We start from the raw sequence: 72,089 nt of genomic DNA, 5'->3' as shown, positions 1-72,089 counted from the left end.
CTTGAACTCGTCCGAAACACCACTCGAAACTTTCTGCACTTTCATTTATTATGAATGCACATGCAAAAAGGTATGTTTTTCCATGTGGCGACACACCAACAAACGGGGCAAATGGGAGATTGTACTTGTTAGTAAGGAATGTAGTGTCAAAGCTCACACAATCTCCACATATGTCATAGTAGATTCTGGCCCTAGCATCTGCCCAAAACACACTCCGCACTTTGTTTTCCCCATCCAAGTCAATGGCATGATGGAATCCTGGATTTTCTGCTTTTTTCTTTGAAAACCAATCAAGTACCTCCATCATATCATTGTTACTGACTTCCCTGTTTATACTCGAGCTGTAGTTGCTGACTTTTCTTTTGTTGTATGGTAATTGTGCCATGCCTCCTCTGATGAATGCCAAAACTGCTACCATGTCCCGTGTAGGCATATTGCAATGTTTCATTGTTCTAATCATTTCCTTTTCACCATCCGACATGTAGATGTGTGACTCGTAGAATCTGCTTTGAGGGCATAGTTCATGGTTGTGCAATAGATTGATGCTTGTTATTGTCCATATCCCATGTTTCTCGCCGGCCACCATTTCCACCTTGCAGTTTGACTTGGCTATAATCGTGCTTTGTCTCCGTGCCACAATGTTGTCAGCCTCCGTCCGATTGTTTACCCCATATTTGTTGCATTTCATTGTGAACCTTATGACCTCGTTGTTTCTCTTTTTGCTTGTAGTACGATAAGATGATACACAACCGACGGAGAATCCAACTACGTAAGCATACAAGTTGAAGAACTTTTGTGCTTCCTCTCTTGTTCGGAACTCCATGCCAACTCCGAGGTATCAATTGGCTTGCACTCGTCATTTTCGGTATCTTCATTTCGGGAACTCCTTCTGCAGCTAGCGCTTCATTTGTCATGAAATTGTTAATGTCTTCTTCAGTTATATTCTCTTTTTCTTCTGGATTTTTTTGGGTGTCATTGCTTGCACTTGTGGATGGTTTGTCATGTGATCCCCCAGCTTTAGTTTGTTGTTGATTGTCTATTGTTCCAGCATCATATACCTGCATGGAATGTAATTTTTTCAGCATCATATACATTTTTTTTGGGAAATGTACAATGCATATATGATTTGGAGTTTAGTTTTTTTTGTACCTCGTCTAGTTGTATGTCGTTGAACATGCTGACATCCCATGGATTATCCTCTTCGTCTCCGAGTATTGTAGCAGTAGAATCTTTTATGTTATCCTTCATATTAAGCATACACAGAAATATGACAGATTAGATTTTATTAGAAGCAACTATGAAAATTTTGAAACTTGCTTTTTTTCCCTGATTAGTATTGTAATACCTGCTCATCTTGTGTTTCATACACTGCAGGATGTGTTATATCACCAAGTAGCAGACCTGTGTAACTGAATCCTTCCTGTAAGAAGAAGTCGTCGTTCATAGCAATTGATGTTTTGTAGCTTCCCGATCCCGTCATAGATTCATTCTGCATATAGACACATTTATATATAATATCTATTTAGTAGAAACAAATGAAACAAAGAAATAGAAACAGATATAATTTTTAGTCCCTGTCCTTCAGAATTCAGTCTTCAGTTTAATTTGCCTAGCTCAGTCTTTATTATATTATTTATCTGTGAATACAATTAGTTCATTTTTAAGTCCGTTTTCTTATCTCAGTCCTCAGTTTTCAGTAACTCGCTGATTCATCATTCTGTGTTCCTCATTTTTCATGCCTCATTACTTGTCACTTAGTCTTCAGTTATTCGCTCATTCTCCGTTTCTCTGTTCTTCAGTTTCTCAGTTTTTCCGTTTCTCATGCCTCATTACTTGTCACTTAGTCTTCAGTTTTTCGCTCATTCTACTTTTCTCTGTCCCTTAGTTTTACTTGTCATTCTTCATTCTCTCTGTTTTATTCAGTTTTTACTGAGTAATCAGTGTTTTAGCTCAGATTTTCTTCGAATTCAGGCTTCACTCATTGTTCTTCAGTTTTTTCTTCAGTATTCAGTGTTATTCTTCAGTAATCAGTGTTTTTCTCTGTCTCAGTTATTCCTTAGTTATCTCAGTTTCAGTTAATCGCTTTTTCTCCGTCCCTAAGTTCTGCTGTGTCATTCTTCAGTTTTATCTATCATTTTTATCTCAGTCATCAGTTTCAAGTTACACTACTTCTTGATTTGTCACCTCCGTCACTCATTTTTTGATTTTCTATCATTTTTTATATCAGTCTTAATTTATTTAGCTCAGTCATAGACATACTGAATTCCCCGACGCTCAGTCTTTTCTTCAGTTTTTCTCTGTCTCAGTATTATTCTTCAGTGATTTTCTCTGTCTCAGTCGTCCTTAGTTATCTCAGTTTCAGTTATATTCTTCAGTTAATCGCTTTTTCTCCGTCCCTCAGTTCTGCCGTGTCATTCTTCAGTTTCTTTAGTAAGTCATTCTCTTTATGTCTTCTCAGTTTTGTTCAGTCCTTATTTCAGTCCTTATTTAACCATAGTTTCAGTTTTGTTCAGTCCTTATCTGAGTGTTACTCTTTTTTCTTTTTTTTGCAGGGACAAGGAGTATTCCTAGGAATAGGAGAAGCATGAAGAAGACGTAGCGCCCGCTCCTAGTCCATCTAGTAGTCACCAATCGTTTTTTTTCTGCGTGACGTGATTGGTCAGTAACACTTAACTTGTCCATGATCATCTGTTTGCTAACTCTGCTTGTGTTCGCTCATTATCCGCGCCCTCTGTTTTTTGCAGTGTCATTCTTTAATCAAGTTGGCCAGGTACGTTAGATGTAGCACAACACAAAGGTGAGAGGTTAATCCTAGGCCTGTTGTTTTTGGTTGTAAGTCCTACTGAAGTCCTTCAGTACAGCTCCCTGCTTAACTAAAATGAGATTTCTATGTACACACAACAAATGGGATATCCCTGTACACAAAACAGATGTGGTGGTTTTATCTCTGCCATCTCATTTCCTATTTCTTATCTAAACTCTCTCCGTTTTGTCTTTGTGCACACAATTCATCTTTTCTTAAGTTTATTTCATTTTTTTCATGCAGAAAATGCAGGGCATTACAACATGCTAGAGTGCAAGGAAAATTCACCAATGTTTCTTTTTGTCGCAATGGATTTTTCAGGTGAGAAAGTGCTTCGCCCTTATCTACTATAAGTCAAGTTTCCGGTTCCGCATTGTTCTGATATCTTCCTAGCCTCATGTACATGGTTGTTTCTCAGTGTTGTTTTATTAGCCTCAGATTTTTTCTTTTTAATGTAGCTGCTGCTTTGTGTGTTGTTTTGGAGATTTCTACAAGCTGGGCGGAGCTCACTGGACCTGCTGTGCCGAGAACCTGGGCCTGGAGAAGGGATACGTCAAACACATATGCGGTGCTTTCTTTTTAGTCTCTTCTTTAGTATCTTTCTTTTCCCGCACCGTCAAACACATATGCGGGAGGAGATCCAAAGGCCTCTGCAGCATCATTGTTCTTCAGTTGCATCATTGTTCTCCAAAGTCTAAATAGGCTTTCTGTTTATTCAGTTTTCCTTTTCTTAGTTTCCAATTCATTTATTTTCAGATATTGGAAGGCTTTCATTGTTTGCCAGAGAACGGAGAATGTGCAGTATGATAACCAAAGTGAGTGGTCCTATGATTTTTGTTGATGTTTTTAATCATGTCTACTAGTGCATTGGACAAAATGGTAATCAGATATGTCTTGAATTCAGTTTCCATGAGGACAAAATGGTAATCAGATATGGCTTGATTTCCTGAACTAGTTAGTTGTCCCATGTGCTCACTTGTGTTATCTTTTCAATTTTAATTTGTGCAAGTTTGTTTCTGGTTTTGGTCAGGTACATGATTTTGATCAAGAAACACAGTTGCACTAAAAGAGGAGATGGATGAAAAGGAGGTGGGAGACACACCTGTGCTGAGACGGGAGGAGATCCAAAGGCCTTCCCAGCAGCATCTTTCTCCAGGTCCACGTAGGTCCCTCCCTCGTTGCCATCCATGTTTCTTTCGATCTCTCTTGGTCTTGCCCTCTATTCTTTTCCAGATCTCTTTTTCTGATCGCGTTTCCCGGCGGCCTGGGCGTCGCCACTGTTTCCAGATACTTTACGTGAGGAGGAAGAAGGAGAAGAAAGGTGACGTGGAGACGTAGTTATTAGAATTGGTCTACAAGGGCCTAGTTCCTTGCCGAAGTTGTAAGGCCCATGAAGCTACAGCAGGACTGAAAAAACCAGAAAAAACCGGGACTGATGGTTTTTGGGCCGGACTGAGTGGGGAACGAAAATGGACTGAAAGGGACTGAACGTGGGAAATCTGACTGAACGTGGAATGAATTGGGCTGGGGGGAATCTGACTTGAACCCAATTGTATTTTCAGCTAGCTGATAATTAGACACTCCCTATATTTAAGTTTGTCTTAGTTTCGTGAAAGGGCAGAGCAAACGCCTTCCGTCGTGCTATAGAAGTATAATAGCTTTGTAACTGTTGCAATTTCCAGCTGCCAAACATGGAGCATCAATAGGAAGAATTCTATAAAAGAATGACTAGAAGAGTACATCACTGATTCCATACCAAATATTTATTCTTCAATAGAGTAAATCACTGTAACTACCGCCATGGCGCCATTCACTCGGGTCGACTACGTACGACAGCTCAGAATAATCGCAAAGCCCGTGCATCTCATCCAGGCAAGGCTGCGACGCGCCGGCGATGGTGTTGGAAGCGGTCGTCGCCGTCCGCACGTTATCCGCAGCTGTACTAGCCGAGCCAACACCGGTGGGCATGCAATAGCTTGGCGCTCCAGCAATGGCGCTCCTCCCGTCGGTGCCGGGACGGCAAGGCCTGGGCCGGTGGAGCTGACGCGCGGGCTCTGGGGCTTCGGCAGACTTGCCGGTGAGGCGCTGCACGAGGGACTTGAAACTCGCGGCGTCGGAGGTGACGAACTGCGTCTCGATGTAGGTGACCTTGACGCCATTGTTGTTCATGATCGAGCACGTGCTGTCTCGGTTTATCTACCCCCACGTGCGGCTGGCTCTGTTCTTGATTTGCTGACGACTTCTCGCCGGGAAGCAGCTAGCTCTAGTCTCAGGTTGGATGTGTTTTGCTAGACTTTTGGGGGGCTTTATATACTAGACGAGAATCAGGAAACTGAGATTTGCAGCGGAGAACAATTCTCAGGGACTGCACTGAGAAGAAATGGACTTATGGGAAAAAATGCGATGGATCGGACCCATGTGGCAGTGAAGGTTCAGAAGATAGAGTAGGTGGTAGCGGCTGAAAATGATGACAAGCAAGTTGAGGTGTTTGACTGGTACGAGCAAGACAGCGGTCGACACTTTCTGAGAAGTGATGAAGAAATGGTCCAGGTGCGCGAGTATGGTTCTGACGGCTCTTATCTCTTCTTCTTGCCACTTTCTTTTTCCCAATCATTTATCAGGCTTGCCGCTTGTAGCTTCTCCCAGGCTTGCCATTTGATTTGCTCTCCCAATTATTGATGCTGACGGCTCCTATGCTAACGTTTATATTCTTCTCTGGCATCCGACTATTAGTGCTGGTACACACATCCAGATTGCCAGAGTCGATGTTGGCATCCAGACTGAAAGCAACACAACCATATGTATTCCTCACAAAAAAGAAGTGTTCATCACGGCTCGAATAATTTAGCCCAGATTCGTTTTTGCGGTTATATCCATGTCGTGCAGAAATTTTTTCGGACTGTCCGAGGCTGTACCATACCATCCAGAATTCTCCCTAGCTAGGATCACATTTTCCTATTTTGCCGTCAACCCAGCTAGGTCTATATCACATTCCACAGGCAAAACAAAATCAAAATGCATTCACAAGAGATTGAACTAAATTAACAAGTTACACAATATGTAAGGAATTAATCAAAAAAGAATCACAAGGGTAGCTTATAATCAGGGAACCCTAAATCAGCATTGTAGTGGATTTCTCCATCACCGTTGATCACATTTCTAACCAAGAAAGAAGTCATGTCAGTGCGGATCATTTTTGTCGTAATAATGATTATGACCAAGAATAGAATATGCATGGCTGAATACCTCGTCTAATACTTTTAGTGTCGAAGCCATACCCATTATTAGGTTATTTTTTGACCACTTTACTGCAGGAGAATCAACAACGGTGTAACTTTAAGGCAGAAAATAATAGCTTACAAGCGACGAACAAACTTAGGGAGGGAAGAACTGAAAAAGGGAAGACATAGAAACTATATAAAGATTTGAATGTGTCCGTACTCGGACTTGTACATAAACTCTTCTTTATCTGTCAATGCATCGAAGCGCAAGGCTTTTGCGTTTTCACGAAAAAAGCAACCAGTCAATAAGTGGTTGAACTAAAGCTGGCATAACTTCGTAACGGTACAAAAGCATGTCACATTGAAATCTCACTTTCCAACTACCAAAACAGTGAGGTTGATTCTGAATAACAAACTCATTCATCTCCTTCCATATGTTCCAAGCAGCACAATCCACTACCACACATAGAAGCATTAGTTAACAGTATAATGGAACCACCAGAGCCTCTCCACAGCGATTAGACATCCCTGTCCGTCGGATCGCGTGATCTAAGGGTCCAAAATCTTCTTAGCCTTCCCGAATAGCCATCGTAGCGACTTATCCCGTTCAAAAGGCCTTGTTCGTTCTATAGGCCCGTTTTCTTTCTAGGGCTGCTACTCCCAAAATTGTGTTAGGCCGTACCATATTAGTTGGGCCCCGAAACAGTCTAAAATCTAAAGGCCTATGTGGTGTTTTGGGCTTCAAAACAGATATCTTCCCGAACCAGTAGCACGGAAAAAAAATACTTCGATCTCTTCCTTCTCATTTAGCGTGCGCCGCCTATTCTCCTCCGCCCGCCGATCCTCCGCCTGCGCCGCCATTCTTCCTCAGCCTGCGACGCTGACTCCCACTCCCGGGTCAACAAGGGTTCCGTCAACAAGGAAGGTTGATTACGAATTCCCCGATCTTTCTTAGTTCTATTTCGGCCGGATTTGAAGAGTAGCGTCGACCAAACTTGATTCTTCTCTGGCTACGGCGCCGGCGAAGTTCAGATCCCGTGCAGTCCGTGGAGTGGGATCCTATCAACGAATCGTAAGAATGGTTTTCCTTCCGTTCGAAGAAGACCATGCACATCATCTGAATCGGAAGAATGGTTCTCCTCCTAGGCAAGTTAACTGTAACTGCCGGCGCCGTCAATTGACATGGATGACACAGAAGGGTCGCTGCATGAAATGTGACACACTAACATGCATCCAGTACATGTGAGAGTGCTGACACCCATCGTCTCTTTGCCACGTTGGTCTTTACTTGGAGATGCACGTTGCTTACATTTGTCTTTCTTCTTAGCTGCAGTCATGTTTTTCATCTCTGATTACATTCTCGTGAAAATTAGGTTGCAAAATAACATATTATTACTTGTTCCAGGCAATGTCATGTCCGTTTCTTCCAGATTCTTATCCACGGATTCCTTAGAGCAACTGTGTGACCTTCATTATTTTGGCTGCTGGACAGGTACACTTGCTGAATCATTGGATTGTACCACTCTTTTTAGATTATTTGTAATTTATGTGTCCATTTAAACTAACTTTATACTGCGTGGTACTATTTATTTTTCAAGTTTTAGCAAATGTTTGCATCTAACTACATCCTTCTATGTACCTGACCTACCTTTCCTTCTCTTTATTACCGTGTATATCACAGGATGTACCTATAAAGAAAAAATGAAAAAGCGTTCTCGAGCACGAACCCAAGTTAACGATGCCTGCCAACCATGTTTTTTTCGCGGCTCAAGTAGTTCTGGGCCCGAGAGTAAGAGGGTAAGGATTAATGAACCAATTGCTATGTCCAATCCCATTTTGCAAAGAAAAAGAAGTATGTTCGTTCAACTCTACATACGCCGCTTTAAGAGATTTTGCTTTAAGAGATTTTGTTTTTGTCTATTTTTGCTGCTTTCCATTAATGTTATATGATGATAATTACGTACAACGGAAAGCAATTAGGTGAATATATATGCTTCAACAGCTATACCAGTCGCACTATAATTCTGACTGGATCAGGTATGGCTTAAAATAAATATGCTCTGGCAGTTAGATTAGTTCACTGTAAATCATACCGTTGAACAGGCCATTTTGTCCGCAGTTATTTGTTCAGGAATGTAATTTGTACCATTCAAATCTTATTAAGTATTTGAACCGGCCAAGTCTTTTAAACATTTATATCATTACCGAGGCTGGTTCCCCATCTGACCATGTCAACTTCCGACCTCTGCACTGACAGGCATATGAAACCCATGTTCAAAGGACCTAGATATTTGTCCAGTTTTCCTATGGTAATACTTTCTGCTGGATGAATTCGCTGAAGAAGATGGGTTAAACTTGCAAGAGATCAAATCCATTGCTCGTTGCTAAGAAATGGTTTTGGGTCATGTTTCTCTGCTTCTCCATTATTCTACGTGAAAGAAGGCCACATCATAGTGATTTATAAAAATTATATTGGTTGCTTATTTGATTTTATTTGCATATTTTTGCAGCTAATTAGCACCTGCTTGGTGATGCTCAATCAATGCTACAAGTCATGGAAGATTTTGGAAAAAGTAGTATTTTTTTTTATCTCCCCAAGAATTAGAGATGTCCTAAAAATGATGTCTGAATAACCAACCTTAACGTCTTTTATACGAGTAATGATCCTTCATCTGATTAATCAAATACGAAATTTCAGTGAAGGCCATATGTTCCTTAACAGTTATCTTTTAGCACCCAGATTGTATTATGTGCTTATATTCTGTCACTATTCATTAAAATTCATCTGGACACTGATTCAAATTGGGTGTTTATTACTCCGATCAGATGTTCACTTGGGCAAGTGAGGGTTGGATCTTGCCCTCTGCAATTTCTTTTGTAGTGAGGCTCTGTTCTTGCTCTTGAATACCGATGAAAAGTACTGGTTAGTGCCAATATTGAGCAAGCAAATAACCTAAAACAACGACAATGGAATATATATTATATCTTTCTGTGGCATACTGGTTTGTATCTCACTCTTTCATAAAGATGGGATAGAACAAGCAATATTTTTATCAGTTCCTTTTAGGAGTACCGAATTGACTGTTATGTAGGTATGTTGACTGACGAGTATGTATTACTCAACTGGAAAAGAAGCTTTGGGTGTTGGGTTCACGGCAGCAGTTTAAAAGTATCCAGTACCACAAGAACTTGAGGGATCTGCGCTGACATTCTGGCTGACAGGCACGAATAAACACGCTTCAATATTTCGTTATAACCATTCTACTTTCCATAGTATTTTGCACTAATCTCTTCACTTTCTTACTGTTCCAAGGTAAGTATTGCAGGCATGAACCAACAAAGCATCAGCCTGTTATAGTGCAGCCTTTGATGTACCGCTTCATGTTAGAAGTTTGTAATTTACAACACTACAGAAAAGTGAAAGAGTTTCTAGAAAAAGATGTTGGATTCAGTTTAGGAACTATGACATATGACAGTTTGAAGAGAGTTATCGCACAACTCTTGGGTTGCAAGTTCTGATCCTTCCTGTTACTCATGGCAGATTGGCAGATATCATGTTTTCGTAAATTCCTGGCAGGGATTTGTGCTAGCATAGCTGGCCCACAGTTGTTTGATGGATGTATTAGATACATGCTAGGTGTACTGTGCGTTTTATAGATCATGATTTAGGAAACCCATGCCTGCATATGTACTAAGTTGTTGTATGATTTTTCTTCTTCTTTTGTTGCCTTTTGTATGCAAATCTGCTTGAATTTAGATTGGACGTGATTGTGTCAGTGGTGTTTGCTGAAAGTAGATGGTCCGTGATCGATATATTAGATCTTGGAGAAGCCTACTGTTATGTTATTTACACTTAATCAATCTACACTTTATGCAAGCATTAATCCTTATATTTTGGTATTACTGTGAAGATGTTTCTACAAGTTTAGACTACTAGGAGCACACAAATATTTTATCCTACATTGCCAAATGCAATATCTTATTACGTTTAAAAAAAAAATGCAATATCTTATTAATCACGAAGCATATTTTAAGATACTATCACCTTTCCACTGAGTTTCAAATAACTAGATCTATAAAATCGGACGGGCGCGGCAACGCGTGCAACCATGGTCTAGTGGTCCAATATAGTAGATCTAGCCGTGGCATAGCGCTCCCTTATGGTGTCCCAATTAACATGCAGCTCATTGTTTGGCAAATGGACAATAAAAACACATATGGTCTCTTTCCAAAATAGTACTGTGGAACCATTAGACCAAAAATCTTTCCAAAATAGTATTGTGGAACCATTACCAATTGTTCATGTCATGATGCTTCTACAACCGTCCACAAAGCTGAAAATATCCCTCCACAAAAAAAATCTCTTTTGGATTGAGCATGTGGGATACCAACTGTTGGATATAATGCCCTAGAGGCAAGTAATAAGGGTGTTTATTATTATATCTCAATAGTTCATAATAAGTTCACGTGTGGTATGCAAACAAACAAGGGTCCCTAGTGAGCCTTTATGCAAACTAGCTCATTGGTTATCCGATGATCGAGGTTTCACGATCATGGACATTTTTGTCAATTGGCAATGGATTATATCATTGGGTGAATGATATGATGGATTGTGATAATTATGAAAGAGTAGTAACCTAATCCTTAGACCGTAAGATTATATGTAATCACTATCACCGAAAGCTGCTTTGACTGCATCAACCGTCACACCATAACAGGGTGATTATAAAGATGTTCCCAGGTATTCTGAAGGGGTAGGCTAAGGCGTATGTATCGAGATCATGATTTTTTCATCCGTATGATGAAAAGATACGCTGGGCCCACTCGGTGAGATTACATCCATGAAGCTCGAAGCTCGCACCGTATGACTAGGTCATGAGGATGGAATATCATGAGAACGAGTTGAATATACTTGTCGGTAATGCGATTGCACCATGTATGATGATACCGACGATCAGGTATCGAAAAAATATGGTATCAAAGTAACCAAGGGAATAGTACTCAACGTTTATGGTTCAATGACTTATGTATATTCGTGGAATGCACAGGGGTCATTATGGGCAGCCAGGTCCCGCTGATGATCATTGATCGGAGAGTTGTCTCGATCATGTCTCTAGTGTTTTTGAACTGTAGGGTAACACACTTAGGGGTTCAGTGATGCTTTGAGATGCTTTTGGAGTAATTTAAAACACCCAAGAATAGAGAAGAGAGAACTGGAAGGGTCCCAGGAGAATCCGAAGGATGTTCGAAGAGGTTCGAGAGGTGTTACGAATCATCGGGAATTAAATAATATATAATATATATTAATTAAATAATTAATATTGAAATATATATTTACTTAACTATATAAAGGCGTATCCCACCTTAATGGGTCTCTCTCAGAGGGGATCCCGTTAAGGCCCCCCTCCCAACTGGATAAGGGTAGGGGCGCCCTAGGGTTAGCATTTGGGGCGCATGGGCCACCTTGATGTAACATCCTAGGATTTGGGGTTACAAAAAGAGAGGAAATAGATGTGTGCATTGCATTCATGCATAAAAAACCTGGGAATTTTCACGCTCAAATATAACCTGTCACAGTAACTGAAGTTTCACTTGAGTTGATGAAATTGAAGTAGATCATCAAGTCAAGCGCTATAAACCTCAATGTTACCTTTGCTAAAACCTTGTTTTGGGTAGAGATGATTTGATCTAAGGGGTTGGATCAAATGAAACTAAAACCAACACAACAACACCTTAAGCAAGGATCGATGATCAAATCTTCTAAAGGATCATAATATGATATTCCTTGCAACCACATATAGATATCTACTCAACCACAAATAAAAGAATATGAAATAATTAGGAACCATTCTTAACTTGTCTTTTCCATGTCTTAAACAAATAAATATCCCTACCATGAACTTCATGGTATTGAACTAAACTCTTGAACTCAACACTAAAACAAGCTTATCATTAGACCCTAGAGATGGGAGAGGCCTATAACCATCAAATAGATAAGAATCAAACTCTAAGTTATTAACACTTAAGAGTTAAGAAACTACCTTTGTGTATAATTTAATGCACTTATAAACTTATTACCAAATATGATAAACCACAAGGTTTAAAGTGCATAATAGCCACACATTCTTAATTGAATCATAACTTATTAAATGTGTGGAATATCACAAAACTAAATTCGTTTACATTACGAATTATAGTTCAAACTATTTGAATAAAATTAATTATGAGTATTTTGAAACTCATATAATCATGCCTAGGTGGAATCAAACACAACCATCCAAAAGTTATGCATAACCTTCAATTTTGACATTTTGACCACAATTATAAGATAAAGACAATCATATATGATATGGTGTATTATCCACAAGTATAAAACCATCCACAAAATATTTAGTAACAAATGCCACTTAGCTATCCAAAAACAAATCACATGAGAGGATAATACCCATGCCACATAGGATGGAAATATCTACATAGCTTGCATCCTAAGCTATGCCACCTCATGCTTAAAGGATTGCTATGGATGAGAGCATGACAACCAAGCACCTTACTCATCAAATCAAAACAAGAGTAACCACGTATGTGTCATGATACTAGAGCATGCCCAAGCCTATAAAAGGAACCCTCTACCTTAGCCATTTGATCATCTAGTACCATGATACAAGGAAACCAACACATTGAGCCACCATAAAAAAGTTAGGACCAAGATGAAGCAGCTAGGAGGTGGAGGCATGCCACGAGATGCAGGTTTATCAGAATTCCCGAAGAACAAGCTACAGAAGATAGCAAGGTAGAATTCTTAGGAAGACCACATATTTAGATAATCACATCATCATTCCTTGAGTAGAACCCTAGATTATAATCCAAGTCCTTGTGGAGTGAGAAGGGTAATTGGTATAACCATAGACTAATACTTCTAGTGATACTTTAGGAAGCCCATACCATGATCATCACAATTTTCTAATGATCAAAAAACCCTTAGAACTTGAAGTAAGAATCCATTGAAGTAAGTTGATCATGTATACCACATGAAATCATAGAGAGAATACTATCAACCCTAAACCATCTCCAATATCTTTATTAGAGAAACAATTGGAGAATATCCAAATTTTGTTTAGCCAAGCACTTGTGGTCACCCTAGTTATATTTTCAAGTGATCATCCTATCATTGGTGAGGGAGACCAAACCCTAGTCAACTCAACATGTTATCAACACATACATAGGATATTTTTTCAACCTAACTTGTGTATCAGTTGGTGATCACAAGTAAACCTTAAGACCATGCCCTAAACTCAAGTACTAGTAAAATGATTAGTTGATCAACCTTAGAACTAAGCCTAACCTTAAATCATTATTAGAATCATACCCAAGCTTGTGAGACAAGTGGGTAAAACCTTAAATGCACTCAAACTTGAATATTAAGAGCATACATTCTTTTAGGGGAGACATAACAAAAAACCTATAAGAATCTAAGATCACATCTTTTTATATTCCACCAATTATATTTTAGAATGTCCATATACTTAGAGATATTTAAGCACATGAAATCATGCCATTAAATCACCCTCTTAATACAAATCCATAAATAAATTTTAATTTGTAAATTGTTTCTTGCAAAGTAATACCAAATAAAACCCTACATATCAATAGGTAAGAAAATCATCATTTGGAAAATAATTTGAATATTTTAAAGATGATATTCAAATTCATGCCCATATGAATGTTTAATCCAAATTTCAATAGTAAGTAATAAACTAATATGTTAAACCCCATAAAAATCTCCTAATATATATCATATTTACAAGTATATGATAAATTTTAATATAATTAAAATATATAGAGACATCTGCAAACAAAATTAATTCAAATTGGAATTCAAAAAGGAAATAGAATACAAAAAATAAAACAGAAAAGGAGAGAAGAGAGGTGCTTACCAGAGCAGGCCGTAGAAGCCCAAGACGCAGCCCAGCCCACCATCTCCACGCCAGCCCAACCTAGCCCAATACCGAAACAGTATCAAAATAAGAAGACAAATGTCTTTGTATTCCTCCTCGAGCTAGACGGCGCGGCGAAGTCGGTCGCCACGTCCCAGCCGCCGTTGTGGACTTTCTCGGACGCCAGCGACCAAACCAGAAGCAAGTACAAGTTCCGTCGCGTCCGTCTTATCCCAAAAGCATCAAGATCCACGCTCAGAACCTCGTTGATGTCGCCGTTTTATCCCGGCCACTCCCGCCGGTGAAATAGCAAGCCAAGCCTCGCCGGTCACTATAAAAACCACCAGGAAGTTCACCGTGAAACCCTAATCCTCAGAGATTCTCTCATTTTCCCTCCACCTCTCTCAGTCTCTCGCTTTCTTCTCCGACATGTCGCCGGCCAACTCTCAGCTGCCATTAATCCCTGCAAGCCCAGAGCGCGTCAAGTGGTCTAGGAGATGCGCCCGAGCGCGATGATCGACCATCTGGAAGGAATCGACAAGAGGAGGTCCCAGACGTCGATAATCGCCCGTTCCCTATCCCCGACCATCATCGGAAATGGCGAAATAGAGCTCGCCTCCATCCACGATTCTCTCCGGCGACCATCTAGGAAGAATAAGGGTGAGTCTACGTGTCTCTAGCACTTTTTATTGCGTCCTAGGATCGTTGGTAGCTCCAGTTCCGAAACTCGCCAGAGTTGCTCCGCCGCGGGCTTGCTCTCCGGCGATGCTCCGGTGGTCTTTTCGGAAAAACACCACCACCACGATGTTCAGCAGGTCGAGGGGCTTCGGTAGGGACTAGTCGCGCGTCCTGGGGTTCCCTCAATCGGTGGCGCCACCCTCAACTGGCCGCCTGCATCAAGCCGCCGGCGAGTGGGTGACGTGGCCATGGGCTCCTCCAGCTGTTTGACTTGGTCCTTGCCTGCGTGGCAATCGACCTGGTCAATGGCCCCACCTGTCTGCATCTGTGGGTAAAACTCGAACCAGTACATTAGTGTTTATAGTTATTTAAATATTCCTGAAAACACCCGAAAATTAGAAATTCATATCTAACTCATTTCTACTCAGAAAAATACAAATGAGATATCAAAATACTCATAAAAATAAAATCTATCCAATAAAAATATAATATGAATTTTTTATTAAAATAAAAAATTCATTATTTAACCTTTATTATTAAGCCTTTTATTTTATCCTAAATTCAAATAAAATTCAATAATTCGTAAAACTTTCTAAAATAAATAAAAAACCATTTATAGTAAATAAAGAAAACATTAAAAGTAATTCTAATTTATCATATTAGCAGCACTATTATTATTACGAGAATTTAAAACCCTAAATTGCATTTACCTTATTTATCCTTTCTTTGAAATGATAACAAAATAAGATAAATGCCAAACTCAATAGTAACTTGAACTTAGGATTTATTTATTAACTTTAACGCTACTCAACAAATGTTTTCTCAACCATGGTAAGACAAATAGGAAACCCTAGCCATTATGAATAAAACTACAACCTCATAATTTGATGTGTGAGAAACATAAAACCCTAATTCTATATGTGAACCCTAGTGTGCTTCCACTTTAAAAAGATATATTTATCTAGAACCCTAGAAACTCATGAAATGTGATACTAATATCTTAATCCTTACACATAGATCCATACTTAGAAACTATATGCATGCTCATATTATATTAAGACAATACCAACCTAAAAACAAATGAAGTTATTATTCCATATCTTCATTTTGAATAAGACCTTATATGATCATGGTGATAAACCGTAATAACAAACATGATTAGTATTTTACTTTACATGATCATACCCAACTTAAACCTGCAAATACTAGGTGCATAGGAAACATCTTGTTTAGGAACCAAATATTCATTACTTAGTGAATCCAGTAGCAAACCCTAGAAACCCTAAGCCTTCATCGAAATACTTCTTATTTCTTAAGTAAAATGTTCTTCAAAAGTTATTCTTTTAAAGAATATAACAAGTAATCATTAACCATGTCCTTTTGTACTAAAACTAACAATTGTTCTTAACATGTTAAGAATAGAACATCTACTATTCCTTGTGTGCCAGCATTGTTATTATGATTATCATTATGTATTAACCACTTGCATATGATATCAAGTTAACCAAACCCTAATAAGAACCTTGTGTGTGAAACCACTCTAAAAGTGCAACACACCCTAAAGAAATCCTTACAACTCACTAAACCTAAATCATCGGGGTTAGGTCACGCTTAGAGCGATTGCTACTTATGCATTATAGCATGTTTGCCAATCTTTTAAGCATTGTCCTGACCGGACGATAATGCTATTTCAGAATTTGGAGTTATCCCGTATCGAAGTCCTTGAATGCATAATCTTGTAGTCAAGAAAGGCAAGTTCATCGCTTGCTCATGTCACCTTGAGTATTTTTTATCAAATTACTTGCAAAGTATTATACTTATCACTCCTGCATTAAAAAACAAAGTATTACTTTTACAATTATGAATATGACTATGTGGTGGGCAATGGAACCATGGTATGAGTTTGGTGGAGGTTCCATTGCATTGGATTATTCACCTAGGACTTAACAACAAATGTCGTTCAGTGATTGTTGCGCCGTAACACCCGTGTTTGCCATAAGATCTTGAGTGGGATGGAGTAGTCAGCTATTCTTTTCCATCTCGCATATCAACGGGTACACCTGCTGGTGGGCTAACATCTGCTAGAAGGGAGGAAGCCCCTATCGCTTCTACTGTTTGGTGTTTCTATGATGGATTGTAACGGGCTGGCTCAAGGGACTAGATCAGAGAATCAGTTCGCATCCTGTGGTTTACAAAAGGGTAGGTATGCGGGGTCACGGGCCCAGTGATTGGCTATGACCTTACACCTGGTCTCACACCAAGGAAGTGTGAACGGGTTTGGCCGCCCGGTTGGTAACAAGGATAAGATATCTTATGGGTAAAGTAACACACCTTTGCAGAGTGTATCAAATTGTGGCTTGTCACTCCCTATTCCGGGTTTGGAACTGCGAACGCTGCTGGAAAGGAACTCCATGAAGTTCTAGACACCCGGTGAAGGCTGACGAACATAGTTCTTCAGAATAAAAGCAACTTTTTGAAGAAATGTTTACAAAAAAATTGCATTGCCTATGACTTTCTGGTCCATGGTTGTAGCTAGTGCATTAAACACCTCCCTCCTATAATGACTTGTTGAGTACGCTCATACTCATCCTTCTTTGTATCCCCTGCTTAGACATGAAGGCATTGAAGGAGGACCTACAACAAACTCGAAGACAGAGGAGTCAACTACTTGAAGCGACAAGACCTTGTCAAAAGAACCAATAGAGTCAATCACTACATTTACCATGGATAAACCCTAGATTAGAAGTAGAAGGGTACTAGCTCCCTAATCCTAGCACCTAATTAGCTAGAGTTCAGTCATAGTTTCTATAGCAGGTCTAGTACCTCGTTAGGTAGAGCTAGTAATCTTTACTATTAAATGGGAGTTGGTTGTTTAACACTTAATGCACTTTGGTGGTCGTCATTAAACAATCTGGACCCTCTAATCTGATTTCATGTCTCCGTTTCGTCCGATCAAGAGAAAGCTCACGGTATCTTCCTGTGAGCGCTAAAGTAATTATGGTATCATCAATCACGTTCGAGACTATGGTATGCAAAGATATTTCGTATTCACCACCTAGTGCTCTTATCTCAAGCCACAGTGATTACGGTACAAAATAATTAGGAAAATCTCTCCTTAATTAGGCGAGTCTCCCTGTCGCCGCTAATTGTAAATTAATTAGGAAATATTTTCTTGCCGTATGTCATATGTCATTCCGGTATTTTTTTTTCATAATCTCATCTCCCTCTCGATCCAATCGCGCCGCCTCCTCACCACTCACCTCGCCGGTCATCACAACCCCTCCCACCGCCTGCCAGCAGTCCTCCGACGATCATGGGCGCGCGGCAGCATACGCGCATGACGACCATCCACTATGCTCGTGGTCGCTCACGTGGCATGAGCGAGAGGAACTCGTCATATCCTAGGAATTTCTACGGTGAGGTACAGAGGAGGAGTTGGTGGTCTTTGCCCTCCCCGGTCACCCTTGAACCCGGTGCTGCTACCCCTAGAACTTTGGCACCAGTACCTGCCACCGGTGCATCCAGAGAACCAGTACCGATCCCCCGCCTATGTCGTTACCCGTGAGGTGAACTCCTGCTCTGAGCCAGTTCCCAGCCTCCGCTCCTGCTCCGTAACTCTCCCGCCGGGATGTGCGCATGACAACGGCTTGGTTTCCCTCTCAGCGGTGGATTTTTAGGAGAAATAATCTCATACATTCTATCACTTATTTACAACACACACGTGATGGTTCTTATACTTTACTAAGACACGATCTTTATTTCTGCAGGAGTTGAGTATATGTGTCCCTTGCATATGTCTTGCAGGAAGAATAGATTGAATGTTCATATACATTACTGGTGACACAGAGGTGCTATTCTTTGGTGTTATATGAACTGGGATTCAATCTCTAGAACTAACACATCCATTCCAGCAATTAATAGATTAATGTGTGGGGAATATGAGATAGTCCTAGAACTTAAATTTGCTGCAGGCTTGTCCTATACGTCAAAGACATAACTTTGTTTCTAACAGATCACCGTAGAATTTTTTTTCAGTTCATTATTCATCCCCTAAAATTAGCGATTATTCTGAGGTTACTATTGCATAAAAGGAAAGATAAACATATTAATTTCCGTTAAACCATTTTCCTCTTTTCAGTTATAATGTTCATTGTCGATATACTTGGGCACCGGTTCTAAGTGAAGTATTCTTTACATATCAGTATCTTTTCCTGGTGAGTATCATCATTTCGATGCTTCGTGGATATAGATGTCATTGGGCTCAAAGCTATCGCGATGCAACACTCTGCACCTCTCATGCTTCAGGACTATGACTGTCAAATGCTATCTGGACACAAATACTCTTGTTAATATTGGCTTTGTCTTAGGCCTGCAGTCATTAGAATGTCATACTGAATTACATGTCCTGCTGTTTATAAATAGGGATCCAATTAGTACTGTGGTCTTGTAGAAAGAATACACAACTTCTATCAAACTTGTGTATCTGGGAATTACATGTCCTGCTGTTTAATGGACTTGCGAATGACTGACCAACATAATTTTTTTGTTACATGCTCGATGGTTCTTCCTTCCTTATTAAAGTTCAGACACACCAGATAAATCACGGTTTAATTTAATAAGTCTGCAAGGAAGAATTTGAATGTCCAGAAGTGTGGTCACATTTTTAGTTTTTGTTTAGAAGCTCGGATAACTACACAAAGAGGGTACAACTATGCCGCAAATCGTAGATCCAATGCTTTCTTACTTTGATATGGGCTCCTTTGAATGGATCGGCTTTGTGCGTGTTGTCTGATGTCTTGTCTAGGGAAGAGTTCAGCTAGATTTTGCTTGCATAACGAAAATAGTAAAAATGTAAATGCCATATATCTATACTATGAGCTTTCTATTTCTATACTTGTATTTACATGCTGGTCAACAAAGATCCTATAGCTAAACACTTTTGCTGGCTAGATTTAAAGTGGGTGCCAAAAATAATAATTTATTATATGGTTGATATTTTTTGAACTTTCCAACAATTATCATTATTTGAAGCTGGATCTTATTGTGTCTTAACGATGCTCTTTCTGGGGTATGTTCCAGCCTTAAGTTATTCGAGGGGTAAATCATTTTCAATATTTTTAGTTTAACCATGCCTTCACTTTCTTAGAACATATATACTTTTACACTCATAGCATGTGCAACTTATGATACCATTTTTTTCTTAAACTGCTAACAAAATCACACGTTAAGACTTACTTTTATTTCTAAAGGTGAGATACTGATATATGGTGTTTGCTAGATCGTTGTACTTAGAATATGTAATGCGCAGAAACACCATAAAATTTTGTTTTGTACATAACCTTGTGATACACATGGTTCTATTTTTTTGTACCGTAGGGAAGCACGGAGGTGGAGGTGCCGAGACAAGTTTTTTTTGGATACATGCTAAGAAAAGTCTGAAGACAATCATAGGGAGCCGACTCGTGTGAGCAGCATGACCAAGAAGAAGCATAACAGACCAACTCCTAGGCCTAACAATACACAAGCGTGTATATTTGAAGCCGTCTTCAAGATGCATTTGATGTGGAATTAAATGCTGAATAAAATATTGTACTATCATGTTTAAATATATAGCATTTGATATGATGTTGAAATATAGCTTTTGATAGAATTTTGTTGTTTCTACAATATTACATAACTATATCTTTCTATATATTTGAATTTTCATAGTTGTATTATGTTTACACATATGGTGAGAGAAAAAAATAGAAGTCGTAGCAACGCACGAGCATTCAACTAGTAAGTTTAGTCCACGAGTTGTTCTTCTGGAGTTTATTTGCAGTTTTGCCTCATTGTAATTAGGATCCTATGTTGATCTTTTGTAAAAAGTCTGTGTTGTAATTCTATAGACATGCCTTGGACCCGCAAATGTTTGTGTTGTATCACTCTGAGGGATGTAATACTAGTGAAATGATGTTTCATTGGTGTTATGTCAATGACTTGCATACTACATCATGCAGTGGTATGCTGGGTCACCACACTTAATCTGCCGCCTCTCTCCCTTGTTTGACTGGCCAACTGATAATCTTAGGGGCCCATTTTATTAATGGGCTGGCGTGTCAGCCCGTTTAGTTGGTGGGTCGGTGATGACCCACAAGTATAGGGGATCGCAACAGTCTTCGAGGGAAGTAAAACCCAATTTATTGATTCGACACAAGGGGAGACAAAGAACACTTGAAAGCCTTAACAGCGGAGTTGTCAATTCAGCTGCACCTGGAAACAGACTTGCTCGCAAGAGTTTATCGATAGTAACAGTTTTATAGTAGTAGCGAGTAGTGAAATAACGAGCAGCAGAGTAACAAAGACAGCAGTAGTGATTTTAGTAAACAGCGAGGATTAAAATACGTAGGCACGGGGATGGATGACGGGCGTTGCATGGATGAGAGAAACTCATGTAACAATCATAGCAGGGAATTTGCGGATAATAATAAAACGGTATCCAAGTACTAATCAATCAATAGGCATGTGTTCCAATTATAGTCGTACGTGCTCGCAATGAGAAACTTGCACAACATCTTTTGTCCTACCAGCCGGTGGCAGCCGGGCCTCAAGGGAAACTACTCGGATATTAAGGTACTCCTTTTAATAGAGTACCGGAGCAAAGCATTAACACTCCGTGAACACATGTGATCCTCACGTCACTACCATCCCCTCCGGTTGTCCCAATTTACTGTCACTTCGGGGCCATTGGTTCCGGACAGCGACATGTGTATACAACTTGCGGGTAAGACCATAAACAATGAATATCATGATGAAATAATAACATGTTCAGATCTGAGATCATGGCACTCGGGCCCTAGTGACAAGCATTAAGCATAACAAGTTGCAACAATATCATAAAAGTAACATCTACGGATACTAGGCACTATGCCCTAACAATCTTATGCTATTACATGACCAATCTCATCCAATCCCTACCATCCCCTTCGGCCTACAGCGGGGGAATTACTCACACATGGATGGGGGAAACATGGCTGGTCGATGGAGAGGCGTTGGCGGTGATGGCGGTGATGATCTCCTCCGATTCCCCGTCCCGGCGGAGTGCCAGAACGGAGACTTCTGGCTCCCGAGACGGAGTTTCGCGATGTGGCGGCGTTCTGGAGGGTTTCTGGCGACTTCGACTTCTCCCCATGCGTTTTTAGGTCGAGGCGAATAAGTAGTCCGAAGGAGGGCGTCGGAGGCCGGCCGAGGGGGCCACACCACAGGGCCGCGCGGGCCCCCCCGCGCCGCCCTATGGTGTGGGGCCCTCGGGCCTCCACCTTACTTGTCCTTCGGCTCCGTCGTATTCGGGAAAATAGGCCCTTTCGTCAAAATCCCGAGGTTTTTCCTGAAAGTTGGATTTCTGCACAAAAACGAGACACCGGAACAGTTCTGCTGAAAACAGCGTTAGTCCGTGTTAGTTGCATCCAAAATACACAAATTAGAGGCAAAACAATAGCAAAAGTGTTCGGGAAAGTAGATACGTTTTGGACGTATCAACTCCCCCAAGCTTAGCTTATTGCTTGTCCTCAAGCAATTCGATTAACAATCGAGCGATAAAAGAACTTTCACGAACACATTTGCTCATATGATGTATATATTCTCATGATATGGCTAATACTTAAGCAGTTCATAATAAGATACATGCAAATAAGATCATCTAACAGCTATGTCAATCATGAAGAGGTACCAACAATTAATAATAAGCATCATGAATCATGTATATAAACAGGATTGCAATGTTCATAAGAGAGTATGATAAAATGGTATCTCGCTTGCTCGTATTTGATCGGCAAAACATAAATGCCCGGGCACCTCCGGAGTTCATAGAAAGACTAGAAGTAGTGATTGTCAAAGATAAAAGCATCAAAGTTATACCACAATCAATCATATTTTGAGACAAGCATATTATACTAAGAATGACGAGTTGTGCTCTCAAGAAAGTGCTCAAAGAAAGGATGGAGACACAACATAAAAGTAAAAGATTGACCCTTCGCAGAGGGAAGCAGGGATTAACATGCGCTAGAGCTTTTCATTTGTAAAGCACGAGTAAAATTATTTTGAGAGGTGTTTGTTGTTGTCAACGAATGGTAATGGGTACACCAACTACCTCGCCAACCGGACTTTCAAGAGCGGCTCCCATGAATTATTTGCATTTTTATGTGGCACTCCTTCCAACCTTTTTTACACAAACCATGGCTAACCGAATCCTCGGGTGCCTGCCAACAATCACATACCATGAAGGAGTGCCTTTTTAGTTTAGTTTTATTATGATGACACTCCCCCAACCTTTGCTTACACAAGCCATGGCTAGCCGAATCCTTCGGGTGCCGTCCAACAATCACAAACCATGGAGGAGTGTCTATTTAAGTTAATTAATTCGGGACTGGGAATCCCATTGCCGACTCTTTTTGCAAAATTATTGGATAAGCGGATGTGCCACTAGTCCATATGAGAGTCCGTCAAAAGTAAATGACAAGGTTGAAAGCTAAACACCACATACTTCCTCATGAGCTATGAAACATTAACACAATTTGAGAAGCATTTTGAAGGTTTTAAAGGTAGCGCATGAGAATTTACTTGGAATGGTTTGAAATGCCATGCATAGGTATTTATGGTGGACACTCTGGAATAACTTGGTTTTCATGTGTTTGGAGGCACGAGCAGCGTTCCCGCTCAGTACAAGTGAAGGCTAGCAAAAGACTAGGGAGCGACAAATCAAGAGAGCGATGAATTGTCATAATCATGCTTGCGGCAAAATAAATTAACTGAAGCATAAAAGTGATACAAGAACTACGAAGCAATGTAAATCATTGAGGCTTAATTGACTTTTGTTCAGTCATATGCATGCGTGAGCATGTGCCAAGTCGATATAAATGAATTATTCAGAGGAGGATACCACAATGCCATACTTACTTATGAGTAAAACAATGCAAGCAAACATCCATGACATGCTACTCATATTAATAAATTGGAGCTAATCATGAGAGATCATGAACTACTAGACTTTCTTAAATGACATATACCTCACATGAACCAACTAAGCATGCTCACATGGATGAGTATATGTACAAAAATGAAAACAAATAGAGTTCATACCAGCCTCTCACCACAATCGGATTGTCGTAGATCGTCATTATTGCCTTTTTCACTTGTGTAGCTTGGATAATATGAAATGAAAACCACGCTCCAGCCACCGAAGACCATTGAACTCATAATGAACTTTACAAACCAAAGAAGAACAGCAAATATTTTTGGTGTTTTCGAATTTGAGAACAAGAACAAAAGGAAACAAGCAAACAAAGCAAAATCTTTTTGGGTTTTCTTATAGCAAACTAGCAATAGCAAATAAAGCGAAACAAATGCAAGAAACCAAGATAAACAAATGGTGAAGAGAAACAACAGAAATATTTTTGGTCTTTTTGTGTTTTGGGAAAGAAACAAAGTGGAAACAAGAAATAGCAAACTAAAAGAAACACAGAAAAGCGAGATGGCAGAAATCTGCCAAAACCTGACAGCAGTACAGAAATCGATTTTTAGAAAAATCTTACGTTGCTCAGATCGAAAAGTGTTCAACTAATGAAAGTTAGATAACAACCTGGGGAACATGCACAAAAATTGGCTTCGCAAAATAACGTTCTGGCTGTGCGCACGAATTTTTACGGTAACAGTCCAGAATCTGTTTTCAGGCAGCGCTTCCCCAAATATCATCTTCCTCTCATTAGAAAACCACTCAAACAAACTAAACAAGTATATACAAGTATCCAGCAATCATAATATGCAAAGAATGAGTGATGCCGGTATACCTCCCCCCAAGTTTAAGCTTTTGGCCTAAGTGGAGTTCAACCCCATCGAGGGTCTGGGTTCCACGCCGGTGGATCATACATGGAGTAGTCGTAATAAGGTACCGATGCGGAAGAAAAACGTGGAGGCTCCTCATGCCCAATGTGTTGATGCGAAGAGCTTGCTGCATCTGACGACGAGTCGAGGTGTTCCTCGACCTCATCCGTGTTGTCTCGTGCACGATGGCTTCCTCCCTCGATGTATGCATTAACTGCACTTTCCGTGACTGACCAATCCTCCACGGAATCAAGGTTAAACGAGAGAAGGTGCAGGCAATCCTACTAATTTTTCAACTTTCTTAGTCCTTGTCCAAGATTTCTTGTAAAATGTTATTCTATAAGACAGGTTCCCTAAATTAGACGAACCAGAAAAGAAATTCATGCTTAATCATGGAAGCTATGTCAAGTTTCTCCATGGGGAGCGGAATATCAAGATGGTGAGGTCCCACATTATGCATAGCTAATAAACGAGAGGCGATGTGACCCCCACAAATTCCTCCCTTCTCACGGTTAATGGCAAGTCTGTTGGCTATCAAAGCTCCCAAGTTATAAGTCCTATTACCTTGTAATGCAGCAGCTAGAAAGGCTAGATCCGGGATAGTTACTTTACCTCCATTCTTTCTCGCTAGAACGCACTTGGTAATGAAATAAGCGAAGTAACGAATAGGCTGGGAAATGAATACTACTGCTTTTACCATCATCCTCCGAGAAGCTTCTTCCATGACAAATCATCTTGAAGAGGTCCAAGAGCTCTTGCGGCGATCCCTTTATCTTCTCGCATGATCCCCATTGCGGCACTCGATTGCTTGCACAAAAATCACTGAATGGCAAGTTGACGGTTTTATTATAAATTTTGTACTGAACCATGGGGTTAGATCGTGACCAATTGAATTTAAAATCTTGCACTACCGACATAGTCAGTTTCACATATTGGCATGGTTCCCCATCAACAAAATCATCCAATCCTGCACGAGAGATTAATCTTTGAACGTCCTGCAAGATCCCTGCACTTCTCATGAAATCCGCACACGGATAGTAAGTGGGATATACTCCTTCTTCTCGGTGAACTCTCATGACCTGTGGCACCTCCAACTCATGTTGGTTGAGTTGGTGCCTACCTCCTTCCATTTTCTGAAATTTTCAACAAACAATATAAAACTTGATTGGGTGACATATAATTGAGGGAAACTACCATAGGAACTTGCTAGAGTACTAATCATGCATCAAAACTAATTTCTACCACTTAGAACAAGCATGCAAGCTCACTAAACATGTTACCTACAGCAGCAAAATATTCAAGATATACTCAACCAAACAAAATTCTATTTGGATAATCGAAGGAGTCACATACCGGAGAGCAAATGTGCCAAATTTCAAACAGAAATCTGGGCTGAGCAAAGAGATCGAAAAATCCTGAGCTCTTGATCAAAAACGCGAGTGAGAGAAAGTTGGTTCGAGTTTTTTCGAGAGAGAGAAGATGCTGGGAGAAAGAGATGAAGAAGTGGGGCAAGGAGGGGCCCACACCACAGGGTGGCGCGCCCACCTCCTTGGCCGCGCCGGGCTGTGGTGTGGCACCCTGTGGTGCCCCACAGGTCATCCTCCGGTGCTCCCAGGTGCCTCGTCGAAAAATAGGACCAACGGTGTAATTTTCGCGAATTTTTGAAAACTTTGAAAAATGCACATTTCTGGGTATTAAGTTTATTATTACTGGCCAGGAAATTTTTTGAAAACTCTAATCTACTAAGAAACTTTAAAAATTAAAAATGCTACAGCAACTAAAGCAAGTGGAGGAAGAAAGAGATGTTGTTTACCTCCTCTATGCATATAAAAGGTATTTGTTAACAAGGTTGATCAAGTCTTGCCACCAAATAAATTTTACATAGCATATGAAGAAATAAACCTCAAATCAATCATGTTACCTTGAATTGTATTGATATGGATCCAATCATAAGAGTTTGATATTGTTCTTTAGGCTCATATATAGGACAATCGATGGTTCCCACTTTGATAGTTCTCATATGAGAAATTGTATTAACTCCGCACGCTTTTTCAATCCTCTTGGGGAAATAGACGGTGTGTTCCTTATCATCAACATTGAAAGTAACCTTTCCTTTATTGCAATCAATAACAGCCCCTGCGGTGTTAAGAAAAGGTCTCCCAAGAATAATAGACATATTATCATCTTCGAGGCGTTTCCAACACAACAAAATCGAGTTAATATCAAGCGGTTATTAGTAACTTGAACAGGAACATCCTCACATATACCAACAGGAATAGCGGTAGATTTATCAGCCATTTCCAAAGATATATCGAGTAGGTATCAACTTGTCTAAGTAAAGTCTCTTATAAAGAGAAAAAGGCATAACACTAACACCGGCTCCCAAGTCACATAGAGCAGTTTTAACATAATTATTCTTAATAGAACAAGGAATAGTAGGTATACCGGGTCGCCCAACTTCTTTGGAACTTTGCCATTGAAAGAGTAATTAGCAAGCATAGTGGAAATTTCCTCATTGGGGATTTTCCTTTTGTTAGTAACAATATCTTTCATATACTTTGAATAAGGAGGCAATTTAATAGCATCAGTCAAAGGGATTTGCAAGAATAAAGGTTTCATCCAATCACAGAATTTTTTATAGTGTTCTTCTTCCTTTGATTTTAGTTTCTTAGCAGGAAAAGGCATTTGCTTTTGCACCCAAGGTTCTTTTTCATTACCATGTTTCTTAGCAATAAAATCTTCTTTAGTATACTTTTTATTTTTAGCATGCTTTTCAGGTTCTTCTTCAACCTCTTCTTTATCGGAGTATCATTCTTATCATTATCTTTATCATGTTCATTACCACTTTCGGTTTCAGCATCAGAAATAGAAATACTATTAGGATCATTAGCAGGTTCAGAGGATTCTACAACATTCTTATGTTTCTTTTTCTTTTTCTTAGATGGAGCTCTAGGTTCAATGCGTTGAGAATCTTGTTCAATTCTTTTGGGTTGCCCTTCAGGATATAGAGGATCCTGGGTAGAGACACCACCTCTAGTTGTTACTTCATAAGCATGTTTTTCTTTAGAATTATTTCCTAGCAAGTCATTTTGCACTTTAGTGAGTTGATCAATTTGAGTTTGAACCATATGAAAATGTTTAACAAGCATCTTAACATCATTGGAGGTTCTCTCCACAATATCATGCAATTGACTAATAGCTTGAGAATTTTCCATTAGATGATTCTCTACTCTCATATTAAAATTTTCTTGCTTAACAATATAATTATCAAACTCATCTAAGCATTGCGCAGGAGGTTTTGAATACGGAATATCTTCCCTAGTAAAGCGTTGAAGGGAATTTACCTCAATCATGGATGAAGGGGAATTATCTCACATATATCTTCTATGGGAGGTAGATTCTTCACATCTTCAGATTTAATACCTTTCTCCTTGAGAGACTTCTTGGCTTCCCTCATATCTTCATCATTCAATTTAATTAAACCCCTCTTCTTCACTATTGGCGTTGGAGTTGGTTCGGGCGTAGTCCAATCATCATAATTCCGGCCTATTTTAGCCAATAATTCTTCGAGCTTCGTCCGGAGTTCTTTTCCTGAAAATACAACCAACACAACTATCCAGGTATGCCCTAGACTCAATGGTTAGTCCACTATAAAATATATCAAGTAAATCATGCTTTTCCAAATCATGGTCGGGCAGAGCTCTAATAAGAGAGCAAAATCTCGCCCAAGCCTCAGGCAATTTCTCTTCATCTCCTTGATCAAAATTATAAACTCTCCGCAAAGCAGACATGTTGAGCACTAGCAGGAAAGTATTTCCGGAAGAAAACATTAAGCAATTCTTTTGGACTTTTAATAGAACTAGGTGGCAAACTATTATACCAAGTTTTAGCGTCATCCTTTAATGAGAATGGAAAGATTTTAGCAACAAAGTAAGCACGCTTCTTAACATCATCAGAAAACAAGCTACTCGAAGTAGATAACTCGGTCATGTGTTCAACAGCACTTTCTTTTTCGGTACCACAAAAGGGTGTTTTCTCAACAATAGCTATATGAGATAGATCAAGAGAAAAATCATAATCTTTATCCTTAATGTTTATAGGAGATGTGGCAAATTTAGGATCGGGAGACAGTTTATATCTAACGAGTATGTTACGCAAGCAACTTTTTAATTTTTCTTGCATCGGTAGTAGCATTGCATTTTTCAATAAAATCATCATCAAGTTCCACATAATCTACATCAAGATCATCACTAGAGTATTCAAGTTCGGGTGAATTAACGAGTGTAGTAACATCGGGAGTTTCGAGTATTTTCAATTTGTCCGGACCTAGCAATTGTAGCATCTAGAAAAGTTCCCAATGAACCACTATCATCAAGCACAGCAGAAATATTATCAGTATTATGAGAGTTTTCAGATTCAGCGAAGTACCAGCATTTGAAGCATGTGGCGGTGAAACAAGTTTATCAATCACAGATGGTGAATCAAGAGCAGCAGAGGTACTCAGAGTTGTACCTTTTCTTGTAGTGGATGGTAATATAGCGACCTTAGTATCGCGAGTTTTACCCATGATGGAGAATTTGCAGCGAACAATATCAATCCAAGTGAACTTCCAAATAAAGCTATGCTCCCCGGCAACGGCGCTAGAAAATAGTCGTGATGACCCACAAGTATAGGGGATCGCAACAGTCTTCGAGGGAAGTAAAACCCAATTTATTGATTCGACACAAGGGGAGACAAAGAACACTTGAAAGCCTTAACAACGGAGTTGTCAATTCAACTGCACCTGGAAACAGACTTGCTCGCAAGAGTTTATCAGTAGTAACAGTTTTATAGTAGTAGCGATAGTGAAATAACAACGACAGAGTAACAAAGACAGCGGTAGTGATTTTAGTAAACAACAGGATTAAAATACTGTAGGCACGGGGACGGATGACGGGCGTTGCATGGATGAGAGAAACTCATGTAACAATCATAGCGGGGCATTTGCGAGATAATAATAAAACGGTATCCAAGTACTAATCAATCAATAGGCATGTGTTCCAATTATAGTCGTACGTGCTCGCAATGAGAAACTTGCACAACATCTTTTGTCCTACCAGCCGGTGGCAGCCGGGCCTCAAGGGAATGTGGGGACCCCGGACTAGCTGTCCAAAATCCCTGTTATGTATACAGTTCACGATCCCATGATCAGTGCGTCGTGAACACATAACCGAACTGATATCAAATTACACCATCCATTACAAAGCGGAATAAGAAAATTACAACATGGTCACATGACCCATACTTACATAATAGCCTCGGAGGGCCTAACTAAACATCGAGTAGCATCATCACTTCAGCAGCGCGAGTACCCAAGTCATCTCGCCATAACCCTACGAGCAAGCGAGCGGGAAGACGTTCCTAGCTCGCATAGACGTCGTCAACTCCTTCTTCATCGGTCGAACTCCTTCATGTCTGACCAAGTAAATAGCCAGGGACAAAGCCGTGAGTACATTGGAATTGTACTCGCAAACCATCAAGAAAGGTGCTAACAATGCTAACTAAAAAAGACAAGAGAAGAAGGATAGTTTCTCTTGTGGATATAGCATGTGAAAGAGAATCAGTTTCTCTTGTGGATATAGCATGTGAAAGAGAAATAGTTTCTCTTGTGGATATAGCATCCCAACATCGCAGTCGAAGGGGACACTAAGAAAGTAGTAAGACATTTCTATGCCTTGTTTGAAGAAGACACTTCATATAGGCCCTATGGCATCTCTATATCTTTATTGAAGAAGAGTTCCTCTACATGAAACACTAGGAAGGGTTCACCCAAATTTTGTTCCTTTTTGCTCGACCATCTCCATATGGCCGGCACAAGCCTTCCCGTACCCTTCCGGTACATCCAACACAAGTTCCTTTTTCCTTTGGTAAACACTTTCTCAAACAAAACTCATCAGGCTAAGCAACAGCCATTTCAACCGTCCATGACCGCGGACACGGCTATTCGAATAGATTTGACTCTGCAGAGTTTGCACACTTTCCCCACAAGATCCGCGAGTTTATCATGTGGGCATCATCCCCGCATATCAACTATGCCATGACAAAAACTCGGACATAGCCTTTCGCCTATTCGTCTAAGCACGGGATCCTACCCTATGGAGTATGTACCTCCCCGGCACCGTGGCAGCTCACCTCACTTTGAGCGTGGCTCCACCGCCAAGCCGGGAGACCCATAGTGTCTTCCGGACGGGTCAGCCCCGAAGGCCTCCCGTTATACTATTGTCTCCACCAACGACAATCCGGATTCAGGGGTAACCTTACCCTTATATAGTTGTGCGGTGTCCCATGTTAAGAAGAACAAACTACGGGCTAAGCCCCGTCCCACCCCAGGGTAATGTGGTTGCGCGGGTTAATTGTCACGGGTGAATACTTAGGCGCCAAAGTTTTCGAAAACAAGATTTTCTTTTCAACCATCTTTGCCAAGATCCTTTCCTTTCATAAACACACGCTTGGGTAAGTCCAACTCACCCAAGGTTTTCAAAAATTCTTTTCAACAAGGTATTTTTCCAAGGGGGTTCCCAACCTATAGTTTTATGAAGGAACTAAGAGTCACAATGACATGATGCTAGCCATCATACCACTAAGGGGATGATAATTGAGGTGTTAAGGGGATCATACATACTTAGGATAAGCATGTATAGGGACAACATAAGTTGGAAGATTCAACAAGGTTCAAGATGTTAATCATCATACCGCTAAGAAGATGATAATATAGATGGTCAAGGGAACATACATGCTCAGGGTATGCATGCATAAGATCAACAAGGGGTTCAACATACTCGAGAGTAAGTATGCGAGAACATCAACAAGGGGTTCAAGAAGGGTGCCAAGAGGTCGACACACACAAGATAAGTGGGCATACCCCTCACACTTAGAGGGTACACCAAGATCATGATAATGACCACCATTTCCCTAAAGGGGATGGTAGGTGAGGTGTCCAAGAGAATCCAACATGCTCATGGTGAGCACGCTCCATCAACATAAGTAGATACCACACAAAATATATCGAGAGACAAGAATAACAAAGTAACCACAATATGTGATTCAACATTCAGAGATCAAGAGATGGCTTGCCTTGGCTTATTTGTCCCTGGACTTCTTCAACTCCATCAATATAAGAATTCCAACAACATATATAAAATCCTCGTCCGATTCCACTTCTTCTTCTTCTCCGGATTTGTTCGCGTCTATCGCCGGAAAATATAAAAGGAACACAATCAATCACATTGCACCAACAAAACAAACATACAACAACCATAATTTAACCATTCAATAAAGAGCTACCATACAAAGGACTTATAGATACCACAAACAACTTAAAGAGAACCCATGTTATTTACCTAGTAAAGGTATGAGAGTATCACAACTTAGCAATTGCCTCTCTCGGTTATCACCATGGTATAAACCAAACATGCCCTGGTAGATAACATCATAAAGAGGACAAGAGCATTAGTTTGACATCAAATACATTCACAAAACATTTTCAAACATTTTTGGAAAAGTAGAAAACAGTTTTCCTAACTTAGTTTGCTCACATAACACAACATCCAAAATAGGAAGCAAACCATATTCCACATCGTTTGAAAACTTAAGCAAAACAATAGGGCTAAAGTTAAATTGCAGAGGTTTTGTTTTGCAAGCATAAAACAAAGGTTGCCCATCTCTACTAAAACGAGTTGGCCAAGGGTTTTAAATAAACCGAAAAGTTTTGCTCCAACAATGCATGTCACACATATACATTACTAACAGTAACAAATATGCATGAACAGAGACTAACAGTATTTTTACTAGATGGCCAGTACTAATACAAGACTAACCCAATTGGAATCACCCAAAAATATTAAACCTACTATTTTAGGAATTTCTTTGAATCTGACTGTACAGAAAACAAGATCTGTAAGCCATAAATCATAGAAAAATCCTAAAAATATGAGACCACTGGCATTTGAAAGATATTTAAACAGGGATGCACACACAATTGGATTTGGGTCCAAAAAGTATCTGAAACTCTCACAAATGGATTGACAAGATTACTGTATGTCTATACCATTTGCTTTACCTCTAGATTTACAAAACAGATAAATGTTTGAAACTTGTTTGAGATGATTAAGAAAACATCCAGTAGTCCTACTGAATTGGAATCACTCAATTAGGTTCAAAAATGGATTTTTGGTGATTTAAAAGCTTACAGTCAGGTCTGCAGAACACACAGAACAAGTTTAATTCACCACAAATCATACATCAATCATAAAAATATGAGGTCACCTGCATCTGAAAGGTATTGAAAATCTGGTTCTTACCCAATTGGTTTCATTCAAAAATTCGTCCCCAAGCTCCTGGTTTAATTCGACAAAGTCAGATCTGACCAGATCTTGATCTGTGAACCATTTCAGTTTCAGGAGGTCAATCGAAGTGAAACCACCGCCAAAATGAAGGTATTGAAGAGTGCTTTCACCTAAAGTTGAGTTTGTTCAAAAAAGTTTTGTAAAACGGAACAAATCTGACAAACAGTGAATCTACAAGTTTACAGAACTTCATTTACCACGGACAATCCGTAAGGAATTTGAGGATGATACAAACGCCAAGTTGTAGATATTTTCAATACCTATCTGCAGAACTTTGAATCACTCGATTTGGATCTGCACACGAGATTTGATGGATTTTACAAGTTCGTACCAGAATCTGAAACAACAAGATTACAGAAATTACAGCAAGGTTTTGGACGAACTTTGGTCAAGAGCTTCAGATCTGAGGATTGCTCAACTTTCTCCATGCTTGGACCAACATGCACCTGCATCAAGATCCAATCTTAGCAATGGAGGAAGAAGAAAAGGAGAGAAAACCAGCTAGGGGTTGGGGGAGAAGAGAGTGAGAGGGAGGCTCTCATGGTGAGGGGGAGCTTGAGGGAGGGGGAGAGCTTCATCTTGGGGGCTTCCCATGGCCATGGCCGGCCATGGAGCTAAGGAGGAGCAGAAGCTCGTGGTGGAGGGCAGGGAGAGAGTGTGAGGGAGTGGAGAGTGAGAAAAATGAGCCAAAGGGGAGGTGGAGTGGCCGGCCAAGCTCCTTAAATAGAGGGAGAGGGGTGGCTGCCTCCTTTTTTGATTGGCCAAGGAAGGTGGCTGCTCATTTAATTTTTGGGGTAGTTGGGAGGCAAGGCTTGCAAGAGAAGAAAGTGAGGAGAACAATGGCTGGCCGAAATTGTCATGCCAACATAATGGCCGGCTCCATTTATGCCAAACACAAGTGAATCAAAAAGAGAGGTGCACAATATCCATGTGTATAGACCAAGACATGATGTTGAGAAGATAATGTCAATGAGTGACTTTGATGATGATAAAAATAGGAGTAGATACATATAGATAGAAAGGAGTATGAGGGTGACATAAATCTTCAATTCATGAGGTCAAGGTAGTGATGGAAAAGAATAGAGGATCGAGATGGGTATGATGAAATATATGTTGCTCTACAAATGAGAGGTCAATTGGGAGTGGTTTGAAAGTATCAAACGATCATCCATTTGATCAAAAATTGGAGGATGGAGGGGATACAATGTGGTGGATCAGAGATGTGCATAAGATGTGCAAGAGTTGCCATTTGAAAAAGAGTTTAATTGAAAGGTATGGGACACACCTCAATTGTCTAGAGACAATTGGGAATGAACTCAAGTGTAATGGAAATTTGAAGATGTTGAGAGAAAACTAGTTGGAGCATAGGAGTTCAAAATATTCTACTTACTTTCTTAAGTAAAGTAGAGTTTTCTCAAATCTTAAATAAACAAGAGATGGTATAAATACCATAGCAAGACTTTTTGTAAATAGGAAGGCAAAATAGAAAGTAATGTTTCAGAAATCAATACTTGTTAGAAATGGGATGAAAAACAAAACCCATATCAGTTCCTTGTTTTCTTTGAAGAAATATTTTGAGAAGCTTTAATAAAACTAGAAGTAGTTTTGTGATCAAAACCAGAGAAGGGAAAACAATAGAGTTTTTGAGAAAGAAAATCTAATTTAGGGAGGAGTGTTCTCAAAGGTAGATGGTGGCTACAAAATGCACCCATCATTCCCACTCTTGGTTTTGTGAAGATAAACTTGGATGAGAACAAAAACAAGAGGTGAAAGAGGAAGAAGTGATCTGGTGCTGGAACATGGGATAGGATACCAGATCAAGTTGAATATATGAGTTGCAAGGATTGACTGAGACATGCAGGACATGGAGGTTGAAGAGGGTGTTGCATAGATGGGATCCATGCATTGAGATTACCAATAACAGTGGTGATTGTTTAGATATCAACTGCCAAAGTCCGAACATTTTAAGCCCGTCAACACGGATGGTCGACATGGCCTCAAAACCAACGAGGATGAGTGGGCATAAGAGAGGGATGTAGCTAGGGGTAGATGATCCCAAGTTTTGAATTAAGGATGATTTGAGCTAGATTGTGCCACAAAGAGAAATTCAAGATGGCACACTCAGGTTGCCATCGGGAGAAGAGTTTGATGTAGTAAAAAGGAAAACAATTTTTCCTAAGTCACACATGTGTTTTATTAGGTGAGTTGTTTGTCTGACCACTAGAGTAGTGTTCTTTGAGGCAGCTCAGGACAAAACTCAACAAGCAAAACAAGACAATACGTCTACCAACAGATCAAAGCAATTCATCACAACAAACAGAACAAGGCAATTCATCTAATTAGTCTATAGAAAAAGTTTTTGTTCCCCCTAATTTTTGCAATAAGGACAATTAATCAAGGTTGCAAAAGTTGGGGTGTTACAGATCTTCCACCCTTAAAATAATCTCGTCCCGAGATTACTGAGTGTAGAACTAGAGGGGTTTTCAAAGTTGACTAGAGTTAGACTCCATCCTTCTGTAGACGTGTCATTGTAGAGAAGGTCGTTGCTTCATCTTCTGGGAGACATGATGGTTTTCTGCCGATGGCGAGCTTCATGAAGAGGTTGACTACTCCATGCAGGTGTTGGATCTGTAGGTTTCTTAACGATCCTAGAGGGAGTTCAAGGCCGTGGGAGGGTTAGTGCACCCAACGGTGCTTGAACAGGGCTAAAAACTTTTTTTGGAGTTAGCTAGATTTTAGTGGAAGACGAAGTCTTCCACCCTTAAGATTGTTCATCGGGGTTCCTGAAATCATAGAGCCTCAGCCACGGGCCTTGTCGGGCGCTTTTTGGAGCAGTCATTGATCTCTCGTCTTGAGTCGACATCTTCAGAGGGCGTTGTGTAGTCCACGGCTTCAAGAGGGGTTAGTGCATCCCACGTTTCCAACGGTGTGTTAGAAAGGTTTAAAATGTTAGGGTTAGCTCCAACTTTTAGTGGAAGACGAAGTCTTCCACCCTTAAGATTTTTCATCGGGCTTTCGGAAAAACTCTGAGCTTCTGCCTTGTGGTTCTATCGGGCTTCTGAAGAAGTCGTCGATCTTCCTTGTTCAGTTGCAGAATCTTCGGGGGCGACGTGCAGACCACAACTTCAAGAGGCACTCACGGTGTTAACTCAACCATATGGGACGCACGGTGAGTTAGTAAGTTGATGAAACACCTAGTTGGTATCCATATGAAGCAGCAATAGAGGTCATCGGAGACAATCTTCAGCTTGAGGGTCGGTGTTGACCGGTTAAGAAGTGAGAGCGGGCAGTTTACACTTAATCTCGAGTCTCCCGGTATCTTCATAAGCTTCACTTGATGAGGACCAGATGAACCATGTGATGTAGCTTGGCTTTGACGCTATTGTCCTCTCAGCTTGTTAGACGGCGTGTTAGAGGGTGATTTCAAGAAGATATCCTCGATGTTAGTGTGGTTATGCTCTAAGGTTAGACCAAATAAGTATGTCTTCTCGCAGGGGTGCAGTCACTCTTGAAGGTAGGGGCTTCTATTTTCTTGGCGTAGTAGAGATGCTTCAGATGACGTTGAAAGTAGTCGGCGTAGATAGGGGTCTGAGTTAGTTTCCCTGACGGTTAAAAAAACAACTGCTAACGGGTTTAGAGTTAGAGTCTTTCGTTAATCTACCCAACTAACTAGCAGTTAGCAATACATCGGCGAGGCAAACTTTAATCCTATCATGGCATGTGACACCCATACAACCATAACCAGAAACAAAATACCACTAACAGAGGCTACTGGTATTTTTCCTAGATGCACAGTAACAAAACAAGATCATCACAATTGGAATCATTCAAAAATATTTATTTTTCAATTTTTGAGACTCAAAATACTAACCAGAAATAGTGATCAAGTTTTATTTATTAAAAATCGCACAAAAATCCTAAAAATACAAGGTCAGTGGCATCTGAAAGATAATATCATAACGGTTCTAGTGCAATTGGAATCACATCAATCGGAGCTACCAAACTATTTTTATTAGCAAAACAGTACACTGGCAGATTTCCATTTTTAATTTCTGTTTTACAAATTTCAAACAATTCAAAAGGGCGGGAACGTCTAAGTAGTAAGACATACATGCATACAGCAAACAGATACAATCACTCAAGGCAGCACACTAGGGAACTACAAGCAATCATCAACCCAGACATGGTACTCTAAGTACCCAGAAATTCCTAATGCGCGGGTTTATCTCAATCAAAGCGATTGAGTTTGTCCTATCCATCCTATTGGTTTGGGGCTGGTCACATATGTCGACGTCTTCATATCGTCAGCATCAGCTTCAACTTGGATCCTTGTAGCAGTTGGTAGTGAAGGGGCCGGGTGTTGAGTCATTGATGTTGAGGCGGAGGAGACAACTGGGTAGAACTTCTTGTCTCGACATCCCGGAAACATGAGGTCTTCGTAGAGGTAGCTGTTGAGGTGCTCCCGAAGTCGATATCTTCTCGTGGCTGGCCTAAAAATTACTAGTCAAGAAACTGAGGATTTGATCCCTGACGACTGCAAAAGTGCGAGCCCATAGAGGAACAAGGTCAGCTCCTTGACAGACTTTGGTGACAACCAAAGGCATGATCTTATTATCCCTTTATGTGCAGGACTAAGTCGGCGTCCGATCTTCAATAGTTGTCGTTGGAGATACGTGAGACTTCATAAAAGGTTGATCCATCTTCGACTTCGAGTCTCTGGGTCTGAGTCGGGGACATCGTCCAATATGTAGGTTTGAAGTGGGTGAGACAATAGAGTAAGAATTTTCACACATTTTAATAAAGCGGAGAGATAAGAATTTAGAAACTTTGAAGAAATAAGAGGAGTAGAAGCTATGCTTCCGACTAAAGAAAGAATTTGTTTCGTAAATAGTTTTTCCCAAATACTTGTTTCCTAACTAACGTCCATGCTAACTAAGGTCTCCTACAGTCGGGATAGCTCGATACCAGCTCGTGGGGACCCCGGACTAGCTGTCCAAAATCCCCGTTATGTATACAGTTCACGATCCCATGATCAGTGCGTCGTGAACACATAACCGAACTGATATCAAATTACACCATCCATTACAAAGCGGAATAAGAAAATTACAACATGGTCACATGACCCATACTTACATAATAGCCTCGGAGGGCCTAACTAAACATCAGAGTAGCATCATCACTTCAGCAGCGCAGTACCCAAGTCATCTGCCATAACCCTACATGCAACTGACTGGGAAGACGTTCCTAGCTCGCATAGACGTCGTCAACTCCTTCTTCATCGGTCGAACTCCTTCAAGTCTGGCCAAGTAAATAGCCAGGGACAAAGCCGTGAGTACATTGGAATTGTACTCGCAAACCATCCAGAAAGGTGCTAACAATGCTAACTAAAAGAGACAAGAGAAGAAGGATAGTTTCTCTTGTGGATATAGCATGTGAAAGAGAATCAGTTTCTCTTGTGGATATACCATGTGAAAGAGAAATAGTTTCTCTTGTGGATATAGCATCCCAACATCGCAGTCGAAGGGGACACTAAGAAAGTAGTAAGACATCTCTATATGCCTTGTTTGAAGAAGACACTTCATATAGGCCCTATGGCATCTCTATATCTTTATTGAGGAAGAGTTCCTCTACATGAAACACTAGGAAGGGTGTCACCCAAATTTTGTTCCTTTTGCTCGACCATCTCCATATGGTCAGCACAAGCCATTCCAGTACCCTTCCGGTACATCCAACACAAGTTCCTTTTTCCTTTGGTAAACACTTCCTCAAACAAAACTCATCAGGCTAAGCAACAGCCATTTCAACCGTCCATGACCGCGGACACGGCTATTCGAATAGATTTGACTCTGCAGAGTTTGCACAATTTCCACACAAGATCCGCGAGTTTATCATGTGGGCATCATCCCTGCATATCAACTATGCCATGACAAAAACTCGGACATAGCCTTTCGCCTATTCGTCTAAGCACGGGATCCTACCCTATGGAGTATGTACCTCCCGGCACCGTGGCAGCTCACCTCACTTTGAGCGTGGCTCCACCGCCAAGCCGGGAGACCCATAGTGTCTTCCGGACGGGTCAGCCCCGAAGGCCTCCCGTTATACTATTGTCTCCACCAACGACAATCCGGATTCAGGGGTAACCTTACCCTTATATAGTTGTGCGGTGTCCCATGTTAAGAAGAACAAACTACGGGCTAAGCCCCGTCCCACCCCGGGGTAATGTGGTTGCGCGGGTTAATTGTCACGGGTGAATACTTAGGCGCCAAAGTTTTCGAAAACAAGATTTTCTTTTCAACCATCTTTGCCAAGATCCTTTCCTTTCATAAACACACGCTTGGGTAAGTCCAACTCACCCAAGGTTTTCAAAAATTCTTTTCAACAAGGTATTTTTCCAAGGGGGTTCCCAACCTATAGTTTTATGAAGGAACTAAGAGTCACAATGACATGATGCTGGCCATCATACCACTAAGGGGATGATAATTGAGGTGTTAAGGGGATCATACATACTTAGGATAAGCATGTATAGGGACAACATAAGTTGGAAGATTCAACAAGGTTCAAGATGTTAATCATCATACCGCTAAGAAGATGATAATATAGATGGTCAAGGGAACATACATGCTCAGGGTATGCATGCATAAGATCAACAAGGGGTTCAACATACTCGAGAGTAAGTATGCGAGAACATCAACAAGGGGTTCAAGAAGGGTGCCAAGAGGTCGACACACACAAGATAAGTGGGCATACCCCTCACACTTAGAGGGTACACCAAGATCATGATAATGACCACCATTTCCCTAAAGGGGATGGTAGGTGAGGTGTCCAAGAGAATCCAACATGCTCATGGTGAGCACGCTCCATCAACATAAGTAGATACCACACAAAATATATCGAGAGACAAGAATAACAACAAAGTAACCACAATATGTGATTCAACATTTAGAGATCAAGAGATGGCTTGCCTTGGCTTATTTGTCCCTGGACTTCTTCAACTCCATCAATATAAGAATTCCAACAACATATATAAAATCCTCGTCCGATTCCACTTCTTCTTCTTCTCCGGATTTGTTCGCGTCTATCGCCGGAAAATATAAAAGGAACACAATCAATCACATTGCACCAACAAAACAAACATACAACAACCATAATTTAACCATTCAATAAAGAGCTACCATACAAAGGACTTATAGATACCACAAACAACTTAAAGAGAACCCATGTTATTTACCTAGTAAAGGTATGAGAGTATCACAACTTAGCAATTGCCTCTCTCGGTTATCACCATGGTATAAACCAAACATGCCCTGGTAGATAACATCATAAAGAGGACAAGAGCATTAGTTTGACATCAAATACATTCACAAAACATTTTCAAACATTTTTGGAAAAGTAGAAAACAGTTTTCCTAACTTAGTTTGCTCACATAACACAACATCCAAAATAGGAAGCAAACCATATTCCACATCATTTGAAAACTTAAGCAAAACAATAGGGCTAAACTTAAATTGCAGAGGTTTTGTTTTGCAAGCATAAAACAAAGGTTGCCCATCTCTACTAAAACGAGTTGGCCAAGGGTTTTAAATAAACCGAAAAGTTTTGCTCCAACAATGCATGTCACACATATACATTACTAACAGTAACAAATATGCATGAACAGAGACTAACAGTATTTTTACTAGATGGCCAGTACTAATACAAGACTAACCCAATTGGAATCACCCAAAAATATTAAACCTACTATTTTAGAAATTTCTTTGAATCTGACTGTACAGAAAACAAGATCTGTAAGCCATAAATCGTAGAAAAATCCTAAAAATATGAGACCACTGGCATTTGAAAGATATTTAAACAGAGATGCACACACAATTGGATTTGGGTCCAAAAAGTTTCTGAAACTCTCACAAATGAATTGACAAGATTACAGTATGTCTATACCATTTGCTTTACCTCTAGATTTACAAAACAGATAAATGTTTGAAACTTGTTTGAGATGATTAAGAAAACATCCAGTAGTCCTACTGAATTGGAATCACTCAATTAGGTTCAAAAATGGATTTTTGGTGATTTAAAAGCTTACAGTCAGGTCTGCAGAACACACAGAACAAGTTTAATTCACCACAAATCATACATCAATCATAAAAATATGAGGTCAGCTGCATCTGAAAGGTATTGAAAATCTGGTTCTTACCCAATTGGTTTCATTCAAAAATTCGTCCCCAAGCTCCTGGTTTAATTCGACAAAGTCAGATCTGACCAGATCTTGATCTGTGAACCATTTCAGTTTAAGGAGGTCAATCGAAGTGAAAACACCGCCAAAATGAAGGTATTGAAGAGTGCTTTCACCTAAAGTTGAGTTTGTTCAAAAAAGTTTTGTAAAACGGAACAAATCTGACAAACAGTGAATCTACAAGTTTACAGAACTTCATTTACCACGGACAATCCGTAACGAATTTGAGGATGAGACCAACGCCAAGTTGTAGATATTTTCAATACCTATCTGCAGAACTTTGAATCACTCGATTTGGATCTGCACACGAGATTTGGTGGATTTTACAAGTTCGTACCAGAATCTGAAACAACAAGATTACAGAAATTACAGCAAGGTTTTGGACGAACTTTGGTCAAGAGCTTCAGATCTGAGGATTGCTCAACTTTCTCCATGCTTGGACCAACATGCACCTGCATCAAGATCCAATCTTAGCAATGGAGGAAGAAGAAAAGGAGAGGAAACCAGCTAGGGGTTGGGGGAGAAGAGAGTGAGAGGGAGGCTCTCATGGTGAGGGGGAGTTTGAGGGAGGGGGAGAGCTTCATCTTGGGGGCTTCCCATGGCCATGGCCGGCCATGGAGCTAAGGAGGAGCAGAAGCTCGTGGTGGAGAGGCAGGGAGAGAGTGTGAGGGAGTGGAGAGTGAGAAAAATGAGCCAAAGGGGAGGTGGAGTGGCCGGCCAAGCTCCTTAAATAGAGGGAGAGGGGTGGCTGCCTCCTTTTTGATTGGCCAAGGAAGGTGGCTGCTCATTTAATTTTTGGGGTAGTTGGGAGGCAAGGCTTGCAAGAGAAGAAAGTGAGGAGAACAATGGCTGGCCGAAATTGTCATGCCAACATAATGGCCGGCTCCATTTATGCCAAACACAAGTGAATCAAAAGAGAGGTGCACAATATCCATGTGTATAGACCAAGACATGATGTTGAGAAGATAATGTCAATGAGTGACTTTGATGATGATAAAAATAGGAGTAGATACATATATATAGAAAGGAGTATGAGGGTGACATAAATCTTCAATTCATGAGGTCAAGGTAGTGATGGAAAAGAATAGAGGATCGAGATGGGTATGATGAAATATAAGTTGCTCTACAAATGAGAGGTCAATTGGGAGTGGTTTGAAAGTATCAAACGATCATCCATTTGATCAAAAATTGGAGGATGGAGGGGATACAATGTGGTGGATCAGAGATGTGCATAAGATGTGCAAGAGTTGCCATTTGAAAAAGAGTTTAATTGAAAGGTATGGGACACACCTCAATTGTCTAGAGACAATTGGGAATGAACTCAAGTGTAATGGAAATTTGAAGATGTTGAGAGAAAACTAGTTGGAGCATAGGAGTTCAAAATATTCTACTTACTTTCTTAAGTAAAGTAGAGTTTTCTCAAATCTTAAATAAACAAGAGATGGTATAAATACCATAGCAAGACTTTTTGTAAATAGGAAGGCAAAATAGAAAGTAATGTTTCAGAAATCAATACTTGTTAGAAATGGGATGAAAAACAAAACCCATATCAGTTCCTTGTTTTCTTTGAAGAAATATTTTGAGAAGCTTTAATAAAACTAGAAGTAGTTTTGTGATCAAAACCAGAGAAGGGAAAACAATAGAGTTTTTGAGAAAGAAAATCTAATTTAGGGAGGAGTGTTCTCAAAGGTAGATGGTGGCTACAAAATGCACCCATCATTACCACTCTTGGTTTTGTGAAGATAAACTTGGATGAGAACAAAAACAAGAGGTGAAAGAGGAAGAAGTGATCTGGTGCTGGAACATGGGATAGGATACCAGATCAAGTTGAATATATGAGTTGCAAGGATTGACTGAGACATGCAGGACATGGAGGTTGAAGAGGGTGTTGCATAGATGGGATCCATGCATTGAGATTACCAATAACAGTGGTGATTGTTTAGATATCAACTGCCAAAGTCTGAACATTTTAAGCCTGTCAACACAGATGGTCGACATGGCCTCAAAACCAACGAGGATGAGTGGGCATAAGAGAGGGATGTAGCTAGGGGTAGATGATCCCAAGTTTTGAATTAAGGATGATTTGAGCTAGATTGTGCCACAAAGAGAAATTCAAGATGGCACACTCAGGTTGCCATCAGGAGAAGAGTTTGATGTAGTAAAAAAGGAAAATAATTTTTCCTAAGTCACACATGTGTTTTATTAGGTGAGTTGTTTGTCTGACCACTAGAGTAGTGTTCTTTGAGGCAGCTCAGGACAAAACTCAACAAGCAAAACAAGACAATACGTCTACCAACAGATCAAAGCAATTCATCACAACAAACAGAACAAGGCAATTCATCTAATTAGTCTATAGAAAAAGTTTTTGTTCCCCCTAATTTTTGCAATAAGGACAATTAATCAAGGTTGCAAAAGTTGGGGTGTTACAGGGAAACTACTGGATATTAAGGTACTCCTTTTAATAGAGTACCGGAGCATTAACACTCCGTGAACACATGTGATCCTCACTTCACTACCATCCCCTCCGGTTGTCCCAATTTCTGTCACTTCGGGGCCATTGGTTCCGGACAGCGACATGTGTATACAACTTGCAGGTAAGACCATAAACAATGAATATCATGATGAAATAATAACATGTTCAGATCTGAGATCATGGCACTCGGGCCCTAGTGACAAGCATTAAGCATAACAAGTTGCAACAATATCATAAAAGTAACATCTACGGATACTAGGCACTATGCCCTAACAATCTTATGCTATTACATGACCAATCTCATCCAATCCCTACCATCCCCTTCGGCCTACAGCGGGGGAATTACTCACACATGGATGGGGGAAACATGGCTGGTCGATGGAGAGGCGTTGGCGGTGATGGCGCTGATGATCTCCTCCAATTCCCCGTCCCGCGGAGTGCCGAACGGAGACTTTGGCTCCCGAGACGGAGTTTCGCGATGTGGCGGCGTTCTGGAGGGTTTCTGGCGACTTCGACTTCTCCCCGTGCGTTTTTAGGTCGAGGCGAATAAGTAGTCCGAAGGAGGGCGTCGGAGGCCGGCCGAGGGGGCCACACCACAGGGCCGCGCGGGCCCCCCCTGGGCCGCGCCGCCCTATGGTGTGGGGCCCTCGGGCCTCCACCTTACTTGTCCTTCCGGCTCCGTCGCATTCCGGGAAAATAGGCCCTTTCGTCAAAATCCCGAGGTTTTTCCCCGAAAGTTGGATTTCCGCACAAAACGAGACATCGTAACAGCTTCGTCGAAAACAGCGTTAGTCCGTGTTAGTTGCATCCAAAATACACAAATTAGAGGCAAAACAATAGCAAAAGTGTTCGGGAAAGTAGATACGTTTTGGATGTATCAGTCGGCCCATTAGTCCACTACATAAATATTTATGTGGGCCTAGTAAGGCCCAATAGCCTTGTTGGGCCGAGGTGCGTGAGGCTCGTTGTTATTTATCGGGCCAGCGCATCTGCGATTTGCTATGTTAACATGCCGGCCTGTAAGGCGCTTTGGATTTTTCGGGCCAGCCCATATGTGATTTCGCTTAATTGGACCATTATCGAGATTGGAATTTGTGATTTAGTTTGCGCCAAGAACGGCCAGTTATATCTGAGAATATTTACGCATCACATGATTTCAGTCGGATAGCCTCACTATTGTACATAGAGGATGACATGCGGGTCCCATTTTGCAGCTGCGGTCTCAACGTTTCCAAGCAGGCATGGGATCAAAATAAAAAGAAAGTAGACAAAAATTAGGGGTCAAAAATAACTCCAACAAAGGAAATTTTATTGTACATAGAGGATGACATGTGAGTCCCATTTTGCAGCAGCGGTCTCAACGTTTCCAAGACGGTACGGGATCGAAAGGAAAAGGCAAGTGGCCAAATATTAGGTGCCTAAAATAACTCCAAGAAAGGAAAGGTTTATTATTCATAGAGGATGGCATACGGGTCCCATTTTGCAGCATCGGTCTCAACGTTTCCAAGGTTGGCACGAGATCGAAAGAAAAAGGCAAGTGACCAAATATCCGGTGCCAAAAATAACTCCAAGAAAGGAAAGGCTTATTGTTCATAGAGGATGACATGCGGGTCCCATTTTGCAGCAACGGTCTGAACATTTCCAAGGCGGCATGGGATCGAAAGAAAAATGCAAGTGACCAAATATCAGGTGCCAAAAATAACTCCAAGAAAGGAAATGTTTATTGTTTATAGAGGATGACATGCGGGTACTATTTTTCAGCAGCGGTCTCAACGTTTCCAAGGCAGCACGGGATCGAAAGAATAAGGCAAGTGACCAAATATCATGTGCCAAAAATAACTCCAAGAAAATAAACTTGACTGTACATAGAAGATGACATACACGTCCCATTTTGTAGCAGCGGTCTCAACGTTTTCAAGGCAGCACGGGATCAAACGAAAAAGGGAGTAGCTAGAAATCAGAGGGTCAAGAAAATCCAAGAAAAGAAACATTTTTCGTTAAGAGAGGATGACATGCGGGACCCATGATCCTGCAACGTAAATGGCTCGAGCGGAGAACGTTGAACGAGATGATGCGATCGAGAAAAAAAACATCACTAGAGACGCTGGCATCTGGGCCCTACATCCCTGGGCAATGCGGATTTGCGTTGACTTGGCCGACGCACCCGCTAATTCATCATGCATCACATCCCGGGCCACCATACGCGACGTTTTCCATGTTTACGTCAGGCTAGATGGTCTCAAAAACTAGAAAAAAAAAGTTTTGACATGCACCATGGAGAGAGCAAAAATCGGGGCGAGTTTCAATCCGACGGCCATGGCAATTTTTGTTGTAGTGGATTGCTTCACTTTTGCCCGTGTCCAAATTATTTTCCTTAAATTGCAGTCTTTGTCGATTTTTTCAGACAAAACTTGATAAGTTCGTGATTGCATCCCGAGGATCCTTTTAATCATGGATTGCCTTTCCCGGAGCCAAATACACCCAAAAATGCAAATGCCGAAGATGCTTGAGTTGGCTCTTCATTCGTGAAGCAAGATGATCATATCAAACAACTGCAGAACGAGCTATATCCATTATGAACGAATTGGTTACTGATGCACATTCGCAAGTAGAATGAGAGAAACATCGAGAACGTTACATATTGGATGTCATTGCGGAGGCGAGCAAAAATATGCAATGTAAGTGTCGCAGAGCCCCCGAGTCCTTGTGTTTGCTGTCATCCAATTAATGTTGCTTCTTGGTTTTCCACCAGATATTCCTTTTTACTCCGTTGTCGAAGATCAACGTGTCCAAGCATGGATGCGTGCCCTTGAAGAATTTTCTGCTGGAACAAGCATCGATTTTCAGACTAATCAGAGACGATGTCATGCTATGGTACAACTTCATGACCGAACATCCGAAGTTAATCGATTTGCAGAAAAGTGCCGCTCAATACTGGCGATGTTATTCGGCACGTTGTTTCCAAGAAACTCGCAACCACAAGGGCTGGTTGTAAGGGTACTTTACCCTTATCCATTATTTTGGTAACAATGACATCGTTGCTAGAGTATTTGGTCTAATACATGTCTATGAGATTATTCCCAGGTATTAGCCAAATAGGCATAATGGTGTATCAATGGAACAAGAAGGTAAATGGAGACCCCCCACTTCGACAAAAATAAAGAAGGAGTGCTCAGCACCTGGCCGGTCATAGGACCGGTCAGACCGGCCGTGGCACCGGCTGGCCCGGCGCCGACCGGCCCCTGGACCGGTGCACACCGGGCAAAATCCAGGGGAATTTTCCCCTTCGCCCGGTGCCTGCCTGGCTGACCGCCCGGTTTGGACCGGCCTCGTCCGGTCTCTCGCCCGGTCAGACCGGGCTGTGGACCGGATGTCCCGGCGCGGACCGGCTCCTGCTCCAGTGGTATCCGGAGGCCATGTACTGGCGACAAATCCCGCCCCGGTCACGGCCCGGCTTCAGGCCCGGTTTAGACCGGGCGGTCCGTCCTGTGGCCCGGTTGGACCGGCCCCTGCGCCGGGTGGCCCGGCCCCAGGCCCGGTTGACCGGGTTCCTCGAAGAAATGCTGAGGTGGACAAGTTGCAACGGTCAGATTTCAAGTGACACTATAAATACCCCTTCTTCTACCTCTGAACAGTTAGGCACTACATTACAAAATGTTCTTGAGATCTCTCTCATACTCCATTGATAGAAACACCAAAATCCTCAGATCTCCCTCCTCCTCCACCCAAACTCAAATCCCTCGGAAAAGATAGATGAGGCCCTGATCTACAGTTCTACCGAGCCAAATCTTGTTCCCCTTGTATTCATCAAGATACTTGCTTGCTAGGGTTTCTTGGAAACCCTAGGTGGGCAAAAGAGGTCCGGAAGCATCCGGGTTGTGGATTTGCTCCTGACAAGATTGTGAAGGTTTGGATGCTACCTCAAAGTCTACCACAAGTGAGTGAACTATTCCTTTGTGGGATAGGCTCCGGAGAATAGGGTGAGCCTTCGTGGCGTTGGGGAATCCTTCGTGGGACCTCCACCCCTCCAAACGTGACTTACCTTCTTGGAAAGGAAGGGAACACGGGAATAAACCTCATCTCCGCGTGCTATCGGTTATCCCTAACCGAACTCTTTACTTGTGTTATATTTGCCTGTGAGAGCCTTCGTGCTCGAGTTACTTGTATCATCATATAGGGTGCCTCACCTAGTTTACATTAGGCTCACCTTTATATTTTGCAAAAGCTAATATTACAAAGAAATAATTAAAATTTGTAGAAACCTATTCACTCCCCCTCTCGGTTTACCATCTCTGAACTTTCACTGGTCGAGTTGATGAAAGCATTCACACATGCCGAAAATATTCGACAGTTCATTAAAGTTCAACTGATTGCTGGAGCCATGTTTGCTCTCGCGTAGGTGTGTGTCTACAAGCCGAAGCTTGACTTGGTCGCAATTTAGCAGGGTTTGCCTTCGAGCCGTAAAATGAGAGGTGTATACACGACTCGCCATTATGACACTGCGCATGAACCGGCGGTGAAAATGATCGAGTGCTTGCCTGAGTTAGACGACGAGTTCTTTACAGGGCACCATTATGTTAATCCTTAGACCTGTATGAAAATGTACCCAAAGTAAATGTGTAAGAAAAATTCATGCTATGTACAATACATTGATCTTTGGTGAAAATTTATGTTTTTTTTTTTGAGAAACACAGTACAAACGCAGGCGCTCACATACATGCGCATACACTCACCCCTATGAACGTACACACGCACACCCTACCCCTATGAGCACCTCCGGAAGACCGAGCAGGCAGATTGGATCTTGAAATTGACGAAGTCACCACAGGCGCCTCGCTGTCGACGGGAACGTCGCCTCCCACTGAAAGAATATTCCGCCTTTATGAGACACACAGATGTCAAACCTGGGGTTTGAACTCTGGTGAGCTGAGAGTACAACCACCCTCCTAACCACCCAACCTCAGGTTGGTTCTCAAAATTTATGTTTTATGTTCTGACGTGAGACCTGTTTCGTTTGCCTAATGCCTTTAGGCTGTATCAGCTACTCGGGTCAAGACGTGTTGCGTGGTTGTTGCCACTTCTGAAAAGTTTGTATCGTGTGAATATGTTTATTATGGGGTGCGTAGCCCCCAAGTATAATCTCAATGCTTTCAATGGAGCCCCCGAGTGTTTCCAGGAATTAAATTTTGATGAATGAACAATTAACATATGAAGAAACCTATTCGCTCTCTGATTCAGGATGAGGGTACGATTCAAGGCTATGAGCAATTAAATTCTTATATCACCAATTACTGCAAAGGTTTGTTTGGAACACCTGAGGAAGGTAACCTCTCTTTTGATGAGTCTCGAACAGATGATATCCCCCAAGCTTTAGACGAGGAAAATAATTTACTTACTGCACCATATTCAAAGGATGAAGTGCGAAAGGTGGTTTTCAAAAAAAAAAAAAAACAAGGCTTCTAATCCTGATGGCTTCCCGGCTGAGTTCTATTAGAACTTTTAGGATGTCATCAAGTTAGATCTTTTAGGTTTGTTCAGCTTCCTTCATACCAAACAACTAGAATATTTTGGCCTTAATTTTGGCGAATTAATATTTTTACTTATGGCTAATAAAGCAGAAAGAATTCAACAATATAGGTGTATTTGTCTTCTTAATGTTAGTTTTGAATTTTTGACCAAAGTTGTTACGATAAGGCTGAAAACTGTAACTGGCCATGTGGTTCATTCGTCTCACACTTTTCTTATGCAAAGGCGTAACATCCTTGATGGGGTGGTTATCCTTCATGAAACAATCCATGAACTACACAGAATAAAAAGTTAAATGAGGTAATTTAAAAATTGATTTTACAAAAGCTTATGATAAGGTTAACTGGTCCTTCCTTCAGTAGACTCTCACAAAAAAAATCAATAAGTGGCGTGTTTTAATACATACCTTTGTTTCGAGAGAAAGTGTAGCCATTATAGTCAATATCAACATTGAAAATTTTCATGTAATGCAAGTAGAATGATGCACAGGCCCATCAAAGCTGGGTCATCTTATGGACAAAGTTTTTTCTCAGGACCATGTTCGTGTTTCCCCACATTTTTACTCTCTTGCATCTAGTTGATGATTTTTATATTAAGTTTTTGCTGGGAATCTAAATGATGCATTTAGGTCTAAGACTAGTTACAATGCATAGTATAATATATTAGTATTATGTGTATGGTACTAGTATATTTTACTACCTTTATAATGCATGGTATTATGCATTATTATCATAGTTTTTATATTTTTTATTTATTGGAATTCAATGTAAATTTGTTTGCAAATCTATTCGACATTAATTTTTCTAATTCTACATGCTATGATACGATATCTAACTATAATATCACTATGATTTATTATTATTAATTATAGTGACACATTAGCTTCTGTGCATGCATGATACTTCCTATAATACTCTAATATGGGGGAGTGAGCCTAGCTCAACTGGTTGGGGGAGTGAGCCTAGCTCAACTGGTTGGGGGAGTGGATGTACAAATCCAACACATGAGTTTAAATCCTCACGAACGCGAATTTAAGTTCTTATATCCTGGTACTCATGCAATTTATATTGAGGACAATCTTAGTACTCGTGCTAAATGTTGTGTGCATCCCTAGTTGGTGCAGAGATCGGGAAGTGAAATTCTCCTCAATTTTAATTTGCCGAACTTCATGTTGGGCAACTTGAACTGTTCCGTATCAATTTTGGAGATATTATCTTACTACCCAAAGTAAATGATGCATAAGATTCAACAATACAAACCAATCTTCCTTCTTAATGTTTGCTTTAAGATTTTACCAAATTAGCTACTATTAGGTGGCTGATCACGTGGTGCGCCCTACTCAGACTTTGTTCATGCAAGGTCGTTACATCATTGATGAAGTACTAACTTTGCATGAAACAATCCATGAGCTGCATCGCAAAAAGTTGAATGGGGTGATCCTCAAAATCGACTTTGAAAAGCCTATGATAAAGTTAGGTGGTCATTTCTTCAACAACTCTCAGAATGAAAGATTTTTTTGATAAGTGGCGCGCGTTAATTAATAATTTTTTTTTTGAGAAAGTGTTGCCATCAAGGTAATGATGATGTTGGTAGATACTTTAGACAAAAAAGGTTTGAGACAAGGCGATCCCCTTTCTGTAATGTTATTCAACATTGTGGCGGATATACTGGCTATTTTAATTGAGCGTGCTAAAGTTGATGGTCAGACTAAAGGGGTGGTCCCACGCCGATGACACAATTCATTTTATGGATCATGGCCTGGAAAAAGCGAAAAACCTGAAATTGATACTATCAGTGTTCGAGCTTTTGTCCGGTCTTAAGATTAATTTTCATAAAAAATGATTATTTTTTGTTTTGGCGAGGCCAAATACGAGGCTAACCTATATGCCGAACTTTTTGTGAGCTGGGCAGTTTTCCGATTAGCTATCTAGGCATCCCGATTCATCATCAGAGGCTCACGCTTGCTGAATGAAAACTAGTCGAGGAAAGACTGCATAAGTGTCTTAGTAGTTGGAAAGGAAAATTACTATCTCTGGGGAAGATTAGTCCTCATAAATTCAGTACTCACAAATATGGTATTGTATATGATTTCTTTCTTCAATTTCCTAAAGGAGTGTTGCATAGATTGAATTATTTTCGATCTAGATTCTTTTGGCAAGTCGATAGTGAGAAGAAGAAATACCAGTTGACTAAATGGAGTGTTATTTATCATCCAAAAGATCAAGGCACTTGGTGTTCATGATCTGGAGGTTAAGAACAAATCCTTGTTAGGGAAATGGCTGGCTAGATTGTTAACCGAGGATGACGTATGGGAAAACCTGATGCGGAGAAAGTATATTGGATCAAAGTGATTTCTCGGGTCCTCTGGAAACCTAGAGATTCACATTTTTGGACTGGTTACGAAACAATTTTTTCCATATGGTTCCTTCTCCATTAGGGATGGGTTGGAGATAAGGTTCTATGAGGTCAAATGATTAGGAATAACCACTCTTCGTGAACAATATCCAACCTTGTGCAATATTGTTCATCATAAAGGTGATATATTACAGAAGGTGATGGAAACATCTCCACCGTCTATGACGTCAGGCGTGATCTTATCGAATCCAGATTGGCTTCTGGGAATTAGCTACTACAACGACTAGCTTCAGTCCAGTTGTTACATGGATCTGATGAATTCCGCTTAGGAGTTACCAAGAATGGTGTATTCTCGGTAGGATCCATGTATAAAGCTTTCATCAAAGCCATTCAGCTGGTGATTAATAATAAATCCATTTGGAAGATAAAGATAGCATTGAAAACTAAGGTTTTTTGCATGGTACCTTCATAGTGGTGTTATTCTTACTAAAGAGAACCTTGCAAAACGCAACTGGCATGGTTGTACGAAATGTGTTTTCTATCACGAAGAGGAGACAATAAAACACATTTTCTTCCAACATCGGTTTGCTAGGTCTATATCATTCAAATAGGTTATACCTTATACATTGCAAGTATTTTTGGTAATTGGCTAAATGGGATGTATTCTAGGTTTAAGAGACTTATTAGAGTGGGAGCGATTGTTGTTATATGGTCGCTTTGGCTATATAGGTATGGCAATGTTTTAATGATAAAAATTCTTCTCTTATGATCCGTTTATGGTCATCGCTTCAGTATTTGGAGGACCTAAACCTCTTTACGGAGATATATATGCGGTTGGAGGATACGGCCAATGAGTTTATTGCCCAACATGACTGCATAATCATAGAATTAAGTCTCCTATAGCCCATATGTCTGCCTAGACTTTTACTATTCGTTCTTTTGTAACGAGTTGTGTGGTTTGTACTGTTTTTGGACGGCGTGTGCATTATAGTTATGCAGAGATCCGGTGTAATGCCTAAAAAATAATACTCTATTATGAAAAGTCTAACCTTCTTCTGGTTATTTATACCTTGCGTATTCGCAATTCTCAAATCGGAGCACCAATTAATAGATACAGAGTACCGTGCACACACACGTGACTTGAGGGGAAATCTACAGTATTTACGCTTCAATACAGTAGCGCCGTCCGCTCGTACCGACAATGACCAACAGCTCAGGATGATCGCAAAACCAGTGCATCTCATCCAAGCAGGCAGGCACGGCTGCGAGGCGCCGGTGGTCGCCGTCCGCATGTCATCCGCAGCTGTACTAGCCGATCGAGCCAACAACGCTGGGCCGTGGGCATGCAATAGCTTCACGTTCCTCCCGTGGGCGCCTGGAGGGGAAGAGCTCAGCCGGTGGAGCTGAGGCGCGGGCTCGGTGGCTTCGGCGAACTTGCCGGCCGGTGAGGCGTTGCACGAGGGATTTGAAGCTCGCGGCGTCGGAAGTGACGAACTGGGTCTCGAACTGTCGATACAGGTGACCGTGACGCCACTTGCTGATCGAGCACGTGCTGTGTCGCGCCTTTTAACGGTCTATCAATCTCCGCATGCGACTGGCTCTGTTCTTGATTTATTTTCTGACGACTTCTCCTCGACGAAAAGCGGCTAGCTCTAGTCCCAGGTTGTGTGTGTTCTGCACTTTTGCTAGTCACAGACGAGAGTCACGAAAGTACGAAAGTGAGATTTCGCAGGTCGCATGATACCAACGATAGTACTGGAGAGAGTTGAGAAGAAGTAATAGGTTGTAGCGGCTGAAAACGATGGTAAGCAAGTTGAGGTGTTTGACTGGTCCTAAGGTGCAGAGATCCAGACAACGGTCTTCCTTTGGAGTTGGAGAATTGCAGAGTTGATCCAGCGCTCGTGCGTGAGTATGGTTCTGACGGCTATTATCTCTTCTTCTTGCCACTTTCTTTCTCCAAATCATTTGTTGTTTCTTTTTTGAGATGGCTTATCAGGCTTGCCGCTTGTAGCTTCTCCCAGGCTTGCAGTTTGATTTCATCCAGAGAAACTTTCATCCAGAGTGCTCCACATCTGGCATCCCTACCCACCAGGCCTTGTAATAGCGACAACACCTCGCCATATTCAGGGATGGAGCCAAGAATCTTTTACAAGCGGGGCCAACAGGGCATTATTTAGCTTGGAGGGGCCATATATGTAAATCCTGACAAACTTAGGGGCCAAATTTAGACACTACACAAGGGTGTTTCTGGAAAAAAATCAGCATTGAGGGGACCATGGCCCTAGACCGCCCCCGCTAGCTCCATGCCTAGCCATATTGCTGCCGCATTGTGGTCACCCGGTTAGCCTGCCACCACCAACACGACACATGGTGCCTCGCACTATAGGAACCATTGTAGAGCACTCACCTACGCCGCACCACTAGCACCATAAATCTCACTCCTGTAGCTCGTTTGCAATAACCTTACCCACCCATGTCTAGCATGCCCCCACCGACACCACCACGGTGACAAGCAGCAGCCACAACCCCAACCCTAGGCCCGCCCTGACCCAGATGGTACATTGGGAAAATACGGCACTGCCGACATAGCTATAGGGTTACTCCACCGAGTGGAGGCCAGTCCTTCCCACACCATCGACACACACCACAACACAACATTTTTGTCGAACAACCGTTGAGGAACAACGCCACGAGAAAGGGCCGGGGTCGCCACCCGGGCTTTCCAGCTAGGGGAAGGGGTGGGGGGAGGGGGCTGTCAGCGTCTCAGCGAGGTCGCCCCGTGATGCCTAGTGTCAGGCGAGGCGGGTTCTTTTTTCCTCTCGGTGGTCTTCTCCTTCTTGTTCTTTTTTTCCTTGGTGGGAATCTAAATGACCATTTGTTTATTTTTTTCAACAAGGGGATGATTTATTTGTGTCTAATCTATGTGTTGTTTTATAGAAGTAAGGGCTTTGTATTTGCAATTTCCAAATCCAGAGCAGTGCCAAGGATTAAAAAAATGAACGACTTCTATATTCAAGGGACTAAAATATTTACACTTCAATACAGTAAATCAGTGTAACTACTGCCATGGCGCCGATCGCTTGGGCCGGCGACGTAGAACAGCTCAGAATAATCGGAAAGCCCGTGCCTCTCATCCAGGCACAGCTGCGAGGCGCCGGGGGTCGCCCTCCGCACGTCATCCGGAGCTGTACTAGCCGTGCCCGCAGCGGTGGGCATGGAATAGCTTGGCGCTCTAGCAATGGCGCCCCTCCCGTCGGTGCCGGGACGGCAAGGCCGCGGCCGGTGGAGCTGAGTCGCGGTCTCGGTGGCTTCGGTGGACTTGCCGGTGAGGCGCTGCACGAGGGACTTGAAGCTCGCGGCGTCGGAGGTGACGAACTGCGTCTCGATGTAGGTGACCTTGACGCCATTGGTGTCCATGGTCGATCGAGCACGTGCTGTGTTGCGCACTGAGCTCTGTTCTTGGTTTGCTGACGACTTCTCCTCGCCGATCGATTGAAAAGCAGCTAGCTCTAGTCTCAGCTCTGTGTGTTTTGCTAGCCGTTGTCGAGGGCTTTATATAGAAGACGAGAGTCACGAAACTGAGATCTGCAGCGTAGAACAGTTCTCAGGTCGCAGGATAACAGCGAGGCAGCGACGGTGCTGGAAAGAGAGTGACATTTGGGGTATATAAGATGGATCGGGCCCATGTGGCAATGAGAGTTGAAAAGATAGAGTAGGTGGTAGCGTCCGATTGCGACGGAAGCAAATTGGGTTGTTTGACTGGTCCAATGGTGTCAGTGCGAGCGATAATACAGTCCACCTTCTGGGAACTGAAGAAACGGTCCAGCACACTCGTGCGCGAGTATGCTTCTGACGGCTCTTACCTCATCTTCTCGCCGCTTTCTTTCTCCCAAATCATTTGTTGTTTTTCGTTGATGAGATGGCTTGTCTGGTTTGCCTCTTGTAGCTCACCAGGCTTGCCGTTTGATTCCTTCTCCCCTTCTTCCAACCCTGTCTCCCCTCAGTTCATTTGTTGTTTTGATCACAGTATATGCCCCCCTCCCACCAACAAATGTGAACTAGAATAATGACTAGCTTCATAGTATATGCCCCCCTCCCATCATAAACGGCTGTGTACATCTTAGCTATGCAGAGGCTGTGTGTAATGCTTGATATTTCGAGTAATAAAACACCCTTTATCGAAAAAATGTCAAGCTTATACATTTGTTCCAGTGGCGGACTAAGGGATAAACTGGAGGGTGGGCTCACCTCCAAATTTTTTTTGGCACTAGCCCACATGTGGTGGCGGTGGAAGCTCCTCCTGGTTGGTGGCGACGTCACAGGCGATTTTTTTTAGCCTAGATCCACGGCGGTAGACACCTTTTGCTTCTTCCGTGGTGGTCGCCGCCGTCCATGGCGTTTCGGTGGCCGACGATGGTCAGATCGCAGCGATAGGCGTAGAGGCGCACAAGGGCGGGAAGGTTCAGGAAGGAGGTTGGTGTCTCGCACACGGGGTAAATTTGTTTTACATCACACATTTGGTAATGTATAATTTAATCATGGGGGATTTGGGTCACCACCAAAAAATTTACATCACCATACTGGAATAGGTCACCTGTTGGAACTTGTTTCTTTCGCCTCGATTTATGCAAAAGTTAGTTTTCTTACATCAATATTCGTATTATACATCATATGTTAAAGATGTATAACACATCAAAACAATACCGCTATTCCCATCTACTTCATTTTCCAAATAACACTAACCGGAGATGGGGCATTTGCTTGAGACTCAAGCTCTCGACTAGCTCAACCAGTATAGGTGTCGAAGGATTTAATATCGGTTGAAGGAACGATCAAACATGTGACTCCAGCTAACGAACAAGAGGAAAATGCCAATATGGTTGTTTAATGCGCTTGCAAAATTCGGCATTCTGTAGTAATAAAAAATAATTTCCTGAAATTCTGTGGGTAGTATGTCCATGATTTGTGCACCTTTGTTGCTCTAACAGTCTAACTATCAACTACTAGTAACTAGGAAACGCTGTAGGTTATGTCTGAATAATGAATATATAAGTCCGCTGCTTGTTCATCCAAACTAAGTGCAAAATACAGCACATGCTGTATTCTGAAACCTTCAAACTAAGATTCAGTCACGCGAGTCAAAAAAAACTTGGCCTGGTAGCACAGTAGGTTCGGATGAGTTCCTATCTTCCTCCTAAATGGTCAATTCGTGCTCCATTGAGAATGACTACTACCTTTGGCTCCTTGCCCCCTTGCAAACAACCGAAAGCGAGAGGTGTCCATCTTGAAAGCGAGACGGGGCCAAAGCAAATTGCTAAGAGCAGGTCTAACAGGCCCCTTATTTCTCTGCCCCGTATAACGCGAGTTTCTCGTTCCGTATCCTAAAAGTGCGTCTTGCTGAACTATTTCGTCTAGCAGACCCCGTATTCCGTCCTGTATTTTTAAAAATTAAAACCCCGGGAAAATTAAACCATAGTTCATCTTCACTGATCATACACTGGATCATACATATACATAGCGATCTACTGCGATCCTAGCTACTCGAGGATGATGAATGGCACGAAAGGCCCCCTGGCGGCAGCCTCATCCTCCGCCCTGGCGGCAGCCTCCTTCGCCTGGAATTCCGCCACGGCGGCGATGGCCGCCGCCTCCTCTGCCTCCGCCCGAGCTTTCTCGGCGGCATCCGCCTCGGATTCGGCCACCGCACGCCGGATGGCCGCCTCCTCCTCCGCCGCCTCCTCTTCCTCCGCGCCGCCTCCGCTTCCTCCGCCGCTGGTGCTGCCGATGGTCGCCCTCCATGCCGCCTTCGCCGCGCGGTCGCGCTGCCACTCGGCGAGCCACTTCTCGAAGGCTTCGCCGCTCGTCGGCTGAGCGGCGGATCTTGCCGGCACCACCGCCCACCCGCGGCGTACTCCCGGAGCGCATCCGGCACGTAGAGCGCGCCGGCGTACCGGCACGCCGCACGGCGGCTCCCCGCGGCGGAGCGCTTGCACTTGAGCCGCCAGGCTTCCTCCACGGTGTCCGGCGAGCGGGATCGCTTCGATCCGCTCGCCGGCGAGGCGCTACTACGGCGGCGGGAGTCCATGCATGTGGCGGCGGGTGGAATGCGGCGCGGGGGAGGGAGGAATTGCTCGCCGGAGCAGGGTGGAGGCGGCGGCAGCGCACGGCGGAGCTAGGGTTGCGAGTGAGGGGTTAACCCCTCACTCGCACCTGCGCCCGGTATAAGTAGGGGGCGGAGGGGCCGATTTCCTGGGCCCCGTATTCCGCCGAAACGAATACAGGGCCTGCTAGACGGCCCAAACCGCGCCTACCCCGTATCTCGCCGGAATTTTACGGGGTGGGCAGGTTATAAGGGGCCTGTTAGACATGCTCTAACTATGGCCACCTTGGCTTCTTGACGATCTTCTTTGTTGAAAAGCGTCAGGACCCTCCTTTTAGGAACTACGGAATAGCAAGGACCGTGCTCATATTATCTAACTCGACCAACGACCATGGCGCGCTAAGTTCAAGCCAAGCGTGAGGGAGAGCCACAGGTCGCACGCCAAACGCACGTTAGAGACCCCACTGTCACCGGGGAGGCACGAAACACCGGTGGCTCGCAACGTTGCGCCCGGAGCCAAGGTAGACCAGAGGGGGAGGCCATAGGGAGAGGAGGAGGCTGGCAGGCCGGCCTGTGGGTTGTGGCCACCGCCACAGCTGTACCAGAGTAGGGGAAGTGGCAGAGGGATACTTGAGGGACAAGGCTCCGTATCAAACTTGAGAAAGGATACATGCAAAGCCTGCTGCCTATCCAGGTAAAAACACAGTATCAAACTACCTAGTGAAGCTCAGTGTTCATCATTCGCTCGATAAAATAGTCAGGTTGCATCATTTAGAGAACAGCGAGTATGCAAAGGATACATGCAAGGTATACAGGATAAGCTTCGTCAATATATTCAGCATTGTAGATCAGGTGGATCTTTTCAACTGAAATATAGCTCTGCACAAAAGAGGGAACCAGCAAAAGCAGTGCTACGTACACATGAACAAGTTAATTTTCCAAAGCAGGTGACTTTCAGTGAGCCTTCTTGGCTGGGTTGCCTATCTTCAGAGAATTGAAAGCCTCCCTGCAAAACCAAATTACGATGATTACTCCCGTTAGCAACGATTCTGCTATTTCAAAGTAGTTTCTACCTTATAAATAAAATAATTACACAGGGATCCACCCCCATTGGACTCATTTAACGATCATCTCAATATTAAAGAAGAGATTATATTTCATGGAATTATAGAAACCAAATCAAGTGAGGTTTTTCTTTCCAAACCGAGAATCAACAGACAAGGATAAGTATGATACCTTAACGCACTCTCAATCTCAGAATTTGCTGGGTCTAATTTGAGACCATCAAGAAATGCATCACATGCCTTTCCATACTCCTGAAGACAGTATCACTACATCAATTAAAAAATAATTCCACAAAAAATACAAGCATAGATGCTAATTATCATCTTATTTCAAACATAGGAGTGCACGTGGAAATTTAGAACAGAAGAATGCAATGGTTTCTTTCTGGCAAAAGATAAGACAGGTGCTGGATGGATGCAATGCTCATCCATTCATGAGAATTCGTTAACATTTTTTTTACTCTACATATTTGGGATCATATACAGCGGATTTTCTCCCAGCATTTTTCTTCAAATATTATACTCACCTTCAATAACATTTGAGCAGCCCCTTCCCGGAAGCAGGCCTTTGGCCAATCAGGACGCACCATCCTGCAAATTTGTGCATCGGTCAAAGCCTTGTCTCCTTCATCCATGTTAAGCCAGCAAGCACTCCTATTTGAAAGCAAGGTTGCATCATCTGGGTAGTAATTCAGCGCCTACATAACCAAATCAGAGCATCAATAACATTTGCTAATTAGTACCACCCTTTATACAGATCACACTTATTTTCAAGTCAACATAGGTGGAACAGCTCCACAGCTATATAATCAGAATTAAAGTGGTATACTGGGATAGATTCAGTTGCCAACTGAATATGATTCAGATTATTTTGGTGACACATTCAGATAACAGCTTCAATATTCCATCCACATTCGGTATGCCATAGAACCGCATGGTAGGCTCATGCACAATCGGAGGAACCAACAAGCAGCGTTAGACGCAATAGCGTGCATTTATAAGTGTCATTCTGTATTCATTGGTTATGTTAGGGGATATTATACTCCCGCCGATCCATAATAAGTGTCGGGGATTTAGTACAGAGTTAGTACAACTTTGTACCTACACTTATTGGATCGGAGGGAGTAAATAAAAAGAACTTGGGCTTGTTGCCTTATTGTCAATTAAATTAACAGTGGCTCTTGATGAAAGCTCATTGCAGGAGACAGTCACTCATTGCAGGAGTATTACTTCTGACATATTAATGTTGTGAACTGTGAACACTAAAACAAGCATAAACAAACAATCAGGTAGGGAGTGAGTTATAGTAATATTTGAATTCTTATTCGACATTTACAATTATGTAACCATACAAATTAGTAGTTGCCTAAGACTATGGTGCAACATTACCAGGGAGTATAGTGTTGCTGCAGTAGAATAATCCTTTCTCTTGTATGCTTTGTTTCCTTCCAACTTCATCTTGCTTGGTTTTGTTTTGTACATATTTTTATCCTGTAACATTGAAAATAAAAAAAAGATCACGAACACACATGACCATGAGGACACACATGATTTAGTGTTTGCTACTTTTCGGTTTCTCTCCTGCTATTGATAGAAATGTAAAGCATGATGTGGCTAGCGCCCTGCCACTTAATATGGCATCCCACACAACTTGGCCAAAACGTCAATCCTACAAGCACAGCCACAGACAGATTACGGGCTCGTGCAACAAACTTAAATGGCCGAAACAACTAGAAAAACAAAAAGAATCGCTAAAACCTTAGTGAACAGCTAAGATTATTCAATAAAGATAATATGAGGATTGAGACATGCATGCAGAAGGAGATATCAGATAAGATGAGCTACTTGAGGAGGAGGCGAGCAGTTAGTTCTGAACCAGCGAGTCTTGTGAAGTACTTACCACTTACAAAATTACCACAACAGCATGGAACAAATCTAGTACTTAGTCAGGTCTGAGAGATATCATACAAATATCAAACTTCCACTAGGACAAATGGATAAGGGATAGATATCAATTCAGCAGAGCTCAAAGGTCATGCAAGTGGAACCATATGGAAGAATCATTTGAGGGTTCCTAACTTTTCAAAACCCACTAAAATCTGCTGCATCCGACCCTCATGAGATGGTCCACATGTGGATGTGGGTTCGTATGATTCCACTAAAATCAAGCATGAATATAGAATTGTATATGCAGCCATATCACCACCTTTTGCCAGTAGATTCTTAAGATTGCCCGCGTCTCAATAATCATCACTACATCGTCTTCTAATTAGCACATCGTTCCGATCAACAATGATATCCTTATGCCCCTTTTAGTGGATAGCACTTTTAACACAAGGAGCCAAAAGTAGATTATCTTACGATCAGCTTGTACTTGCTATGGTTTAGAAAAAAAGATTCATGATAGTTTCTACCATCATTTAAGAAACTATAGTAGCTAGCTATGAATGTCACAGAAAAGTGGAGCAAGATGGTCATGTCATTGTATTAATTAATTATATGCCCGAGGATAAAACATCCTTACATGTTGATTAGTGGATGGATGTAGTACAATAGAACTGCATGCCATGTACTGAGAGAAAACATATGAGTTTACCAATTTTTTTTTTTTTTTGAGAAAGAGGAGCTGACAATCTTAACCATCATTGATACTACATTCCTTACATCTTGATGAGGTACTAACTAATTGCAGTCAACGATTCCATTGTGCCATTCGGGAAGAGGAATTGCGGGGATATGAATAGTAAATTAGAACTAAATGGAGCATGGTGAGAGAAAATGTGTATGCGGAATTGACAATCTTACTATTACTGTACATCTTTACATCTAGGTGAATTTACAATCTTATTTCAGTCAACCATCTAGTGGATTGATGGAAATATGTGTCTTCAACTTTCAACTATTTGCTTTCAAGTCAGGCGCATACATGAAAGATATTATAGAATAGGAAATGTTCTAGTCAATCAATTACTGAAAGTTAAAACATAAACTATTAGTACCAAACTAGAACAAAATCCAAAGCATGTCAATGCAGCTCTAGTCCATACCTCCAGTGTCAATTTTACATAATTAATTATCCCATCAATGCTCCAATCATGCACCGATGGAATACGGGAAGTTACTGGAAGTAGGATCTTAACATCTTCCCTTCTATTGTTAGATGCAGCAAGTTCTATTGGCAGGTGACCAAACTGTTACCAATAAAACAGAGACACATTTTAATTGCAGAAGAGGAAGACAAAATAACAGAAGTACAAAAAGGTATATATGAAACACAAGAAGTTGCAATTCCGCGGTGAGAAACACCGAGCATTTTTAATAAAGCAACATCTTGATATGCCAACCACCAGCACATAAAACAACTGACTGGAATTAACATGGCAACTTAAAATTATTACTTAGATTACCGTATCACAACTAGACAATTATTTTGCCAGTTCAAATTGAGCTCACAGGTAATAGATATTGATATTTGGCATGTTAAACTTGTTTCAACAATACATACAGACTGTTACTATCTTCTCTGCCCCAACACAATGTATTTTGAACTCAATACGTGTAACGAGTATGCCCTAATAATAAATAATAATAATAATAATAATATTACTATTGTTATTATTATTATTATTAGTAGTAGTAGTAATAATAATCTCATATGGTTGGAGACATATGTTGTCATGCATAATACCCGTAGTAATTGTTTAAACAGAAGTGGGCGTAACGAAATAAATAAATGAAATACTTAAGAGAACAGATTTTCGGGAAGTCTACACTAATCTAGAGACCTGGCACTTGGGAAGGAGATGTGGAAAATCAGCAATTAGTTGTATAGTATAATTTTCCTGCGTGTAAAGACCAACACATAAAGAGCTTAGCATGCACTAGCAGCAAGTAGGTTACAACTTACATCATCAGGAACATTAGGATCAGCACCAGCGTCCAGTAACCACTTGAGGCAATCAGTTAAGCCCTCAGTTGCTGCAACTACTAGGGGGTTAGCACTACCGAGACCCTTCACATCAGCGCCGGCCTAAAATGTTGCAGATACCTCCAATAAATAAATGTGTCAAAATTTTCAGTTGGGTCTAAGAACAACAAATATCACCTTAATGAGAAGCTTCACGCATTTCAGTGAGCCCGCAGTGAGAGCAGCAATGAGAGGTGTATAACAAGTGGAAAATACCGCGTTACACTAACAAGATAGATTAAGAAAATTAGCACACTTTCATGATGAAAACTGCAGACTTGTTGCGATCGAAGAAAATTGTACAAACATAAACAAAAAGAACAGTTTTGCCAGAACATTTCAAAAATAAAGTCAAACTCAAATGAACACAGAAGAGTTCATAGAAAATAAGAACCATATAAATGAACGTTGTTAATGAACATACAAGAATAACTATCGCAACCAGAAGAGTCCAGCAAAGTTCATAGAAATGATAAACCATAGCCAAATATAAAAATTATGCCCATATAAAACGTATCACCATCCATCCTTGATGGTTATAATCGTTGACGATCCAATAAGGAAGCAAACCTATCACTCTCCAAGTAGATATGAAAATGAGAAAGCAGCGCCACTGTCATTCCTCGTTCTACCTCCCCAACCCTATCTTATTCAGTTCTTCCTAGCTATTGGCCAGCTCTGTCGAGGGGAAGTTTTTCTCTAACTCGCAAGAAACAACAGCCCACGACAAATGGGAGGTTGCGCCATCACGCAAAGTATTATAAGCACCAGCAAAAGCTTACACTGATAGATGACAATTAAACATCAATGGAAGCATAAACATCAACCCTTGTTCAATTAATACCTAACTTCCAAATTGTTATTCATATCTTCAAACCATCATCCCAAATTCGAATCTGGGTCCTAATAGACATATAAGATCACTTCCTAAGTTCAAATTGACATAGATATAGTGTCGTATCAGTAAAAACTTATCCAATCCGTAACCAGTAATGTCTGCTCAGTTACAGCTAACACTAAGAAAAGAGTGAAATAATGAACTGCAAAAGAAATTGTTACGCGCACGGATAACACTTTTTTAAAACTTAAGGCATACGCCCAGCTTTAAATTAATAAAAACGCACATGGCAGAGTTTACAGCAACCGAAAACAACATCCACACTCATCATGTCCCATACAAATCCTGGGTCACACCAGAACCCAAACACACGCACCATATTACACTAACTAGACCATATTACAAAGTCATTGGCAATAAAGGTTTTCGCGATTGCATGCCACAGCCAGAAAACATGAGCGAAACCCGACTGCTCAGCAAAGGAAGAAGACTCCACTTTCCACAGTAGCCTACTAAACGAAAAGAAATAAAGTAAACGGAATATTTTTCAATGAGTCTTGCTACCAAGGCAACAAACTGAATAAGGTTATGCATTTGAGAGTGAAGTGATGGAGTTGGAAACATGATGCATTATATAGCCAATTAATCATCAGAGTGAATTTCAATTCTCGAATCTCAATGTTAATAACTGTAAAACTTTTCAGTGCCATAGGTCAGGGTGTAAATAAGACAGAAAATACCACATAAACAGCAGAAAGGAAGGTTTTGTGCTAGGGATGAAAGCATTATTTTTTTCATCCACATTGACCATGAAGCATTTTTTTTCTTTTTTTTTTGAACTGGGAACAGCCCCGAAGGACCTAGGTGCTTCTCATTAAAATCAGCGGTGCGGTAGAATTTACAAAGAGGTCCACATCAGAGAGGACTATTACAAGACAAGAGATGGACCACAAAGATCATCTGATGCATAAAACATACTGTATTTCTTTTGTCAAACCAAGTAACCACCCAAGGACGGAGGCTATATTCCCGTATACAGTTGAACAAATGAAATTTTTTAATCAGATCATAGTTTACCTAATTTGACCATTCAGTTACTAGAAACCCCTAGCAAGTACCAAATGACCTTACATGACCATAAATTTACAAGAATCTAGTCAGTAATAATGTGGATCTTGTTAATCAAAACAGCAAGCAAGAGAAGAGATAGATGCAACTGAACATACATCTGCATGATGTTCCAACAAAATCTTCATAGCAGCATACTGCCCCCTTATAGCAGCAATATGCAGTGCCGCTCCACAATAAGACAATGCATCAACATCAGCTCCTTTTGAAAGCAAGACTTTTAAAACTTCACAGTTCCCTGAGTTAGAAATACAGACCATGCAATAGGTCATCATGATATACGAATATAGCAAGATACAATATCCAGCATGCTGTTTGTTGTCACTGTTATAGTTCATTTTATTGGTGAGATCATTCAAGACTGAACATATGATACAGTTACCACTGGAATATAAGTTTTCGTGAAGCACATGATCCTAGCAAGGGATCTAAACCCCCAAGAAGCCAGGTGTAAAACATTAAACATCGCATCAGAAAATATGTTAAGCTTAAGTTTCTACAACTGTAACTAACAAGGACTCATAAATCCGAATGAGAACCAAATGGTAAACCAACATATGTAAAGACATGGAACTGAGTAAATGGCAAGCACGTTCTGTTCACATTGTGGCAGAAATCTAATTTATATTTGTTCGTTATTGCCTAATAGGGATGCAAAATAGATCATTCATGAGTTTGTAAGAAATGAAATGACTGTACAGCTCAAATTGTAAGCAAACTGAGGTCAAATATACACTTCGATAATACATAATACTCCCTCCGTCCCATGAAAGTTGTCTGAGATTTGTCCAGGTTCGGATGTATCCAGATGCTAAAATCATATAGATACATTCAAATTTTGACAAATCTCATACAAGTTTGGTGGGACGGAGGGAGTACTACCTTGTAAAGAATGAAAAAAGCAGTTACGGCGAAAATATGATATCGCAAACATTAAAGGTGCATGGATGGTACAGTCAGGGAACAGTTTTCTCATGGGTGGTTTTGATTGCGAATTTTAAACATAAAATTTGAATTTGATAGGTTTACAGAGACACATTTAAACACAAATTTTGTTCATAAAGTAAACTGGAGTTTTCGAGGTTGGGAATTCTTTCTCAGTTGTTAGCTCTCACAGGTCCCCAGTTACTGCAGATACTTCTAACCCTGCTACCTAGTAGCCACAATAGAGAGCCTTGTAATAACTTGGTGCATAAACAAACATCCTCCAACGCGCTAGCTCAAAATAAAAACACTGGTAACTTAACTACAAATGTTAATATAGAAGTCCTAGTAACCTGGGATGCAAAGTGGGTATCAATAGCAAGGCAACAGGCCATAAAATATGTAAGTAAACCTTGTCTTACGAATAAGTCAATAGCACTGAGGAAATTCTTTTTCCTTAAATGGTAACTTAGTTATCGAAAGTGCCATTAGAGAAAATCAATTATCGAAAGGGTCTTTCGGACATAGAAACAGGTATAGAATAGGAACTCAGATCTTAGTAATTAATCTTATCTATTAATAAGTTCTACTTATACTTTATAAAAAAAACTAAAACTTCATTACTTCATTTGCGTTTCTGAGCCAAGCAACTTTTTGCCCCATGAGTTTTGGGGTCTTTTTTCTAGGGGTTTATCCTTGCTTTCCCTTTAACAAAAATACTTGTTTTTGCAAGTAACTTTTCGTTTCTATCTATATGAAAATGCAGTTATCTTGCCGGCTAGAACAGAAGTAAGTATTGGTAAGTTGAATAATTGCTTCACAGGTCAACAAAATTATCAATGACTGCAATTTTTTCAGACTTAATTGCAATTAAGGGAACAGAGGCAAACACCTTTTCTGTCAGTATACCGAGTATGCTTAGCTGGACACAGTATAATGAATTACCAATTCGGCTTAGGTTTTGTAGGTTTTCGAGGTTCCGCTGTCAGCGTCATTTTTGGGCAGATGCTGATAGTGCTTCTAGGAATAATGGTCTCCCAGTCCATGTCCCTGCTCACGGGAGGTGTTGCTGATGCCGGCAAGAGGGTTGTGGAGTCCAAGCTGTTGGAGTGGCTTCAATTTGGCGCTGCGGCGTGGCGTGGTGGCAGGGATTGGCTGCTCTCGGATTGGGCTGCTCTTGGAGTGCGGCTGTCTTGACTGTTGCATGTTTGTGGACGGTGGGGGATACAGCCACCTGAAGGGCGTGCTGGCACTGGCCCCGGATCCAGCGTTGAATAAGCTCAAAGGGCTCCTCCGGTTGATGTTCCTTATTGAGCTAGATCCAGTCTTATGGGGCTGGTGACTATCAGCTTGTTAATGCCTGCTGGCTAGGGGTTTCTTCAGGGGTGGATCGACTGCTGGTGCTCTTCTTCTCCGGCGAAGGCGAAGGACGTGTGTGCTTGGTAGCTGCAGCGATGGCAGTTTGCAGCAGTACAACCGTTTGTATCCTCCTTGTGTTCTGTTGCTTGTATGCATACCACCTCTGTATTGTTATGTTTATGAATACAAGTAATGTATGCCTACGGGTGTACACCATAAAAAAAAGCACATAAACAGAACACATGCTTCCAAAACCTAGTGAAATGCGCAAATACAGAACAAAAGATAAAAGAGATATATTAATATATGCATAAAGGGACCTTCTGCAACTGCCAATTGTAGAGGAGTACACCCTTCTTTACCAGTCTTATCTGGATTGGCACCATGATCAAGAAGATACCTCACACTATCCACCATTCCAGCACCAACCGCATGACCCAGGGGTGTAATGCCTATCAAAATCATCAAAACAAGAAGCTCAGCAAAATGAGAGGTTCATACAAGAACAGAATAAATCCATAAGAAGAAATTATGATTTGCTATCTAAGCATGCCTTTGTCAAAACAAAAACACATGAGGGGTAGCTACAGACCAATAGCACAAATAAACTGCAAGAGAACAAGAGAAAGGCACTCATAGGTTGCCTTCTGAAATTGTAATTCACAATGACATCTTGACATGTGGCACATGTTTTTGTCATTTTGGTGATGTTAGCAAGACAGAATGGGGATGGGGATTTTTGGCACGTGGATGCAAAAGCATCTCATAAACCCTAAAGTTTATATTTCGGTAAGTAGTAATTTTAAATAAAAAATTAATTTTGAAAACAAAGGATGATCAAGCACTACTTTTATACTTGTATAAAAATATTTGGCAAAGAAATGATTTCTATGGATTTCAAGGCAAAAAAATATTAAAAATATAGCGTGAATGTTATATGAACATGAGTCGTTTCGATTTTGTTATTTTTACGTGCATGTGGTGCGTTGGAACCCATGTCTTGTAGTACTCTTGTGCATCAATGCATTTTCCGACAGAAAGGTTCTTCAATAGGCAAGGTGGCCACACATGTGGCTTGTTATTTAGGCTAATTGTAAGCCTAAATAAAATGCAGAGTGTTGATTTCAGCTGGATAAACACCACAAAACGGAAAGTGTCGATAGCAGCATAATAGGTATATAACCAAATGTCCTCATATAATTTTGCGTTTTGAAAGTTATATGTCAGTCCATAGCACTATCATGTTCAGAAGTTGCAGTTGATACCAATCAATCAGATACTGCTACGGTGCTACCCAAAATCCAGATCGCTCATTTATAGAGCCGAAAGCAATCAGTAACTACTGATTTGAAAGTTGATCCATCGTAATTAGTAAGTTACTGGCTGACATTGAAGAAAGCTACCTCTGATGGTGCAATATAGAGAAACATTTTATAGGTTATGAATCATTTTCCTTAGAAAATACACTGATGCATATGATAGAAGTAAAGGGGACAGACATTTTGAAGGAAAATCAGAGAAGCAGCCATCAATGTCGGAAGCAACTCTATGTCCAAAAGGCACAAGTTTGTACAACAAAGCACCATACGAGTTTGCTTGATTATAATTTTTACATCACAGCGTGATTTAAGGAATGCTTCCTATTCGGAGCTATTTCACTAGCATAAGCTTGAGATGTGCCAGCAAAGTAAGCTAATGACATCAATGGCATAACATAAACCATCAATGAAGTGATTGATTTTACAGTAAGGGGTGAAGGGAGTTTACTAAAACTACCGGTGAAACACCGCGTCAGCCAAATTGCCATCCAATTCACCAAGATATTTAATTTGCCTGCAGAATCGTACCTATTACCTAATGAAAAAGAGATCAACACCCGGGGGTAATTGCACATTTGCCACACTTTTGTTTTCAAGTAAAGTGTGGCAAATGTGCAAAAACTGCCAAGAGTAATGTGCAACAAATGTGCTAATCAGTTGATTCAGTTCAGCACATTAAGAGTATCGTCACAAACGTCAAGAGCAATGTGCAATCCAAAAAGCCCTAAACTCCTCGGATGATTGCTGCCCAGAAACAACCACGCAGATGAACTAGACACCAATCTCGACAACCTAGCAACTAGCAAGAGTGGAACCGAAGATCAACCTGGGTCGTCCAAGGCGTTGACATCCACCCGGAGCTCCTCGACTAGGTAGGCGCACACTGGTGTCCTCCCGTTTTGGGCAGCTAAGTGCAAGGCCCCCGCGCCGTCATCCTTCACGGCCTCCACCGCCTCCCTGGGGCGGCCCTTCCCGGCATCCAGCGCCGTTACCGTCCCTGCGACACGGATCGGAAAACCCCCCGCCCAAAATCAGCGAGCGATCGAAAAGGAAAAGCGGGTACCGAGAGAGGACCCTCGACGAAAGGGAATGCCGCGCACCGCGCGGACGTACCCTTGAAGCGGCGGAGGTCGCCGTCGATCGCCGCCTGTAGGAGCTGTCGCTCCAGCGCCCTAGGAGCTGCAGACAGGAAATGATTTGAGGTTAGGCTTAGCCCGCGGTTAATTGGAGTTAGGGTAGGATATGGTACGGGGGCTGCTTACCGCCGGCGAGAGGCGGCGCCATGGCGATGGAGGTGTCGAGGGAAGTTGGTGTAGGGTTTTGGAGCGGAGTTAGGGGAAGCGGGAACGGTGACGGGTGCAGGCAGGCGTGTCAACCGGTGGAGATAAAATGGTCGGCACTCAAGAGAACACTACTCCTACTCGGTCGCGCGGTTGACCGACCACTTCCCGCTTCGCCGCGCCATTTTTTGTCGCCAGGAGGCCCGGCATCTCCAATGAGAAATCCGGCGCGTTGCTGCAGAATACTAAACATAGAATCCGTTGCTCATAAGAAAGTGAAAAGAAAACTAGCTAGTGATTTAATTTTATAGCTATACTGTGAACAAAAACAGATTAGGCTATGTTTGCTAGCGAAATATTTTTAAAGTATTTCAGCAATATTATATTAGTTTCTCCAAATACCGCAGTTCTAAGGCCCGTGATAAAAAAATTGTGGCATTAATACTTCAGTATCTCTTAAAATGTACTACCTTCGTTCCAAGGCTTAAGGTTTAGTATATTTTTTTTGAAAAGTCAACGAAAGTAAAGTTTGATCAAAATTTTAGAATAATCTATCAATAAATATGATATTTTGTAGAATATTTCATTATCTATCGAATAATATTAATTTTATATTTTACATGTTAATGATTTTTTATAAAAACTTAGTCAAACTTAACATAGTTTGACTTTCTGGAAAAAATAGGCCTTAAACCTTAGGATGGAGGTAGTATTAATATTATAAAAGCAACCTTGAATCTTTTTTCTTTAAACTGAAGTATATTGCAAGTCCACGGAATTAAATAGTACTACATTTCATTCTAATAAATAATGGTTATATTTTTCACAAAAAGTCAAACTACGTAAAGCTTGACCATATTCTTATAAAAATCATTAATACTTACAATCCAGAATCAACACCATTAGACGCATTGTGATATATATTTTTCATATGGAATATCATAGTTTTTGATAGCTTTCTTCTAAAAGTTTAGTCGTACTTTACTTAGCTTGAATTTTCTTAAAGCCCTATTCATTGTAATTGAGGGGGTATATTTTTTAATACTTCACATTTAGAAAAAATATATGTTGCTAAACTACCGCGGGTTGAAAAGATGGCTTTTAAACGGTTTTGTTAATTCTTGGACGACTCGCATACAATTGGGTTATTCTGTGATTCTTCATGCGAACCATGAGTTGTGATGTAGATTGCAACTCCGATTTTCTAGTTGCACATAAAGTTGCAACTAACAGAAAAAAATGCCACGCACATTTTGATTGCTTTGTGATGTGTGCTAGTTATGAGTTACAGCATTGGTTGCAACTAAGAAAATATCCTCAACCGTTAAACTTCTCCGTCATTCATGTTTGTCACAGGGTGCAACATGTGTTATAAATGAGATTCGATGATTGAGATTAAGATAATTTCGATCGACTGAGATTTAGTTTTGAGAAACGAGGCAAAAAAACTAGTCATTTTTATTAATTATGGATTGCACTATTGATGCATGTAAAATGTGATGGAGATGTGCCCTAGGGGGTCCACCATTGGGCTCACTCGACGAGAGGAATAAGGACCAGAAGGGTCCAGTCGCTCGGGCGACTGGGCTAAAACCCCTGGCGACTAGGCTTAAACCCTGAAGACTGGCGACTGGCCCATAGGCCCACGCGACTGAAGATAATCGCATGAGTTTCTAGTCTCTAACCACCGAGAAATATATCTCGGGAAGTTTCCGACTTCTTCTGTATGCACATATGCAAGTCACTGGCCGTGTGGGCTCTCTTATAGGTGCGTTTGAAGTATGAGTCGAAGGCTATCTTCAGGTCGAACCAACAAAAGATGGAGTTCTCCGGGAGGTCGTTGAGCCATACCCAAGCCGGGCCAACAAGATACAACTAGAACATGCGGCAAGCAATATTGGGGTTTCCTCCGGCAAAATCGATGGCGTTGTAATTGTCCTCGATCTAGGTGTCGGGCCTCTCCTTGCCATCATAATGCTTCAACTTTCCGGGTAGCTTGAGGCTCAGGCCTTTTGGCGTTTTTTCCTCGCAGATCCTCTTCCCAAAGCACTTGGGGCCAATGTAGCCAACTTGGTATTCATTCAGGCGTTGCCGAGTATCTCGTACACTCCACCTGCCAGCAGGGGTGCTGGAGCGAGATTTTGACCTTCTGCCTCCGCCTCCCTTACTGGGTGGTGGTGACGGAGAGTCGTACGGGGGCTTGTGATACCTCTTGCTTCCGCTATCCGATTCTCCGTGTCCCTCCTAGCGGTGCTGGCTCCGGCTGCGGTGGCTTCCTCCGCCATCTTGGCGGTGCTGGCTCCGGCTGCGGTGGCTTCCTCCGCCATCTTGGCGGCTACCTCCTTCGCATCGGGATTTCCTGTCCTCAGTTGAGCGGTCGTCGTTCCGGCTTCTCCTAGGCTCAACGTTGTCTCATATATTAATTCCACCAGGCCCATGGGGTCTGGTGTTTCCGGCTGGACTACGTCGGTGAGGGTGCGGTGGTGCATAGAGATGCTTTGGTGGCGAGGTGTTACGGTACTTGTCCTTGCCAGTGAACATTGGATCTTTCCCCTTAGCTTTGTCCTTAGGAGTATCCGAAGGTATGGGGATCAGATTTGGGTGTTCCTTCGTCTTTCTCCGGCGCTCTGTTGAGCCGGTGCGCGATTGGT

General features: G+C 41.5%; 1 protein-coding gene across 1 annotated transcript; it reads right to left on the bottom strand.

The window, feature by feature from the left end:
* Positions 1-58,306: 58,306 nt before the first annotated feature.
* On the bottom strand, positions 58,307-69,442 carry LOC124690023 (ankyrin repeat domain-containing protein 50-like). Its single transcript, XM_047223466.1, has 12 exons — positions 69,421-69,442; positions 69,272-69,337; positions 68,985-69,155; positions 67,160-67,291; positions 64,655-64,794; positions 62,729-62,815; positions 62,531-62,653; positions 61,671-61,814; positions 60,013-60,114; positions 59,151-59,321; positions 58,796-58,875; positions 58,307-58,565 (listed from the first exon to the last, which is right to left on the bottom strand). Exons 1-12 carry the CDS (start codon positions 69,440-69,442, stop codon positions 58,514-58,516), a joined length of 1,290 nt encoding a protein of 429 aa, XP_047079422.1. The 3' UTR covers positions 58,307-58,513.
* Between the last annotated feature and the right edge of the window lie 2,647 nt (positions 69,443-72,089).

Source organism: Lolium rigidum, chromosome 2 (genome assembly GCF_022539505.1).
Source record: "Lolium rigidum isolate FL_2022 chromosome 2, APGP_CSIRO_Lrig_0.1, whole genome shotgun sequence".
Classification (NCBI taxonomy): Eukaryota; Viridiplantae; Streptophyta; class Magnoliopsida; order Poales; family Poaceae; genus Lolium; species Lolium rigidum.
This window is presented reverse-complemented; position numbering and strand designations above follow the sequence as displayed.

What these genes read in the sequence shown, in the direction of transcription:
- LOC124690023 (XM_047223466.1), bottom strand. Translation starts at nt 69,442, where the DNA reads ATGGCGCCGCCTCTCGCCGGCG. An exon ending in ATGTAAAATTGACACTGGAG is followed by an intron (nt 60,115 to 61,670) that starts GTATGGACTAGA and finishes TCAATGTTACAG; the next exon opens with GATAAAAATATGTACAAAAC. An exon ending in CAGCAACACTATACTCCCTG is followed by an intron (nt 59,322 to 60,012) that starts GTAATGTTGCAC and finishes TTGGTTATGTAG; the next exon opens with GCGCTGAATTACTACCCAGA.